Source organism: Orcinus orca, chromosome 7 (genome assembly GCF_937001465.1).
Source record: "Orcinus orca chromosome 7, mOrcOrc1.1, whole genome shotgun sequence".
Lineage (NCBI taxonomy): Eukaryota > Metazoa > Chordata > Mammalia > Artiodactyla > Delphinidae > Orcinus > Orcinus orca.
In genome coordinates, this window is record NC_064565.1 from 112,620,210 (window position 1) to 112,690,012 (window position 69,803).

Sequence of the window (69,803 nt, forward strand, 5' to 3'; positions counted from 1 at the left end):
TAGCATCCCGGCCCGCACTGTCACCCTCACTGGCACACAGCGGGCTCTCAGCGCGGCCTCTCCATGGGACTGTGGACGTTCGCTCCCCTTTCAGAGCTGCGAGACGCTGCCAGCACTCAGAACCCCTTGTCAGGTTCTGATCTCGAGCCCTGGTGAGCCGATCAGCAGACCGGCTCCATAATTTGGGGGCCACAATGCAAAAATAAAATGAGGGGCGGTGGGACAAGGTAGGGAACGGGCCCCAATGCTGCCCACTGAGAGTAAACTGCAAGAGAGTGAAAGTGACAAGCACATGGGTAAACTGAGGCAGGTGGCGTCAGTCACAGAGGAGAGAGGATAAGGTTCAAACCTGGAGCGGCAGAAGGTGAGGGACAAGGCACGACAGGAGCAGAAAGAGTAGCAGGTGTGTAAAGACAAAGCAGTGACCTAAATTTGGGCCTGAGAGCTGGCCCAGGCCCGCCTGGGGGACCCCTCAGAACTCAGCACTGTAACTGGGTCTTGGGACTTAAGTGACACAGTCTATCCAGGCCTCTCAGGCTCCTCCTTCGTTAGGCACCCGTCAAAACAGGGTAACACCCAAGCCTCTCACAATCTGTCTCCAGGGAGACACTACCACCTCCGCCTGTCCAATGGGCCAAGCCGGGCTGCACTCAGGGCCATGGGTTTATGAACCCAGGCCACAGAGAACAGGCCAAGCATCGACATCCAGACCAGCTGTTGACCCAGGAGCCAGGGCACACTCTGCCCGTCCCAGCAAGCGAGGCATCTGCTCCTTCCCTGTGAATCTTCACGGCTCTTGTCAACAGTCTGACAGCTGACTGGGGGCTCAGAGGGCAGGAGGCATCTGGCATCTCTGAAAGAGCAGCCGCAGGGCTGGCTTTCGCGGGCAGTGAACCTCCACAGCCTGATTCTCAGTTGAGAAAGCCTGCAGCCCTCATCCGCTCCTCCCCTCTGGGTGAAGCAGGCTCCATGATCCCAGATTCACACATAGGACCTGTTCAAGGGTTCACCCAGGCCCACCTCCCCACCGCCCAGGTTCCCTGGTCTGTCCCAGATGACCCCTCGGGAATGGGCCCTGGGCCTAGGAACCAAAGCTGTGGAACAGAACCAGCTACATAATTTATGGGGCCCAAGTGCAAAATGAAAATGCAAGGCCCCTTCTTCAAAAAGTATTAAGAATGTCAGGACAGGGACAGCAAAGCATAAAACCAAGCACGGAGCCCTGTGGGACTGCACAGATTGCAGGCTCACAAAACCAGGCCAGCTGGTGTGTCCTAGACACCAAGCAAGCCTCCTTCCCGGGCACAGCCCATCTCTTCCCTCTCTCATGGTCCATCTGTTGGCCTCTCCCCACACTGCCGCTGGCTGCTTCCAGGACCACTGTCCTAACCATCCATTCAACACAATGTGGGCATCTAGAGGGTCCTCAAAGAGGCCCACAAGATATTACATGGGGTGTGGGGGGGAGACGTACCCAGTGCTTTCTTTTTTTTAAAAAATAAATTTATTTATTTACTTATTTATTTTTGGCTGCATTGGGTCTTCACTGCACGTGCGGGTTTTCTCTAGTTGCAGCGAGCGGGGGCTACTCTTCGTTGTGGTGCGGAGGCTTCTCATTGCAGCGGCTTCTCTTGTTGTGGAGCACGGGCTCTAAGCACGTGGGCTTCAGTAGTTGTGGCTCGCGGGCTCTAGAGCGCAGGCTCAGTAGTTGTGGCGCACAGGCTTAGTTGCTTTGCGGCATGTGGGATCTTCCCGGACCAGGGCTCGAACCCATATCCCCTGCATTGGCAGGGGGATTCTTAACCACTGCGCCACCAGGGAAGTCCCCCAGTGCTTTCTTATCAAAGGACCAAAACCACAGAACAGTTCCAGAAATGCTTGTTTCTGCAAATGCTGGATGTCTGATTCTCTATTTTCAGCTGAAGAACACTTGCTCTTGAAAAAATACCTGAGGGTCATCTGCATAAGATGATGAAGTATGAAGTGTAGCAGCTGATTGATGGTAATTTGGCACTGGTAACACTAAAACAGTAGACAAGAACAAAAGTCAAGGATGTGTTTGTGGCCTCCTGAGGTCTACATCACACCCATGATTCATCCCACGCTGTCCTCAGGGAACCAAGGGAGAGAACTTCTGCCTCAGCCCCTCTGCTTCATCTCCACCCTGGGATCAGGGCCTGCAAATGCCCCTGCTGGACTCCCCGCTCCCTCTGCCAGCCTCTCTGAATCCTACCCTCCTGCCAAAGTGAGTCCCCCCATGTGGGCACTGTGCTGCACCATCCAGGTCCCCTGCAGCCCTGAAGGAGTAGGGTGCCCCCGTGCTGGGAGTACAGGCTGCAGACACAAGGACCCTCAGCTGCCAGCCCTCTCTGGAGATCCCCTCTACTGAAGAAAAGAAAATGCCTTGGCCAAAGCCAAGATCTTCACCTGTTTAAAGCATCCCTCTGGCTACAGTGAAGAGAATGAATTCACCACATGCATCGCCTGCTGTTGGGCACATGTTAACCCTTCGGCCTGATAGTTTTAACCTGTAGTTGTGCGAGATAACGTGTCTGCTGCTTGAGGTTGGAACCCAGCCCTTGGACTGTTTGGATCCTTGCATGGCCTTGCACTGAGTAGGTGCTCAATAAATATTTCCAGATAGCAATCAGCTGACACTTCTGTTTCTGCAGTGATCTCTGGGAGTCTTGCTTCTCAGACCAGCATCAGTAGCACTTGGGAGCTAGTAGGAAATATGCAATCCCAGACCCCACGCACACCTCCTCAATCATAATCTGTAATTTAACAAGATATCCCAGAAATTCAGATACATGGTAAAGTTTGAGAAGCACTTCTGGCGAGTGGAATAACTAGAGGGCTAGACGAGGAGGTGTGGGAAGTCAGAAGGGAGGCAGGAGGCGAGCTCGGGTGCATATAGAGGGCTCACCTGGGGAGTCTCCCTTAAGAGCGGCGATCACCCTGAGTCACTGAGTCTGAGACGGGACCAGTAACAAAGCTAACTTTCGCGTGCTTTCTATGTGCCAGACACTGGTTTCTCAACCTTTTACAGCCAATAACTACTTTAGTCTCCACAACAGCCCTATAACGTGGTACTATTAGGATCATCGTGTCCATACTGCAGATAGAGAAACCGAGGCCCCGTGCGGTTGAGATTATTCCAGAATCTTCAGCAGGTACACACATTTGGCTGTACCTGGTGTTTAGGGCAGGGTCTGTTCTGATTGGTCGCTGACTGTCCCACTGGTTATTCAAGGTTTTGAACGTCACCCTGGTTACACAGCTGGACGGAAGAGGCAGGATCCAAATCGGCCGCTATGCTGGAGCCACGCTCCAAACCAACATCCTCTATCCATCTAGTGCCGTCACCACCCAGAAACGGCACACCTCAGGGACGAGTAATGTGTGTCAAAGTGCTGTGTAAGCTGTAAAGCACAGTATAAATGCCAAATGGATTCCTCCGGGGCAGAAGTGAGAGAAGCCTGTTAAAGATGGAGAAGCTGGACTGTGAGAGGGGAGATGATGTGGGGAAGCAGAATTCTTTCTGCTTGCTCAAGGGGGTAACTGAGGCAAGAAGGAAAAGCCTCCCTAAGTGGAGCCCCAGGATCAGCCCACGAAGGCTCTAACTTGCCAGAGACCGTCAGGCACTAAGCAGGTTAGCCCGGATGTGTCCTCACGGAATAACCGAGCGCTCCTGATATCGACCACCAGAGGGCGCTGCTCCCCAACCTTCGTCCCACTGGACCCCACCTGCTCTGTGGAAACTAGGACTTGGAAGGAGTCCTAGTGAACAAGCACCAGGACTTTGAGAACTGGGAAAGGAGGGAAGGCAGATGGAAGGGGTACTTATACCACTTTCAATCCCAATACACCCCTATGGAGAAGCTCTTGTCCCCACTTTACAGATGAGGAATTTGAGGCCCAAAGATGTTAGATAAGATCCCCCAAACCAGGAAGTTAGGTAGAGGTCGAGCTGGGTCATTTGACTCCAACCTCAGTTCCCAAGGGGACCACAGGTAGATGCCAGCTCATTTGACCCTGTCCTGTCGTTGGTGTACCTGCTTCTATTGACCTTGTATTCTGAGAGGTGACTAGAAATCCTACCACAACTGTATTCCCACAATTACAACAGCCAGGCCTCATAAAGGCAGCCTTCTTGAACTTGAACTTTTTGAGGTGGTGGGCTCCTGCTTCATTGCCCTCTGGCCTTCAAGAACCCTCAACTGCCACCCCAGCCGAGCAGCCTCCCCATTCAGGCAGAACCTGAGGTCTCTTCTGCTCCAGAATCTGGCTCTGGGCCCCCAGAAGTATGTCCTATTTTACATCCCCTCTCCACGCCAGGGACCCAATGGGCTCAGCTTTTGCCCCCTGGCACCCCACAGCAGGCAGAAGCACAAATAAACAAGTGGACATTTGAGCCTGTGGCTGGGGCCAAACCAGGCACCAAGGTTTTTTCTCAGCTCCCACCAACTCCTTTTATGGCCTCTGGGTCCAGTTCCTTCTTCATAATAAGTCATAACTGGAAAAGGCCTCAGGAGTCACTGAGTCCAACTTGCGCCAACACTTTCCTTTTCTAAAGAGGAAAAAAAAGTATGCCTCCCGGTCTCCAGGCGGGTTCCTAAGACCAGGACAGGGCGGGAAGCCTCCTGAACGGGAAGGAAACTCCAGCCCTGAGACGGGACCTGGGCACGCACCTGTAATGTATGGGGAAGGGGGGACCCTAACATCGGCTTCTTCTACGGTCCTCTTCCCCAGGTCCTGAGGTTCTGTCACCTGCCCTGGAGACCGCCTAACGAGCATCTAATCCGCCCCCCCTTCGGTAGGACGCTTTCCTTCCCTCTGTCCTGGGAGCTGGGGAAGCTCGCGTGTCTGGCAGCACGGGCGTGTAAGTGATCATATGTGTACAGAGCGTGTGAGCCGCCACACACGCGTCTGCGCCATTGCCGGGTGGGGGGGGTGGTCTGTGAGCGCCCCCTAGGGGCCGGCCATCAGCCGGTGCCGCAGCTGCGAAGTGGCCGTGCGCAGCGCCGCGTGTACCCGGCGCGCACCAGCCTCGCCACCCTCCCGTCCCGGCCGAGAGCACGGGGTGTTTTGGCTGGCAGGCTGGCGCGCAGCACCCGGAGCCAGGGCGCTTCTGGTTCTCGGTCCCCGGGCCTCCCCTTCCCGCCTGGCATTTTCTGTTTTCCCGGGCCTCCCCTCCGCCCGCGAGGAGCGCTCCGGGGCGGGGTCCGAGAGCAGCCCCGCCCGGGCCGGCCGGCGAAGGTGGCAGGGCTGCTGGGCGCGCGCCGCCCCTCCCTGCCGCCCCCGCCCCCGCCTCGGCGCCCCGATGGGTTTTTCCATGACTGCATCCGGCCCCGGGCCGTCTTTGTTCCCGCCATCCCCAGCCGCGCCTGCGAGCTGGTCCGCCTCTCTCGCGCGCGCCGGGGTTTTTCCAAGGCTCAACTGGAGCACTGTGGAGCCGCCTCCCCGCCCCCGGCCTCCTGCGCCCCGGCCGAGCTGCGGCCCCCGCGCGACCCCGAGATCCCCTGCAGGGAGCCGAGCTCTCTCCAGACCCACCGCTCCGTCCGTCCTGTCCCCGCCTCCAAGGCCCGCAGCCCATGAGCCCCGTATGTGGGCTCAAAGTTGACTGTCAGTCCTGGCGCTGCCGCGCTTCTTGAGGCGCTCCTGGCGCCCCGAGTCCCTCCCCGGCTTCACGTTGGGGGGCGAGGGTCATGTGTCTGCAGAGCCGGGCCGCCTCTGCCTCCAGCTTGTGTTAGGGCCTCACATTTCTCCCAAGGGGCAGGCGGCGCAGAGGGGCACCCAGGGGCGCCCACACGGTCCGTCACAGCCTGAGGTCGCCATGTGTGATCGCCGTCCCACCGCGCGCCGGTCGCTCCCGGGCAGAGACGCGCCCGCCTCCGCGGGAAAATGGGCACACTCGCGGGCAGTACGCGCTCCAGAGCGCGGGGGACTCCTCTGTGCTCCTGGAGTCCCCTCCCCGCCCCCCGGAAGGAAGGGGAGATAGGCAGAAAAGGGGAGGTGGGAGATGGGGGGGGTTCGAGGGAGTGAGGACAGGCACACAGTCTCCATGTGCCCTGTGGGGACTGTGTGTCTGCAGCCCGATCCTGCACTGAGCTGCGTTCATTTCGTATGTGTCTGCGAACCAGCGGAGCCTCCCAGCTATTACCCTGACATGTTGGCGGGAAAAGTGTAAGAAACACGGTGTTTGCTTCCGAGTGAGGCTTGCTAAATCCTGCCAGAGAAGCCAGACTCCCAGCGTGGCCTCCAGGCTAGGGTACAGGGGTGAGGGGGCATCTGGGCAGCGGAAGGGGTCCTGGATTAAGAGGGTGTCTGGCTCTGTGGGGTTTTTGGCCTCCCTGGCTGGTCCCCTCCCCACATCCCCGCAGAAGGCAGCCTCACATGGCTAAAGATCAGGGGATGTGGGCGGCAGAAGGGTGCAGGGTAAGGGACCCCCAGATCCATGGAGGCCCAAAGCCAGAGGGAGCGTCCCCAGAGTCCTTTGAGTGCCAACTCCTTTCCCCCCTCCCTGGTGCATATTCTTGTTTCCTAAGCAAGGGGGAGCCCAGCTGTTCTGCAAGGGCGCCTTCTCCAGGTTTGTCTTTGTCAGCGGTGCCCGCTCTTTCCCTCTGTCCAGCCCCTTCCCCTCTTCTCTACTGTCAGAGGCTGAATTTTGCCCACCCCTACCCACTAGTCATCCTGGTACCAGGAAGCCTTGGTCCCTGGGCTCCCTCCTGCTCAGGGGTTAACTCAGACGCCCTTGCCCTTGTGGAGTTGGCAGAAAGTTCCAGAAGCTGAGGCAGAGCCCCTTGCCCTGCACCACAGGGTTTCTGCCTGTCCTTGGCGGGGGTCGGCAGTGGGGACAGCAGGTTAGAAAGAGAATCCTGTAGCACTAGCATTCTGTTTGCTTTTCCCTTGTCCTCAGTTGTCTTGTCCACCACTGACCCTTCAGTCTCCATGTTCTTGCTTAGGTTGAGAATCTTAGGCCCTGGTTTTAACCATTATCCCTCAGTTTTCCCATCTATAATCTGGGGTTAATAATGGTGCCTACCCCCCAGAATGGTTATATGGGTTAAATGAATTTATATTAATTTCATGTATGTAAAGAGCCTGGCATATAGCAGATACTAAACAAACATTTGCTATTGTTATTGGATGTTGAGCGACTTGTCCAAGGTCACACAGTCAGTGGCTAAACTTGATGCCAACCCAGGTCACCTGACCTCAGAGCCTAGGCTCTCATACTGTGCTAGTGAAATTTTGCCCTAACAGAATCGGGAAACAGTATTAATATACGTAGCTCATCTGTAACGTAGGGGAAAACAATAGTTGCTGGGGGTTAGGAGACATTTTTTCAGGGAAGGGCCACATTCATAACAGTAATGTCTGACCTAGTTCCCACTTTATGGCTGTTAAATTTGTTTTATGCGTTTTTTTAGTTATGTGTGTCAATTGAGAAATTTATGACAATCAGACAATCACCTTGCTGGGGGAAAAGTCTAGGTCTTTCCAGCAGTAATGTGAATCCTATAATGTTTCGTCATTTCATATTTATCAACTTGTCTGTGCCCAACATTGTAGGAGATGCCGTGGAGGCAGGGGGAGCATTCTTAGCAGAACGAACGCTCACTTCACTGTCTTCTTGGGAAAACAGTATGTATGTCTGTGTGACATGACACCCTTAATTGCCAAAAGGAGTAGTTCAATTAACGAATGGTTACTATCTGATGAGGACTTGTGGTGGACAGATCGGAGGTAGCTCCGTAATCCTTCCTCCTGGTTCATGCCCTGAATGTGGGAGGGCGGCATGTACGTGTGGGACTTGTTCTAACCAATAAAATAGGGCGAAGGTGATGAGAGGTGTGATTGTGTGCATGTGATTATGTTACACAAGATTGTAACAACCGTCTTGCTAGGATACCTTCTTCCTTGCTGGCTTTGAAGAAGTGAGCTGCCATGTTGTGGACTGCCTATAGAGAGGGTAAGATACTGAGATACCAGCTGACACCAAGCAAGAACTGACACCTGTAAAGAACTGAATTCTGCCAACAACCACGTGAGCTTGCAAGCAGATTCTTCCCATCAAGCCTCAGATGAGACCTCAGCCCTGGCCAACACCTTCCCAGAAGCCCTGCAGAGGAGCTCAGACTCCTGTGAGAAACTGTGAATAGTAAATATGTACTGTCTTAAGATGCTATGTTTGTGTTTATGTTGTTATACAGCAACAGAGAACTAACACATGATCTACTGGGTGAAGAGTCCTCCATGGGACTGTTAAGGGGCACGAAAAAGTATAAGGAACCCAGCACTTCAGGAGCTTCCCAGTAGTCAAGGTGATAAAGGAAACCCAGCATGATTCCACCACTGGACAAAAGGAAAGTAATGTTTCTGAAGAGGCAACGTGGCTCCTGTTCTAAGCAGAATTTGTCTTATGGAACAGTAGAATCTATGACCAGAGCATAGAGTCTGTAGGGTCTGGACCTACCTTTAGTTCAAGATCCTTCTTCATCCTGCCTGACCTCCTGGGACACCACGCCCTCCCATTCACTACCCTCTTCCTGGACTGCCCTTCTCCCTTTTCTGCCTGTTGACTCCTACACTCAAGGACCAGCTTGGTCCTGTGGCCTCTACTGTGAAGCCTTCTTCAGTTCCCTTGCAGAATTAACTGCTTCCTCCTGATTTCCCAAATGTTTGTTGTCAGAGGCATTATGTCATATTATTCATTTCTAATTATGTATTGAGCACCTACTAAGTGTTAGGCCTCCTGTTAGGTGCAAGAGATACAGTCACAAATACAGCACAGGGCTGTCCTTGGGGCCCACAGCCTGGTGGTGGCATGGCTGTCATGGGCCCATCCGCTCGTCCACTTAGGGCCAGGCCCTCTCTGTATCCTTAGAGCTCAGCACAACACACAGCAGCCACAAGTCTCAATGTTGGTTAAGTGAGTGACGAAGGCTAGGCAGGTCTTCCTCTGATTATCTCCTGACGAATTGCCAGCCTCCCCTCTTGACAGGCTTTGGGGGATGAGTTAACTATGAAATATGCCCCCAGAGAGCTGAAGCTGTTGGATATTATGATTTAGTGATGTCCATGGGAACTCAACATTCAGCATGTTGACAGAGAATGTCAGCAGAAACCGACTTAGTTTACCTGTAATTGATGTGGGGCTTTTGGGGCTGATGGTAATTAATCAGTAGGTTCAGCAGCATTTTAAGGTTGCTTAGTTCTCAGCAGTATGGAAGGAGGTGGGGAACATCCTGTGCCAGTGATAAGAGATTTATGCATCTAATTTATCTAAAAAAATGAAGGTCTTGGGAATTCCCTGGCGGTCCAGTGGTTAGGACTCCGTGCTCTCACTGCCGAGGGCCTGGGTCGAGTCCCTAGTCGGAGAACTAAGATCCCATGAGCCTCACGGCGCAGCCAAAAAAATAAATTAATTAAAAATAAATTTAAGGGACTTCCCTGGTGACGCAGTGGTTGAGAATCCTCTCAATGCAGGGGACATGGGTTCGAGCCCTGGTCCGGGAAGATCCCACATGCCGTGGAGCAACTAAGCCCGTGCGCCACAACTACTGGGCCTGCGCTCTAAAGCCCGTGAGCCACAACTCCTGAGCTCGTGTGCCACAACTACTGAAGCCTGAGCGCTCTAGGGCCCGCATGCTGCAACTACTGAGCCCAGGTGCAGCAACTACTGAAGCCCGTGCTCCGCAACAAGAGAAGCCACCGCAGTGAGAAGCCCGCACACTGCAACAAAGAGTAGCCCCTGCTCGCCGCAACTAGAGAAAGCCCTCACACAGCAACGAAGACCCAACACAGCCAAAAATTAAATAAATTAATTTTAAAAATAAAAAATGAAGGTCTTTAGCAGCAAGTTAAAAAGAAAGGGGGCCAGGGACTTCCCTGGTGGCGCAGTGGTTGAGAGTCCGCCTGCTGATGCAGGGGATGCGGGTTCATGCCCCGGTCCGGGAAGATCCCACATGCCGTGGAGCAACTGAGCCCGTGAGCCATGGCTGCTGAGCCTGTGTGTCCGGAGCCTGTGCTCCGCAACGGGAAGAGGCCACAGCAGTGAGAGGCCCGCGTACCGCAAAAAAAAATAAAAATAAAGAATCCGCCTGCCAATGCAGGGGACATAGGTTCAAGCGCTGGTCTGGGAAGATCCCACATGCCACAGAGCACTAAGCCCGTGCGCCACGAATACTGAGCCTGCGCTCTAGAGCCCGCAAGCCACAACTACTGAAGCCTGCATGCCTAGAGCCTTTGCTCCACAGCAAGAGAAGCCACTGCAATGAGAAGCCAGCGCACCGCAACGAAGAGTAGCCCCCTCTCGCCACAACTAGAGAAAGCCCGTGGGCAGCAACGAAGACCCAACGCAGCCAAAAATAAATTAATTAAATAAAATAAAGTAAATAAAATAGAAAAAGAAAGGGGGCCAAGTAGTGGCCCTGTTAGTACTTGTTGCTTGTTACCACCCTTAGGTGTTTATAAGGTGGGATATTCAATTCCCTTGCAACTAGTGGCAGCTCTACTTGACAAGATTTCAAATGGGGCTGCCTGCCCACACTCTCAGGTGGAGTTTGGAAATGTCTCAGGAACATGGAGGGCACAGACGGTGGCATTAGGGTGTCGCCACGGGGAGCAGCCCACTCCATCCACCCACTGCCCCTCCCCTAATTTCCTGGCCATCGCAGTCAATGTATGGCCCCCTTGTGCTCAGTTTCCTGAGAGCCTCCTTTCCCAAGTATCCGGCCCTCAGGGAAGGATGGGATGCTGCCTCAAGTTCCCCCATCAGCAGGGTCCTGCCAGCCTTTTCTAGGGCTGCCCACCAGGTCCTGCCTCTTGCTGCATCTCGGATGGATTTTCCTGCCTGTGGCCCATCCTTGCACCTGGGGCCTCCATTATCTCTGCTCAGAATTTCCAAGCCACTGCAAAATCCTGCAGTGGGAACGTCCACTCCCCCACCCCGCCTCCTGACACTGACCAGGGCCTCTAGGGGCCTTTTCGCAGTGTGACGAGGTTCCTGGAATCCGCCTGGAGCTGTGCTTCGTTCCCTGGAACTTGTTTACCGCAGCTTCCCCCAGGGAGCCGTGGGAGCCTCTTCCCCGGTGTCGAGGAACCTGTCTCTACTTGTTTCCTCACTGCCCCAGTTTGCCTTCCTTCCCTCCTGGGCAGAGCTGATGTCCCCTTTTAACTTAAGCTGCAGGAGAAGTGGTCTTGGGAATGACCTAAAAAGTTGCCCCTCAGCCCCATAATCTAAAAGCTCCTCCTGTGAACCTTGTATCCTTTTTTACCAGGTCTCCGCCTCCCCCATCCTCCCTGGAGCTGCACCATCTGGGGTGTCCTATCTTCACACCCATTTTTCTGATCCTTGGGATTTGATGACCCGAATTTTGGCCTGACATCTTGGCTGTGGGCCTGTCATTACTTTGGGTCCCCTCTCAGACTTGGCATGAAGTTCTAGAAGGACTGCGCGCTCCACACTGTCCATCCTCAGGGCCCTGCCTCTCCTCCATTCCCCAGGATCTTGCTCCACAGAGGCCACTGTGATGACACATCTCCAGGCTCTGATCTCTTCCTCAGCCAGACAGCTCAGCCCAGACAGTTTCCAGCTGATGGTATGGGATTAATAAACACTGTAGGAAGTCTTTATTGTTAAAAAAGAAAGAAAATTCTCTTTTAAAAAAATAGTGATGCACATGATAAAAAATTCGAAAAGCAAAAAAGAAACTCTCTCTGCTACCCTTGCTCTCCAATCCCACCCTGCACAGGTAACTATTTTGGGTTTCTTGTTTCTTCCAAACATTTTTTAAGCACTACTCTCCCCACCGCCCAGGCCACCCCACAGAAGGGCCTGATTTGCCAATTTTCCTGGTATAAATACTCCCACCATCGCTGACGTCAAGCTATGTGATGTCAGTGAATGTGGAGTTGAGAAGAAATGCACACGATTGGTGAGGGATGAGAACCACCTCCAGCTCGCCACTGTAAAGTTATGTGCACATCACCAAACACACAGCCAGACGCACACAGAGATGTCTTACGTTACATTACATTACACCTTGCCTCTTACATTGTATTGTACCTAACCAACTTCTCAGTAAGATGAAGCCACCTATAACAAGCACCACAGTGGAATGGGTGTCTCCGACCCACCTGCTCCCCATATAAGACTAAAGGTTGGGAAGGTCTGTCCCAGAGTCATTGAGAAGTGCGTGTGGCAGAAAACTATGTAGGGTCATGAGGTAAATTAGGGGGTAAGTGATTTTAAGAAGCTAATTAGTGGAATGTCATTTCTGAAGAATAAAAACTTTGTTTTGAAGAAACAATATCTTAATTTCTAATCGAGTAATTAGGAGTTAATTCAAGACAGGATTTAGACTGCTCTGCCAGGAAAAAAAAAAAATCTTCACCTAACTCCTTTTAAAACTTCAAATGATCAAATTTCTCAGCCAGAGAGAATTCAGGAACCTACAAAACCTGGAGAGCAGAGCCTAATGAGGGAGATCACAGGCAGGTATGTGACCGTGAACTTCCCGGGTCCTCTTCAGAAGCCATGGACAGCCCAGGCCGACATCCTCAAATGATCCATCTTGGTGGCTGCCCAGGACCCCCTCCGAGCTCCACTAGGAAACATTTGTTTCCGCTGTGGCCTCTCCCGTTGCGGAGCACAGGCTCCGGACGCACAGGCTCAGCAGCTATGGCTCACGGGCCCAGCCGCTCCACAGCATGTGGGATCTTCCCGGACTGGGGCACGAACCCGTGTCCCCTGCATCGGCGGGCGGACTCTCAACCCCTGCGCCACCAGGGAAGCCCTTGTTTTTTTTTTAAACAAGCTCTCGAGAAGAGGATTTCGACTCTGGGTTTCTGGTGACTTCCTCTGTGGTTGGCCTGTCACTCTGCCTCCTGGCACCTCTGTCAGGCATTTTGAGTTCCCAGCAGTCTTTGTCACAGGAGGGTAATTAGGACTGGTGTCCACCTGGGCTCTTGGTCTGGGTTATTCTCCGAAAGGCTGCTTCTCATAGACAGCTGAAACGGTTTTGTGTACCCTTCAGGTGACAGAAGGTGACTCATGGGACGCCTGCCATGCTGGCCTCTGTGAACCCCTCCTCTCCCGTCTTAATCCCGGGAGTGGTCGGACGAGGGGGCACAGGGTTGAGCATTAGAAGCGCAAACTATTGTTTATAGGAAAGGGATAGTTTCTCGTGCCGTCTCATGCTTAGAACTGAGCAAGGGACTCATTCCGAATGCTAAAATGTGCAGGCATCAGAGTCCCTAGACTCGTCCCACTGGCCGTTGTTCTGTAGCAGGAGGTTATGGGTGACTCTGCTGACAGTACCCTGGGTTCCCTGTGAAGCAGGTGATGAGCCCCCTTGGGAAGCAATCCTCTGGGCCCCACCTCTTCCAGGGATACATCTCGGGCAAAGCCATCGCCAACGGGCATAGGGGAATATACAGAATGGGCATATACAGCTAACAGGTATACACAAAGTTCAAAAGACTTGGTTGGAACCAGATAGCTAAGAAATCTCTTTGGCTTAAGATAGCTCCTTGAGGACAATGGCATTTCAGTCTGTTTAGGGAGCGGCAGGAGGAAAGATGGGTCGTTATGAGGGCCAGGTAATCACAGATGACCTCCCTGTGGCGAGCGAGCCCGCTAGTTTCACTGGATCTTAAAAGCGGGGGCGGGGGGTGGGGCGGGGTTAAAAACCTAGAAGGGAGGGAGATTTGGTATCTAAAAGCCACAGGCTGATAAAGAAATGAGGCTTGTCCTGGGAAGAAATGTCAGCCATTGGATTTATCCCTCCATCCTGCCGCTTTCCAGGATACAGTTTTCATTCATTGGCAGGTATGTGTTTCAGAATACCCTTGGGGACAGGAAACACATGGCCATTTATTTTTTTGGCGTTTGGGCCTGATTTACTTGCATCTTCAGTGGTAGACATGCCTCATTCATTTAGGCTGAAGGGTAGTAATGCAGAAGACTTCACTCCTCCCAGCAGGAGCCTCGCTGCACAGCCACGGCCTTGCCTCGGTGGGGAGAGCAGAGCTTCAGGACTGTACCTGGGAAAGGCTCTTCCAGGGCTGGCGCAGATGAAACTCCGCAGAGCGGGAATCTGGGAGGGGGGGTGGAGCAGAGCACAGAAGGCCCTGGGTGGGTGGTCCTTCAGTCAAGATGGAGGAAAGGCCCAGCTGCGTAACGTGCAACAACAGACTGGGAGCAAAAGAGAGCAACTGGAAATATGGAAGGAAACATCATTTTTTAAAAAAGAGTAAATCTGAAAATAAACAGATGCTGCTGAGGAAGGGAAATGGGTTCTTTTAAACACAGTTGCCAGGAGGTACTGGGGACTGCATAGCAGTCCTAGTAAACTGAGGGTGTGTATAGCACATGCCATCCGCCCCCTCCACGGGTCTCCCACCAAGGTCTTTGGCACAGCTGCTCCAGAAAACAAGTACAAAGATATTACTCTTGGTGGTAGATACAGATGTTTATCCACATAAACATTTGTAGCTGTGGTGGGCTGAATAATGGCCCCCAGAGATGTCCGTCCATGTCCTAGTCCCCAGAACCTATGAATATGTTGCCCTATAGGGTGAAAGGGACTTTGTATATGGGATTAAGTTGAGGATCTTGCAATAAGGAGATTGTCCTGAATTACCCGAGTGGGCCCAGCGTAACCACAGGGGTCCTTATAAGATGGAGGCAGGAGAGTCATCAGAGCCAGCAAGAAGGGACAGGACAGTGGAAGACGAGGGTGGTGGGATGTGCTCTGAAGATGGAAGAAGGGCCCAGGGCTGAGGAATGAAGAAGGTCCCTAGAAGCTGAAAAAAGCAAGGAAACAGATTCTCCCCTGAAGGCTCCAGAAGAACACAGCACTGCCAGCACCTTAATTTTAGGCTCCTGAACCTCTGGAGCTGTAAGAGAACAAATCTGTGTTGTTTTAAGTCACTGAATTCTTGGTAACTTGGTATGGCAGCAATAGGAAACTAGTCCAGCACTTCTGGGGGGATGTTCTGTAATTCAAAATTTTGTTTGTTTTCATTTTATGATGCTAAGTTAGGAGACTGGTGATAAGACCTAAGCCCTGTCTTCCTGGCCCTCCCCCTTCACAGGAGATAGAGCTATTTGGGAACTTTGTCAGGTGAGGCCGAGCTGTACGCCCATCTCAAGTGGGCCCTGGGGTTTCTGGAAGGCCTGGTTGTCAGAACGTGTGCAGGGAGCTGGGGGGAGATGCACCCCAAGAGAATGTCCGGAGCTGCTCTCTCCCTCCCCAAAAGCTGCTGGAAGCTCACAGAAGTGTGAGGGTGACTGCTGAGGTGAACTGAGGCTCTGCACAAGGAGCTCCCCAAGACACTCCCGGCCCCTTCATCCACCTCCTGAAGAGGCCATGGAAGGTTTGGGGTCCAGCCCATGTCGCAGGGCTTTGCCTGGGAGTGGAGAGTCCAGATGTTGGATGGCCAGGCCCTCTTCCAAGGCCAAAGCGCTTCTGCCCCTATGGGGGAGGGGAATGAACAGCACTGTGCTGACAGGAGCCTCCACCCGCTTGACCTGGGTCAGTGCCTCCCCGGGAGGATGCGGCAGGAGGGATGCAGCCTGGGGTCAGCCTGTTGCAGGTGTGATGTACAGTATTCAGGCAGGGAGCCCATCGGGTGAAGCAGTTGGGCTCCAGAGGGAGGAGACTGAAAGGAGAGAGGGTTTAAAGGCATGTAAGGATCCAGAAAGAGTTGATGATTTTCAGGAAGAGGAACACCTGTGTGCATTTGTGTGCGTGTGTGTGCACAGATGCACACACAGAGGCCCAGAGTGAGGGGCTGTGGAGGGGAGAGCAGCTGGGAAGAGACAGGGGTGGTCGAGGCCGCAGGCTGCCGGGGAGGCTACAGGGTCCAGATCTGAGCACAGGCAGAAGAGCGGCCTTGGTGGGAGTAAAGATGGTTCTTCTCTCTCCAGATCTTGGAACTAGGTAGCAAATCCATGGACAAGGGTCTGGAAGGACACCCCACCTGCCCGGAGTTACCCTGGGGTGGGACTGGGGAATGGGGAGGGTGAAGGAGTGTCACTCCCTCTGGGTCACCTGAATTGCTTTACAATAACGATGTGCTCCTACATTACTTGTGAAATTAAAAAATAAGCTTAGGGCTTCCCTGGTGGCGCAGTGGTTGAGAGTCCGCCTGCCGATGCAGGGGACACGGGTTCGTGCCCCGGTCCGGGAAGATCCCACATGCCGCGGAGCGGCTGGGCCCGTAAGCCATGGCCGCTGAGCCTGCGCGTCCGGAGCCTGTGCTCTGCAACGGGAGAGGCCACAACAGTGAGAGGCCCGCGTACCGCAAAAAAAAAAAAAAAAAAAAAAAAAAACTTAAATATATTAGACCCTCCGAGCAGCACGGACAGTAAGCGCCAGTTGTTGGTCAGGCAGGTGTAGGACTCACCCAGGGGGTGAGCTGAGGGGTGGGATTTGACCAGGTGAAGGGGCACCTGGGGGGAGAGCTGACGAGTAAAGGGAAGGTGTGCCGGGTTGTGAAGGCGGCAAGACCCCCATGGCCTGAGAGGGGTCCCTGTTGGAGAGGAACTGGCCACTGAGGTGATGCAGGCCACTGAGCAGCGGCTTCAGAGTCTCTGGGAGGCTTGTTTACAAGCAGAGACACCAGGGAGTTCCCTGGCGGTCCAATGGTTAAGACTCGGTGCTTTCACTGCCAAGGGCCCGGGTTCAATTCCTAGTCGGGAAACTAAGATCCCACAAGCCACGGGACGCAGAGACAACACACACACACACACACACACACACACACACACACAAACAAGAGGCCTGGCAGGGGCTCAGAATTCCTGTTGGTTTAGTTCCTCCAACGATTCTGATGGTAATGGTAATGGGTCCACCTCTGTAAGGATTCTGCTGGGGGTGGGCGCAGGGGTCCAGGTCTCACCCCCCACCCCAGACCAGGGCAGCTCAGCATTTTTGTTTTGCATGGGGGGCAGCCAACACCTGGGTCTACAGCTAAAAATAAAGTGTGGACACCGCTAGGCTAGAATAAGGGGATGGAAGCCGTTGTGTCACTTTGAAGTAAGCTGGACTGTACTGGGCACGAGCACATTTCTGAGCTGCCAGGCAACACTGGAGATAGCGTGGGCCCTAGGGAAGGAGGGCCAGGATGCGGGGGATGAGGGGGAAAGAAGTGGCCAGGCCAAGAGGCGTTTTAGGAGGAGAATCAGAGGAAATGATGGACCGCTGGGGATGCACAAAGGGCGGTGACAAAGATGAGCCCCGGGCCTGCGCCTCAGAGCTGGCCTTTGTCAGGCAGAGCCGTCCGGAGGCAGCCATATTTGGGGGAAGATTCCAAGTTAGGGGAAGACAGGGAACTGGCAGTTCAAACCCTAGGCCAGGGTAAATCTGCTCTCACGGCCACCTTAAGGATGCAGCTGTGCCGATGGAGAGAAGGTCGCTGGAGAGTCCTGGCCGTATTAGGGAGCGCCAGGAGGACAGTGGGAGGAGCGAACGCAGGGAACTCACAGAGGAAAGTTCGGGTGATGGGGCAGTTTTCCATAAAAGGGTTTCTCTGTGTTCCCTTTCCTTTCCAAGAGACCTTCACCGTGCGAAGGCCTGGGACAGCCCAGCACCACGGTGACAGCAGGGTGGGTGATAGGAGAGGCAGAGGGTGTGAGACCCTAATGCAGCCTATTAACCCCTCCCCTCCTGTAAAGGACTTCTCACCCCAGCAGAGGGCTCAGCATGACGGCTTCAGTTACTGGTAATCCAACCGCCAAGCTTCTTCCCAAGAGCCTGCCTCCTGCTCTCTGGCAACTTCCCTCCACACAGCCTCCTTGCCCATCTCATGGGCTTCATTCAACCCAAGGTCCCACACACCTCAGAGCAGGAACTGAAGAGGAAGACCCTTTCCACAGACGACAGGACCAGGGAGGGGCCGCGTTAGCCCTCAGGTTCACCCCGGCTCAGAATATTGATCAACTGAATTTTTCATTAAGATAGTGAAATACAGTATCATGTTCTGGCACACGTGTTCAGAATTTAAATAAATGTAACATAAAACAGGCCCAGGAGCATTGGGTGTACAGTCAAGAAAGTGAGGACAAAATTGTAAATGCATTTTTTTCTTTTTGTTTTAACAACGGTACTGCAACAAGCACTTTTGTACGTGCATTTTGGACACCTTAAAGATTCCTTCCAGGTAACTTCCAGAAGTAGAATTGACAGGTCAAAGGGTACCGGTTAATTTTAAGGCTTAATTTTCCCTCAAAAAAAGCTCTTCCAATTATTGGGCATTCCTAGAAGTAATTAATAAGGAAGCCCCTACCCAACAGTGGGGATCCACTTGTTAGTCTGATACATAACAAGGGGAAATGTTATCTCGAAGGGTTTTATTTAGCCTTGCTTTGAGTATTAAGGAAGGTGAAATTCTTCTTCTCTTATTAACCATTTGTTTCATTCTTTTGATGAATCTGCCTGCTCACATCTCCCATCTTTTCTTTGCTGCCCTATACTTTGTAAAAGCCTTTGGTATATTAAGGATATTTGCCTCTGTTGCCACATTTATCTGGAAAATATATTTTTCAAGTTTGTCTTTTCAATTTGTTTTGTTTTGTTTTGTTTTGTTTTGTTTTTTTGAGGTACGCGGGCCTCTCACTGTTGTGGCCTCTCCGGTTGCGGAGCACAGGCTCCGGACGCACAGGCTCAGCGGCCATGGCTCACGGGCCCAGCCGCTCCGCGGCATGTGGGATCTTCCCGGACCGGGGCACGAACCCACGTCCCCTGCATCGGCAGGCGGACTCTCAACCACTGCGCCACCAGGGAAGCCCTGTTTGTGGTTTTTGACTTATAGAAAATTTTCATTAAAAACGTTGAATCTAATAGGGGTTTTTTTTGCTTTAGTTCAGTCTTGGGTGCGGCACTGAGGTATAAGCAGTAAGGACAGAAAGGAATTTTGAGGGAGGTGTGACACTGTCTGGGAGGAGAGACTGAGTGTGGTTCACTAAAGGTAGCTGTTCCACGCCCACCCAGGACTTCCTCCCCGAGGTGAGGGAAGGGAGGGAGGGAAAAAGGGGGAAAGGACAGAGGGAGGAAGGTTCTCGATGGCAGGGCAGGGCCTGGCCAGACCCAGTGTGTAGATCCGTCTCTAGGTGGGTCCCGCCTAGCGATGGGACTGGAGAGAAGCCTGCCTGCCCAGGCCTCTCTCAAAAAACAACACAAAAACCAACACAGTGTCTGAAACGTCCCGGGAAGGGGACAGAATCTACACAAGGGGGTAGTTTTTGGACCCAACTGAGGGCACTGCTGTCCCCTAGACAGGCAGTCTAAACACCACACTGGAAGTTCTGCCTAATCACAAATGAGGCCAGACTGTGAAAACCAGAAGAAGGTCAAATCCTCATTTCAATTCCTAATTAGTGACCGGTGCTGTCCAGAAGGAATCTTTTCCTGTTGTTCACTCTACACTTTCAAAGACTCCAAAGTTGTTACTGTTTTCCTGTTTACCTGGGTGGAATTTTAAGAATCATTTAAAAGTTGGTAAACTTGCCTTTCTCCTACATCCAAAAGCTGAAAAAAATCTCCAGCACAGTTTGTGAATTTAAATTTAAAACTGTCCTCTAAGTTTTCACACTGTGTGTTTTGTGTTTGCATAGTTGAATTTGAAAACTAAGGTCAGAGGCATTCTTTGCAACTTACTATAGGCACTTCAAAAGAACAATCTCTAGCTAATGTTACAGAAATAGACCTTTTGGTCACTGGCTGATTAAAATGGAAAAGCCAAAGCTTTTCCGAGAGGAAACAAAAGGATGTGACTCTTCTAGACTCTAGAAGAGTGTGTGTGTCACGGAGGTGTGACCAGAAGTTTTGGGGGGCTTGCCTCAGCACTGTCTAAATCTGGGTGAGCGTTTTGGGGGGTGAGTGAGGAGCAGGATCTTCAGTCACACAGCTGTTTCTGACTTGAAGGCTTTCCCTGGGGGCATATTCGTGTGGCAAGAGGGTGTGCATGGGGCAGCCTGCTTCAATGCATTCTTCCTGTGCAGAAACAGTTTGCGTGTGTCATCCTAGGGCTGGTGTGTTTCCCTGGGTCTGTTATTCCGTGTTGCCGGGCAACCCAGTGTGTCTGGGTGTGTCCCCTTAGCACGCCGCGCTCTCTCCTGCTAAAGTCTTTGGGTACAACCTGCGCGTGAGCATCTGGGCTGTGACCATCCCCACGTGAATTGGGTCTGTGACAGCTCCCGTCCTCTGGTCTCAGTGAATAAATGCCCAAAAGCACAAGTGGTGCATGGCTGGGGTTCTCCCAAACTGCCGACCCTGGAGGTTGGGACTAAAACTGGACGTTTCCATTTGGCCGTAAGTGTGCAGACCCCTCTGTTTGAGTTTTGACTGTTTAAGACCCTAGCAGGACTCTGCTTGTGGCTGAGAGTCTGCAGAGTGGACTGGCCACTCCAGACACTTCTCACCATCCTCCCGGGAAATTTTTGAATTGGGTATCTGGAACGAGCCCAAAGTCTCTCTGTACCATGGGCAGTGATCCCTCCAGGCAAAAATGAAATGTCTGAAAATGTAACCAGGCAGACTTGTGAGTGCCTGAAACTGGTTCTAAAGGAATTTTTTAGGAAAAAAAAAAAAAAGACTTTAAAAATATTTTGCACAATGAAAGCAACATATTTGGAATAGAGAACTTTCTGGGGTGATTCCTTTAGAATTCTGTTCTATTTTGATCTTCAAGAGATCTATTTTCATACTGTAGAGGTGGAAAAATGGGTTCAGGAAAGGAGCTGATTTGCTCAGGCCACACAGGGAGTGGAGACAGCTGGAACTAGAATGGGGCTCCTGAGGGTCCCGGAGGGTTTGCCCAGCGTGTTTGTTTCTGTTTACAGCTGTGTGTCTCTGGGCGTGGCCCCCTCGGGGTGGTGCACAAGCAGGCTCTAGGTGTGTCCCATCTAGGAGCAGCTCTGCCAGCCTGGTGATTCTCCACCGCAGGGAAATTCCAGGGGGCAGATCCTGCCTCAGCTGCAGTGAGACATTATTTCCTTGGGAGGAAACCAGCTCTCAGCAGCCAGAAAGGAAACAGTTTCCACTCCGGGAGGGAGGGAGGAGGGAGGAGGGAGGAGGGAGGGGCAGGAGGGAGGAGGCAGGAGGGAGGAAGCAGGAGGGCAGGAGGGAGGAGGGCAGGAGGGAGGAGGGAGGAAGCAGGAGGGAGGAGGGAGGAGGGAGGAGGAGGGAGGAAGCAGGAGGGCAGGAGGGAGAAGGGCAGGAGGGAGGAGGGAGGAGGGAGGAAGCAGGAGGGAGGAGGGAGGAGGGCAGGAGGGAGGAGAGCAGGAGGCCGGCCTGGAAGGGAGCCGCCCCAGGGCCCACAGGCCCCTGGCTCCTGAAGCCTCCAGACACAGTTTAAATTTAGACCTTCTATTCTGGTCCTTGCAGCCCAGGCCTCACCCTCTAGCTGTAGAACCAGCCAGTTTCCCTAAGCACAACTGCCCCTCTCAGGCAGTGTGTAGTAAGCTCCTCTCCTGGAGGAGTGTCCTAAGAATTGTTTCGTGGCGCTGTGGAATTGTGAGGCAGAGAGGAATGGAAGCAAGATCAAAGGCAGATTAATCCACCACCCTCACTCGCATCGTGGAACCTGGGAGCCCTAGGTCCACATCGTGGTCCCCGTTCACCCTCAGACGAGAAGAGGGCTGACCGAGTGCAGCACTATGGGAACGTGCAGGAGGGATGTCAGCATAACGCCACCACGGTTCCTATGGTTGTTACCACTTCATCCGGTCTCTGCTGCGCGGATGTCCCCTCCCTGACCAGCCGAATCGGGCGCCTCTCCCTCTCTGCCCCTCTCCTGCTTCCTTTTCTCCTAGTGTGCGCTGTCCCCTGATAACGGCCTGTGTTCCCCTGTCTAGCAGGTTCCTCTCCAGAGTGGAAGGCCCAGGAGAGCAGGGGCTCGGTTTTGCTCAGCGCTGTACCCCCAGCACCCAGAGAAGTGAGCTGTAGTAACAGAGCCCGTGCTCGGTGCCAGGCACTGTATGAGGTGCTTTCAATGCATTATCCAATCTTATCCTCAGGACAATCCTATGAGGGTTTTTACCCAAGTAGGGGAAGGAAGCCCAGAGAAGTTGAGAATCCTGCCCAAGAACACACAGTTTGACCTTGGCAGTCAGTGTTCCTGCACGTGCCCTTAACCGCTACACCGACTTGGCCACAGGAACGCGGCCTTGCACATCCTCTGCTGAGGAGACCACCGCTCTCACTCAGCTTTTGCTCGCTGAGCTCCCAGAGCCAGCCTCAGCGATGCTGAGTCAAAACCCTAGCTCTCGCCAGCTCACCGCAGACAGCCTGGCCTTTGAGGGAGAGAAGAGGTGCATTCATGCGGAGGGATCCAGAATATCCCACTGTGAAGAGTTTTCTTTTTTGGTTCTTGCTTTTTTTCCCTTATCTAAAAGCAGTGCCTCCTCAAAGCACACAACCGTCATAATTCCCCTCCCCAAAAGTTTTGCAACCAGGGAAGACTGACTCTTATCACTGGAGAGACGTCTACACTGGGTTAAGAAATCACAGAAATAGGGAGGGGGAAGGGGAAGCTGGGATGACGTGAGAGAGTGGCAAGGACTTATATACACTATCAAACGTAAAATAGCTAGCTAGTGGGAAGCAGCGGCATAGCACAGGGAGATCAGCTCGGTGCTTTGTGACCACCTAGAGGGGTGGGATAGGGAGGGTGGGAGGGAGATGCAAGAGGGAAGAGATATGGGGACATATGTATATGTATAACTGATTCACTTTGTTATAAAGCAGAAACTAACACACCATTGTAAAGAACTTATACTCCGATAAAGATGTTAAAAAAAAAAAAAAGAAATCACAGAAATAGTCACAAAACTATCAAATCTCTCATCTATTCTCCCAAGGGCTCTTTCCTAAAAGTCATTTATTTTCTCATAAATGCCTCTTTCCCTCTCCCCTTCCCCTCCTAAGATGATATATAAGCCCCCAATTCTAACCACCTCCTTGAGTCATGTTTTTCTGTGAACTCCCATGCACACATGTGAATTAGACATCTGTCTTTTCTCTTGCTAATCTGTATTTTGCCAGTTTAATTTGCAGGTTCCCAAGTACTGAACCTAAGAAGGTGGAGAAAAAGGTTTATCTCCCAGATAATGCTGAGTTAGATCTGCAGGGAGAAACACTGATGGTGCTGTCCTCCAGATGGGAAGGGGCCTGTTGGCCCCTGGCTGGTTGTGTTTGTTGTTGTTGTTTGTTTGTTTTACTTTTTGGCCGGGCCACAAGGCATGCAGGATCTTAGTTCCCCAAGCAGGGATGGAACCCGTGCCCCTGCAGTGGAAGCGTGGAGTCTTAACCACCTGACCGCCAGGGAAGTCCCAACCCCTGCCTGGTTGTTGATTGTCAGAATGGATTTGTGCTCCTTTTTCTTCTGCCTGGTCCCTGTACATCAGAGGACACTATAATCTCTGCAGCTGAGTTTCTTTCACACAAAGGTAATATATACTCGAACCTGCTCCCTCAGCCTCATTAACATGCTTCTAGCTGAAAGAAAGGCCCCACCAGGAAGGGCCACTGCCCCAAGCAGAGGGCCAGCTGGTCTCAGAGGGTAAATGGGCGTTACTGTGGGGAATTCCCCACAGTCTGCAGTGCAGCCCTTAGCTCTATGGGCCAGAGGGGATCTGTTTCAGCAGGACTGATTCACACTAATCAAACTCACCAAGCACTGATGTAAAAACCAGAATGCTATCTTCCTATTTTTCAGGTAAGTCTGGCCAACAAGATGCTCACATGGGCAGGTCTGGACAGTCTCTCTCTCTCCCAGTGTATGAATCTGAGAGGAAACTACACCCTGGCAAGAAGGTTGCTGGTGGGCCTGGGATCTGGAAGGAAAGAGAAGCTGGTAAAGTTTGAGGCTGAGGGACAGGGAAGGAGAGAAACTTACCACATTCTATTTTCAGCTTTTGACTGTTTTCCCATGTGCTCCTGTATCAACTCAAGAAACAGTTTGGGTTTTTTTACATTTATTTATTTATGGCTGCGTTGGGTCTTCGCTGCTGCACATGGGCTTTCTCTAGTTGCATCAAGCAGGGGCTACTCTTCGTTGGAGTGCGCAGGCTTCTCATTGCTGTGGCTTCTCTTATTGCTGAGCACGGGCTCTAGGCGAGCCAGCTCAGTAGCTGTGGCTCGCGGGCTCTAGAGCACAGGCTCAGTAGTTGTGGCTCATGGGCTTAGTTGCTCCGCGGCATGTGGGACCTTCCCGGACCATGGATCGAACCTGTGTCCCCTGCATTGGAAGGCGGATTCTTAACCACTGAGCCACCAGGGAAGCCCAACAATTTGTTTTTAAATTTTCATTTGGCCTGCTATTAAACTGCAGAGGCTTCTGCCTCTAGCTCTCAGACCCAGTTCTGTGCTCTGCTGCTAACCTGACTCCCAGGTCCTCATCATGGGTCAGGCAGCACTGCACATCTGTGCCAGGGAACCTGGGACCCTGGCAAGGGAGCAGGTGCGGGCAGCAGCACACGGGGTCCTCCGGAGCGAGTTTGGGGCCCGCATCTTCATGGTCTTCCTCACCATGCCCAGAAGGGACAGGAGGACCCCAAGCCCCTCACCAAAGCCACAAGCATGCTGTGCGGGCCAACCCCAGCAGATGGCGGTGCGTGGCCAGGCGGCCAAGGAAGGGTGCCAGCCACACACAGCGCACCGGATGCCGGGAGAGAGGCTGGCAGGGTGACTGTGAGGGTGGGCGGTGCCCTGGGCAGCCTGGGCGCGCTTAGTCATCTCTGTGCCACAGGCCCCTCTGGAGTCTGATGAGGCCTCTGGACCCCTCTCAGAGTGAGATTTTTTTTTTTTAAGCCAGATCCTTTATTTTAACAAAAATTGTACATATATGTGTATATTTCATAAAACATGACAATTTAAATTAAATGTATGTATGATTAAGACCACCAAACATAATTACAGACTCTTGAGAGGTTAATGTTTATTTCAAAAAGATAGCAAAGGGACTTCCCTGGTGGCACAGTGGTAAAGAATCCGCCTGCCAATGCAGGGGACACAGGTTCAATCCCTGGTCCGGGAATATCCCACATGCCGCGGAGCAACAAAGCCCGTGCGCCACAACCAATGAGCCTGCGCTCTAGAGCCCACAAGCTATAGCTGCTGAGCCCACGTGCCACAACTACTGAAATCTGCACACCTAGAGCCCGTGCTCAGCAACAAGAGAAGCCACCACAATGAGAAGCCCACGCACCGCAACGAAGAGTAGCCCCTGCTCGCTGCAACTAGAGAAAGCCCACACACAGCAACGAAGACCCAACACAGCCAAAAATAAATAAATAAATTTATTTTTAAAAGACAGCAAACATTCTGAAGTATTAAAGTCTATCTTATTAGTGAGAACATTTACTAGGAGATTTTTTTTTTTTTACCATCTTTATTGGAGTATAATTGCTTTACAATGGTGTGTTAGTTTCTGCTGTATAACAAAATGAATCAGCCATATATCCGCATATCCCCTCCCTCTTGCGCCTCCCTCCCACCCTCCCTATCCCACCTCAGAGTGAGATTTTTAAATGCATAGAGTAAAATACCTAGGGTTACCAAGGAAGCAAAATATACTGAAATACAATGACCACGTGTGATTGGTAATTCTTTATTAATGTATTAAATCAGGACCAGATCTGGTGGTGGGCCTGATAACGACTGTAATTTTTTAAGTCACGATGAAGGTAGACGATATTCAAATTATCTGCACCAACTGCGCTGTGATATGAAAATAGCTGTGACTTCTACTGTGACAAGGTCCCAGGAACCGCCTATACTATTGTGGTGAGATGCTTACAGGCACAATAGAAGGAAATGCTAGATTTCAATTAAAGATTATTGAACATAGACATGGAAATTTTTCCTGTCCAAGTTCACCAACTCCTAGAACTTTAACCACAGGCTAAGAATCTGAGTGAAGATTTGAAGGGGTACCAAATGGGGAAGAAAGGATGGATTTCTAGACCACCTCCCCAAACCAATGTTCATTTTTGCCATTCAAATCAAGTGTCAGAGACCGGAAGGCACAGGAAGGGCAGGGGAGATGAGGAATCCTGGGGGCTGGTCTAGCTGCTGCCAGGACACTTTGCCCCAGCTGGAAACAGGTGTGGAGTTTGCCCCAGCCTCCAGGCCCTCGGTGACAAAAGGAAATCAGGGCTCCCATCCCTCTCATTCCTCTCTCTCCCCTCCAAGGCCACCCCAGTTCACTTCACTGCAGGGGAGACAAAAAAAGAGCCCAGAGCCTCTCTTCCTCCCCTCAGAAGGTGGTTCACTTCCCCTCAATAATGGGCCAACAACAAGGAAGTGGGGGAAGTCCTTCCCCTCTGCTGTGCCTCCACCTGAGCAGGTGCTGAGAGTCTGAATCTATAAACAGGGAGGCCAGACATTTACATCTGTGGATCTGTGGGCTTGGCATATATATATATATATATATATGCCTATATATATATATTTTTTTTTTAGTTTATTTTTCTTTTCCACTTTGTGTTTCAAAAATTTTAAACATACATATAAGTAGCTAAAATGGACTCCCATATTGTACAACTATCGTTCTTTTGCAATACTGGCTTTATTTGTCCCTTTCCAGCATAATAATTATCACTCCCAAAAGTCCTAGCTTGGACAACTACATGGAATATCTGATCCTAGACTGGATTCTACACTGGAGGGGAAAAAAATGCTATTAAGGACATCTTTGGGTCCATTGATAAAACTGGGATATAAACAGTAGAGCAGATAGAAATATTTTGTCAAAGTTATGTTTACTCAAGTTGATTTTTTAAATTGTGGTTATGTAAGACAGTTTCCTGACTCTTAGGAAATAAATAGGAGTAAGGGGCCATGATGTATGCAACCAACTTTCAAATGTTTCAGGAAAAAAGTGTGTGTACACATATGTACATGTAAACATATGTACGTATATGTGAGTATACACATATTGTATATGTGTATATATATGGAGAGAGAAAGAGAAAGATTGAAAATAGGGAAAATGTTAAAATAGGTGAATGTGAGTAAGAGACGTAGGAGTGTTCTTGCACTATTTGTATTCTTGCAACTTTCTTTAGGTTTGGAATTATTTTCAGAAAAACTTACCAAAAAACATATTAGCAAACCAATGAGAAGCACTACTATGGACAATAAATTTTACAACCATCCTACCTAGAACTCATCTAAAGTCTAAAGTGGCCAATACAGCTTGACTGGGAGGTGGGTCCTGGGATTCAGGGGTTTAAGGAGTTCTGCTTTCACAGTTCCGTGTTTATTCTCTGCCCCACAAACGTTTGCATCTGTATGCGAGCCTACAGAAAATACCCATAAAACCGGCGCTGTTACTGAGCAAGGGCCCTGGGCCCAGGGCAGCAGGGTCCTGAGACTGGATGTGGCCCTTGGGCAGATGGACAGCTTTGGGGGCCATCCTGATAGGATAGAGCTCTTTGGTCCCAGGTTCGTCCCCACCAGTACCAGTCCTGGAGGCCCTCAAGTGCTGGGGTTCCACAGCCCGATTCCCCCAGTCCCTGTTACGGGGCTGGGGGGACACCAGGGCCCTGGCGCCTGTGCTATGGCCTGCAGCACTTCCTGCTGGGCAGCATCCCAGCACCTCACTGACAGAACGCTGATGCCCACCAGAACAAGAGCCGACTGTCCACGCCCTCACCATCGCCTCGGCTTTCCATAAAGGGGTCTAGGGTCCTTGAGAATTCCAAGGTCCACGAAAAGATCTCCTGGGCAGAAGCATTCTGCTTCATCACGCATTTTTCCGTATCCATCGCTGGGCTGGAATTTAACATATTAACTCTAATCTCCCAGATGTCTTTATGTCAATTCATGTGCCCCCTCCCCCTGCACTCTTCTCCCACCCTTAAAACACATATGCATAATAAAATCAATAGCTACCAACAAAAAAACAATAGCTACCATTTACTGACACTTTATGTGCATTTGATCATTTAATCGTCCCAAGGAGGTAAGTACTATTATTCCATTCTACACAGTTTAGTAATCATTAACTAAATTCATCCAGCTAGAGAGTTATGGAGCAGATCTTCCAGCACAGGCAGGCCTGGAAGGGGCGGGGCAGGTAGGCTGCACGTGGAAGGGGTCCCCCACCCCAGGACCTGGGAACCCAGAGGTTGAAAAGTCCTCTCTGGAAAGGACACACTGGTGAAGCACGGTCCAGGACTTATGAATCTCCATGACTACAGCTGGGTATCCTGAGTACACACTTGGGAACTGGCTGCTTGGCTTCAAACCTCAGCTTAGCTGATTACTAGCTGGGTGACTTTGGGCAAGTGTCTTAACCTTTCTGGACCTCAGTTTCCTCCTCTGTAAAATGGGGATAATAATTGTACCTCATGGGGTGGCTGTGAGGATTAATGAGTTACACACACACAGATTTTAGTACAGAATTAGTTCTTTTTACAAAATGCTGCCTTCTGTGCATCCCTCCCTTAAAGCTGTTAGATCCAAAGGACTCACCCACTTTTTGAAAATCAGTTAATGAGTTTAGCTGATTTTGTTAAAATTTGTTACAATGCCGATTCTGTAGGTCTGGGGTGGGGCCCGAGACTCTGCATTCCTAACCAGCTCCCAGGCCCACGGCCTCACTTGAGTAGGGAGGGTCTGGAGTACTTGACCTAGAGGGCCCCTACCCTCCGGATCTTGCTCCTTTGCATTTCCACAGCCTGTCAATATCTATTAAAATGTGGCTGCTAGACAGTCCCTGGCGCAATCAGTATGAGCTGGACCACCACATCCCTTACTCCTGATGGACTGGCAGAGTTTGGGGACAACTTCATCCTGCTACTAGTGCCAGCTCCCCAGAGGGAGCCTCCTCATGCCACGCCTGGTTCCACGGAGTGGTCTGGGCTGTATGGAGACTGCAGCCCTCCTCTCCATCCCTACCATCCATGAAGTGCCTCAGCGCCTAGGCAAGCATACATTTCTCAACCTGCCCTTCAAACCAGTTTCCCCAGGTCCTTGCAAGATGGCTCCTACCCATTGGGTGTGTCTCCCCCATTCAGTTGTGGAACAAAAGTCATTAGTCAAGTATTGAAAAATGGGAATAAATGTTGTTGAAGGTACATGGGGAATCATACTCTTCTACTTTTTCATTTGTTGAAAATTTATATAAATATTTTACAATTTAAAGCAGTTTGTTCTCAAGGCAGATGACCTTAAAAGTACATATAAAGAAAAAGTCTCTTGGTTCATCATCACTCATAACAAATTTGAAAGTCTGAAGAACTACAAAATCCTAGATGCCTAAGGAAGGCATAGAAACTGCTATCTTCAATTCATTCCCTCTTATATCAGACCTAGCTGTAATTTCCAGTTTTATAAAGTAGCCCTGTAGCCATTTGGAAGATTCTGGAATAAAGGGCAACGTGCTAAGTAGTCATTAGGGAGCTCTGCACCTGCCAGCCTTTTTTTCCGCATAGGAACCACTGGACTTTCACAGCAGGTACTTTTCGAAGCCCTTTAAATGCATTAACTCATTTATTCATCAACCCTACAAGAGTTACTACTATTATTCACATTTACGAGAGGGAAATGAAGCTCAAAGAAAGTGACTTGCCGAGGTCACAGAGCCAGTTGGAGGAGAGCCTGGGCAGTCCACTGCTGTTTTAAGAACAGTGTTTTTCATACTGGACCCCAGGGCACTTGTCCCAACGCGGATATGAAAGCCTAACCCTCTAAAGTCTTCTAAGGCATATCCACACGCCGGAGTATTATTCAGCCATAAAAGGGAATGGAGTACTGATACCTGCTACAGCCCTGATGAACTTAAAAACATTACGCTAAGAGAAAGAAGCCAGACACAAAGAGCACACATTGTGGATTCCATTTATATGAAATATCTAGAATAGGCAACTCCACGGAGGCAGGAAGCAGATTCCTGGTGGGGTTGAGGGGAGGGCAGATGATGGATGACCGCTAAGCAGCGCTGGGTTTCTTTTTGGGGTGATGGCTGCTCAACTTTGTGAATATATTAGAAACAACTGAGTTACATATACTTTTAAAGGGGTAAATTTAATGGTATGTAAGTTATATCTCAAAAAAAAAAAAAGTCTTTTGGGGATTCTCAAGAATCGGATCCAATGAGGAGAATATTTAACAATTCAGCAAACCAAAGCTGGTGAAGGGTGGCGAAATATGCCACCCCCAAATATGCCACTTGGGCATAAGGATTATTTTGAGCTAAAGGCAACTGAGAAGAAGCAGATACAAGAAAAGCTCTCTGCCCTCCTCCTGTTTGGACATAAATTTGCAGAGATGGAAGGACAGAAGTTAATTGATGGAGACAGCTCTGGACACTTACCAGTCTGGAGATGGCAACAGAGGAAGCTACATGACAAACCTTGTTAAAACCAGCCCTTATCTACTATTAGTTCCCCCGTATCTTTACTTTCCTACAATTTGATCCCCTAGAAACTCAAAAGTCCTTTTCCTTTTTCTTGCCACTTCTCTAAAATTTTATTGGTCTTGTGTTAGGTGCTATATAATAAGCCCAAGTTCTAAGCGCCCCCGTTCGAGTTACTCCTCACTGGGTGCTCCCATGTGTGTGTGTCATGCACATTTTAATAGACTTCTGTTTATTTTTCCCTTGGTAATCTGTCTTTTGTTAGTTTAGTGTACAGGGCTCCCGTCAGAGAACCTAGGATGGGTAGAAGAAAAAGACATTTTTTCTTCTCCTACTCCTGCAGAAACCTATACTGTCTGGCTCCTATCTGTCTGTCTCAATTCCTGTTACTGCCCCCCCGCCGCCCCACCACAATCCGCCCCCATGCCACCTCCCATGCCCAGCCTTTCTGCACTCCTTCAGTTCCTCAACTTTGATCTGCCCTTTCCCTCTTCAGAGTCTAAGGGATTCACTGCTTCCAGGGAGCCTCCCTGGCCTACTGCCTAAGTCAGGGCCGCCGCCACCTTGTGGACAGCCTCATCATCCTACACTTACCACCCTGGTCATTTGCTCAGGGTCTGGCTTCCTTGTTCAACTCTAGGCTCCATGAGGGCAGGGATGGGCTGTCTTGTTCACGATTCTACCCCCTGCCACCAGCACCCAACCAGAGGAGGCACTTACAAATCTGCTGAACAGAGACCGCAGGGCCCCGTCACAGAGAGAGCTCTGTGGCTTTCAGAGGGCCCTGCTGCTTTGAGAGGGCAGGGGGCCTTCCCTCTCAGGGCTGCAATTCACCTTGAGCCCCATCCTTACATGGCTCCATTTCACACAGCCCTTTTGTTATTTACTCCAGATAACACACATGCCTGATTCATCAAGCAAGCAACTGACTTGTTTCTCAAGTGAATTTTAAAACTTCTCTTTCCTTGTCTTGATGTTGTTTGGGGTAGAGCTGGGTACACAGCCGTCATCTGCAGGGAGCTATGGTAATGTTTTCTCAACGGCAACCAGCTAGTTGATCCTGCTTTTTTTTTTTTTTAATATTTATTTATTTGGCCGCTCCAGGTCTTTTTATTTATTTATTTATTTATTTGACTGTGCGGGATCTTAGTTGTGCCCATGGGATCTAGTTCCCTGACCAGGGATCAAACCCGGGTCCCCTGCATTGGGGGCACAGAGTCTTAACCACTGGACCACCAGGGAAGTCCTGCTACTTTCTTAAGAGAGAAGAGCCATCTGCCTTCCCCTCAACTGTTAAGAATAGACAATCTTGGGCTTCCCTGGTGGCGCAGTGGTTGAGAATCTGCCTGCTAATGCAGGGGACACAGGTTCGTAGCCCTGGTCTGGGAGGATCCCACATGCCGCGGAGCAACTAGGCCCGTGAGCCACAACTACTGAGCCTGCGCGTCTGGAGCCTGTGCTCTGCAACAAGAGAGGCCGCGACAGTGAGAGGCCCGCGCACCGCGATGAAGCGTGGCCCCCGCTTGCCACAACTAGAGAAAGCCCTCACACAGAAACGAAGACCCAACACAGCAAAAATGAATAAATTAATTAATAAACTCCTACCGCCAACATCTTCTTAAAAAAAAAGAATAGACAATCTTTCACTAAGCAAGAGAAGCACCTACCATTGATTAGTAATGCTGGGTGTTGGGATCCCCGCCTTGTGAAAGTTTAGACAAATAAGCATGGACTTAATTACAGATCCTATGGACGTGGTGGACCTGGAGGCTGAGGCTGCAAAGCAGATGCCTCAAGTTGGATGAAGCATCTCTGCTCCACTGTCCATCAGCTGATGAACTTGGGCGAGACTCATAAGCCTCAATCTCAGCTGCTTCATCTGTAAGTGAGGAATCATTCCTGCCCTGCCCTCTCTACCCTGAAAGGACTCTATTCTGATCTGCAAAACATTCCTCACAGGAGCAAACGAGCTTGGGAAACTCAAGTAAGGCAGTTATGACCTGAGAACGTGCTATAGCAGAGAAAGAAAGGACAGAGGAATAAGGAGGTTTTTCCTCCCAAGCCCCAGAAATGATCACGAGTCACGAGAATTCTCTGGGATCACCGGATGCCAACATTCTAGAGCTGGGGGTCTCCTCAAACATCACTTAGTGCAGACACTTCCCTGGCGGTCCCATGGCTGGAGTTAAGACTCTGCGCTCCCGATGCAGGGGGCATGGCCCGGATCCCTGGCCGGGGAACTAAGATGCCGCATGCCACAAGTTGTGGCCAAAAAAAAAAACCCACCTACTGCTGTCTCCGAATTTCACAGGACCAAGAAGCCCCAGACACCGAGCAACAGGGGCAACAGGAACTTCCGCGGCCCCTCCGGGCCTCGGAGCCTTTTCCATTTGCCCACCTACAGCTCTCCCAGTTAATCAAAAACTGGGCATGTATAACATGAACCAAACTTAAGGCAAAAAAAAAACACTGGCGGGAGCCATGCCAGCTTATTAAAGAGTGGTTGTCTTGTAAGGTGGGTTCACTACTTTTCCTGCTTTCCTGTACTTTAAGTACTTTTGTGTACTTAACCTCTCTGTGCTGCACTTTTTCCATCTGTACCTGGTTATGAAAATCAAAGCACTTAAAAACAGGACCTGGCATATAAGTAGTCGGTGAATGCCGGCTATTATTTCTTTCGAAATATTCTACGAAGAACATGTATTCCTTGTATGACGAAAAATGGTTTTTAAAATGTTTTATTGCTCTTAACAAACCTCTCTTTAATGGAAAAAAATTTACTTTTTGTTTATCAGTGTCCTCACCCTTCCCCCAAATCCACAGTCCCAATCTGAAATAACAAGTTAAAAACTATAGTAATTTGCGGAAGGTGCTTTTCTTTTACGAAAAACTATGCGAGTCACATCTCAAAAACTTTCCGAAGAGCTACATCGCCCCGCTTTAGCGCGGACAGAAGAAACAATTTTTGGAGAAGGCCTCGGGCGTTCCCGGAGGCGAGCCCTTGTTCCGCTCTTGGGGAAAAGTGGCTAGCTCCCGCCATTAGGACGCGCGAGGGAAAATGGACGCTCCCGGCCCGCCCCGCGGCGGCGGCAGCCACGAGCACGGCGCCTGCGCCCTGCGCGCCCACCCCGGCCCGCGAGGCCCTTACGGCTGTTGAGGGCGGGCGAGGGGAGGGGCAGGAGCGCCGCACCACGCCCCACCCCGCGCCCGAGCGCGCGGTTCCGGCGAGTCCGGCCCCGGCCTTGCGGTCCGCTCCAGGCCGCTCCGGCCCGCCAGCCGCTCCGTAGGCGCTATCCCGCTCCGTGCTTTCCCTCCGGCCCTTTGTGTCCTGGCGCGCGTCGGAGGAAACGCGGGAACGCGCGCCGCGCTGTGCGCCTGCGCCGGAGGGCGGATGGCGCGCCCTGCCGAGAGTCGGGAATGGGTACCGCTCCCGGACGCCCCGCCCTCTCCCCGCCCCCTAGCCGCCATTTCGTGCTCCGGCGCGCGCGGACACCGCGTGATGGATGCCCGGAAACCAGGACAACAAAGGCCCGAGCGCCAGGGCTACGCGGGCTGCAGGTCCTTCCGCTGCCCGCCGGGCGAAGATGGCGCTCGGAGACTGCAGCTGTGCCCGATCAGGGGGGAAATGGATGCTTCTACCTCTTTCGGTTGGCGTCAGGGCCACGCACGGCCTCGTGTGTGCACCATCGGTAGTGTGCACCTTTCCGTGTTTGCTCAACCTCTGGAGCTTGCACAGCCGTAGTATGCCCGAACTCGTGTTTGCACCCTCTGGCATGCACGAACCCGTGGGTTTCCACGCATTATTGTGTGTACGACCTCGAGAATGTGCTCGCACCTGAGTAGGCGCTCGCACCTGAGTATGCGCACTCTTGCATTTGAACTGCCTGCCTGCTTACACAGGTCCGGGTGTGCACGGACTCGTGTTTGCACCAACCCGGTATGTGTATAGATGCGTGGACTCTTGAATCTGTGTATTCACCAACCCGTTTGCATGGCCCAGGATGTTTTCAGACCCAGGAGTGCAATCCCAGCCTCCCGCGATCTGGGGCACCCGGGAAAACTATCCCGTTTATGGCCTGTTTTAGATTCTTTTCTCTTTTGCTGAGTTTATACGCAACACATAACCACCTGTCCGCTACCCTATGCTGTTCTTAACCTTTTCTCTGTTGTTTCCGCCCCGTTTATCGGGCTCCTGCTGTGGACCTGACTTTGCACTGGGGGCATGTGGTGACAATGATGCAGGGCTAGTGAGGGAAACAGAAATGGGCAGTTAAGGGCATCATGCTGCAGCTTTGAAGGAGGCGCCTGGTCCAAAAAGGTCAAGAAAAGCTTCCTGGAGGAAGCCATGAACCAAGGCCAGCCTAGCCGGTCAGGCCTTAGCTGAAGAGGGTATCAGGGGTCAAGCCCCAAGTTCGGGCTCAGGACTGAAAACTTTATTCTAGGAGGCATTTCGACCGGAGATACCATCAAATTCGCACTTGAGAGAGCACAGGGGGTTGAAGTAAAGTGGGTAGGTGATGGAGAGGAGAGTGTGTGGGAAAAGGAGGCCTCTTTGTGGAGCCCAGGAGGCGAAAGACCTGGGGACCCAGCTCAGCAGGGAAGTGGCCTCCCCAGGGAGGAGATGGGAAGGGAAAGCAGGATGGGGACTGTGGTCTCTGGTTTACACCTCCTGCTGCTTCTGTGTTGCACACACTCTTCTCCCCAGGGGAGGGGCACAGACTCAAGCCCCAGCACTGCCCTTTACCAGCTGGGCCCCTGCTCAAGCATCTTTGTCAGTGGGGATGGAGGGAGATACTGCTTGCAAGAGGACAGTGCAGGCACAGAGGAAGTGTTCAGTGAACATGGGATGCTAGCACTTGAACTGGACCGACTTTGCAAGTCCCCTTGTCTGGTTCTCCTTTCCCTTCCATCAGAGAACCACCTCATTTGTGTATCTTTCCTATGGTTAGGGATATTCTCCTGTTGTGCTCAGTATTCCTAGGTACATTTTTAATATATTTATTTATTTATTTGTTTTTATTTTTGGCAGTGTTGGGTCTTCGTTGCTGTGCGCGGGCTTTCTCTAGTTGCAGCAAGCAGTGCGTGGGCTTCTCGTTGTCGTGGCTTCTCTTGTTGCAGAGCACGGGCTCTAGAGCACGGGCTCAGTGGTTGTGGTGCAGGGGCTCAGTAGTTGCTCCGCGGCACGTGGGATCTTCCCGGGCCAGGGATCGAACGGGTGTCCCCTGCACTGGCAGGCGGATTCCCAACCACTGCGCCACCAGGGAAGCCCCCTAGGTACATTTTAAGGGTATAAAAGCCCATCTCTTCTAACATTCCCATTGAGAATCCCGCTAAAACATGGAGCGCCCACACACAAACCCACCGCCCACTCCCCCATTGAATGTCTCATGACGGAGAAAGGGCCACTTCACAGGATAGTCTTTTTAGTGAGACCCAGATCTTTGCAATCTGAAATGGCTTTTATTCCCCATCACCCAAAAGGTACTTTCTGAGCACATGCTGTGTGTTAGGGCTAGGAATATAGCAACCAAACAGTTCCTCCCTCCAGGCGCTTATAGACCCAAATTGCAGGATACCGGGCTCCGAGAGCAGACAGATAGCTCCTTTTTTTTATATATATATAAATTTATTTATTTTTGGCTGCATTGGGTCTTGGTTGCTGTGTGCGGGCTTTTTCTAGTTGCAGAGAGCAGGGGCTACCCTTCGCTGCACAGCACGGGCTTCTCATTGCAGTGGCTTCTCTTGTTGTGAAGCACGGGCTCCAAGCATGTGGGCCTCAGCAGTTGTGGCATGCAGGCTCAGTAGTTGTGGCTCACGGGCTCAGTAGTTGTGGCCCACGGGCTCTAGAGTGCAGACTCAGTAGTTGTGGCACACGGGCTTAGTTGCTCCATGGCATGTGGGATCTTCCCAGACCAGGGCTCGAACCCATGTCCCCTGCATCATACTTGATATGTTCATGCTGGAAGTCCATGCAGTGTGTACTACAGCACACTGGGCTGCCCGATGCACCTTGAATTAAAACTGTAGGGGGCTGTGCGGGTGGGGATTGGATGGGCACACGCACCCCGCCCACCCCCCCCCCCCACACACACACATACACACACACAAGGGGAGTGACCTTGTCAAGCACAGCCTCCCTCTCCCCCACCCTGTTCAGGGCATGGTCCATAGTCCATGCTACTGGGGGGTCAGGGGAGCTGACGCATGCTCGGAAGCACCAAACACTTTATGCAGAAAAAACCGGCAGGGGCCCTCCTCAGACGGGGACTGTGGGCACGGAAAACACCCCCGGCTGTCCTGACGGGTGGGATGGGCTGCCTCTGCCGAGCGCTCTCAGCAGCCACTTCTGGGCAGCCCCGCTTGCCTGGGAGCTGGGGCCTGTGGATCAGCAGCCATTTGTTGTTCTTGTGTCACTCAGGCTTGGGGCAAGTTCTGCCACCATTTTAATCTACCAGCAGGGCCAGAGGCTGGAGCTTCCAAGCCCGAGATCTGATCTCAGTAAACTCTGTGTAACCTGGAAGTAGGTAAGGTAGCCCCACCTCTTCTGCTGAACGGGCAAGCTGTACTGGATCACTGCTCTACATTTCACTCTTCCCAAAGGCCCAAGGATCTGGGTGATGTCACCCTCCCTCAATGGCCCTTTCCTGGAGCATGGGCTCCAGAAGTGGTCTCCCAGCCCCCCTGCCCCTAACCAGGGGCCAGAGCTGCCCCCTCAGAATTCTGTGATGGGCATTGAGTCTGTGCCCAAGAAACACCTGGTGAGGAATTTCTCTAGTTTTCCAAGAATAAACCACAAGGACCTAGAAGGTTCCACCCTTGGGCAGCTTCTTTCCTCCAAAGGGTCACATCTGAGAGAGGAGGGATCCCTCGGAAAAATGAGACTGTTTGCAGAATGAATGCCACCTTGTGTCTGCCAACTTCCTGCAGAGGCTTGTGGGCTTGTTCTGTGTAAATAACTTAATGGAAAACTCCAGAAGGGGACGCAGCCCATATGAGCCTGACCTTGCCAGCCAGCAGACAGGTTATAAAATGTTTCCTCTCTAAGCTGTGGCTGGGAGTCAGGATGCCTCAGTCACAACCCACAGAAATAAAACAGAACTCTGGGCTCTTGGGGAGGGACAGCTTGCGGGGGGGTTGTGTGGATTTCTTCAGGGAGACCATCGGTCCTCGCTGCCCGCGGCGGGTCTGGGTGGAGACTCCAGGGTGTGGCGCCTCTCAGATTGCAAAGCCAGGTCCTGGTGGTCCCAGTGGTGTCCGGCCCTCTCCCCGCCCCCAACCAAGGCAGCCTCGGGCTCTAGGCAGTTGGCTGGGGGTAGGGGGCGGAGGATAAGGCTTCCGGCGGCTCTCTTCCCAGCCGGGCGTGGTGTCCCCTTCGGGCAGCCAGGAACGGAGACCACCGATCACGGCCCCTGCCCGCCCACTTCCCCGCCCTCCGCCGAGGCCAGTCGGGGGCTGGGCGGGTCCCCCTGGGCGGGTCCCCCCGCCCCCCTCAGGGCGGTTCTTCCGGGAGTTAGACCGCCCCAGCCCGGCTTGTCCGGGAGGCAGGCGGGCGGCCGGCCGGGGCGGGGCGGAAGGAGAGGGCGAGCCGAGCCACTGCCCAGAGGCCGCGCCGCCCAGGCACAAACATTGCCTTATGTGGTGGCTCCGAGGGCCAGGGCGGCGCCCGGGGGGCTGCCGAGGACGGCCGGACACGCCCCGGGTGATCGCAGCTCTCGGGATCTCGGCCTCGTCCGGTGGACTAGACAGAGAGGAAAGGCCCCCTGCCCTGTTCTTTTTTCCGCTGGAGCACGTCCCACGTTCCCCTAGGAGGAAGTGGTCACTGCTACTCGGCCGGACCCTCTCTCTCCCCAACTTCCCCTGCGTTCGTGGGAAAGTGTCCCTGAGGGCTGAGGTTCAGGCAGAGACCTCGGGCCTGGGCGCTGGTGGTGTGGACTGCCTGCCCCCCTGGTGCAGGGACCACCTTGGCGCCTCCCAGGTCCGTCCGCACCCTCCGTTGCCTTGGGAGCTGTATTTGGCCAAGGGGGGATAACAGGGTGACTCATGGGAGGGACAGCCCGGGGGTGGGAAGTAGATGAGCTGCGTCCCTGGAAACGCCGTTGGTTTCTGTTCCTCGTTGCTGTTCCAGGTGGGCTTCAGGCTCTCGCCCTCCAGGAGGGCTTGGCACCAAAACATGGAGAAGGAGCTGCCTTCCCACTGCAAGGGCAGGACTCCAGGGTCCCCGCACTGGGGGCACAGGGACAGTGACCTGCGCAAGCACCCCAGCTTCCCAGAGCCTGATGAGTGCACCCTTGTCTCTGACACCTCCCAGGCCAGGTTCTGGGATGTCTGCTCTGACTCCCTGAATGATCCTGGATTCTTGGGCCAGTATCTCACTTCTCCGGTACTGCAGCCTTTGATATCTGACAAGGCGAGTTCCCTATGGGATATTTTTCAAATGGGGCTTTTAGTGGGACGTTCACTTCAGTGAATCTCTAATAGGCCTAATTTCAGGGAGTGTAATTTTTTTTTTTTCAGGGAGTGTAATTTGAGGCTGCATTTGAGAGAGAATCCTCATCCAGCCAGGGAGGCATTTGCCTGCTCTGCACCCTTCCCACCAGGCTGCGCGGGCACCGGCTTCCTGTGACTCCCATCCCTCCTCCGACAGCCCCTTGACCCCTGGCTCCCTGGGCTCTGTTCAGGAGTCTCGGGGCACTCATGCCCAAGCTGCCTTCCCCAGCTATTGTCCTAACTACCCAACACTGGGAAAATCATCTCCAGCCCTGTGCTGGCTCAGCAGGACCGGGCAGGATCCAAGCGCCCCAGTTAGAGGAACATTCTTCTGTGGGACATTAGGTTCCAGGAGCTAAAGAATCCTGTCAGTAGGATGGCAATGGCTGTCCTTTCCCAAGGCACTGAAACAGTACATCAGTGGATAGACTGTCCAGTTTTAAGACTCTCCTTTCACACCGGGGAGAGATCCCTATGGAATCTGAAGAAGGGAGATGGGGAAATAGATACTCAAAAGCACGAGACACTCTGTAATCCGTATGCGGATGAAAAGGCCAAGTCTTAGATTAGAAGGGATTTTAGTAGTCTCCTCATTCACCCCAAATACCTGAAGCGGAAATCTCTTCTACTGAATTCCTGGATTGCTTCCAGTGGCAGGAAACTCACTACTTCAGTGTGTTTTGGTTTTTAAAAATTAATTAATTAATTAATTTTGGCTGTGCTGGGTCTTTGTTGCTGCATGCGGGCTTTCTCTAGTTGCAGCGAGCGGGGGCTACTTTTTGTTGTGGTGCGTGGGCTTCTCATTGCGGTGGCTTTTCTTCTTGCGGAGCACGGGCTCTAAGCGTGCAGGCTCAGTAGTTGTGGCTTGCGGGCTCTAGAGCACAGGCTCGGTAGTTGTGGCGCACAGGCTTAGTTGCTCCATGGCATGTGGGATCCTCCCGGACCAGGGTTTGAACCCATGTCCCCTGCATTGGCAGGCGGATTCTTAACCACTGCGCCACCAGGGAGGTCCCTAGCGTGTTCTATCTTATACAGAGTTGAAATATGCCTTCTTTAACATCCATCTTCAGAACTGTGTGTTCTGTGAAGGCAGGGTCCCTGTGAGCCTTGCTGCCACCCACAGTGCTGGAGCACAGTGGTGTTCAGTGAACGTGTTGTCAGAATGAATGATGAAGCAATATTGAATGTTTGCCCAAGTGCCACCTTGAAACCCTCCACTCTGGGCTAAACCACACCAGCTTTTCCCCCATCCCATATGTCATGTGGGTTCCAGAACATTCTTCATCCTTCCCACCAAGCTGCTGCACCCAGGTGGCAATGTTTCTTCTCGGCTGTGCGCCCCCCGAAGCGAGCAGCGCAGCAGTGGAGTGGGGCGTGTCTCTCTCCCTGTGCGCTCCGTGCTGTCATCCACGCAGCCTGCCCCTGGAAGGCCTTATTTTCAGCATCCTGCCGTGGTCGCTTCTCTCTGAGCCCGAGACTTGCCCTTTGTGCGGCGCGGCTGTGACTTTAACTTTCACAGTTTTAACGAAGAGGAGGGCTGCTTGCTGCACGTGGCAATGGTGCCGTGCCCCGGGAAGGGCCCGTTGTCCCAGCTGGCATCTCAGGGGGCAGGGCTGGGGACCGGCAGCCCCAGTGCCCCTGTGCGGGACCTGTTCGTGAGGCCGACACTCTGGTCGTGGGCAGAGAAGATGCCAGAACGTGACTTTGGCTCAGCAAGCTTTAGGGCTCTCCCCAAGACCCCAAGCTAAGACCCATAATCAGGTGATGAGCAGATCCCTGAGCATGATTGGTGGAGCTCCCCAGGGCCCCAGGGCTTCTGGACGCCGTGGCTCAGCTTTGCCCTCCCACAAAGCCGAACAGGTGCAGGGGAGCTGTCAACACACAGCTAGGGGTTAATATGTGTTTGTTGACTGACTCCTGGATAGCTAGGAAGTGGGGAGCAGTCCTGGGTCAATGTCCACACCTCGGACACCTGCTCCTTCCCGCCCCCCGTCACCCCTGCAGTTTGGGGCCAGGCCAAAAGCACACCTCCTGCCCTCAGTTTGTGGATCTGATGAAGGGTGGAGAGGGGAGGCTCTGACCCTGAGGCTGCCTCGGGTGGACTGGGAGTCCTCCTGGGACCAGGCCTGGCCTGAACTTGCGACGGAAGGCAGGTGAAGGTCTACAAAGCCCCCGCAGGAAGGACTCGGGGGGGGGGGGCGTGGGCGTGGGCAGGCTCTGCGCAGAGAGGTTTTCCTCCCCTGAAGCGGCTTTATGGCACCCAGAGTGCCCACCCTCTAGAATGACTGTCAGCCGGGGGGGGGGGGGGATTCCAGATCACCAGGAGCCTGATGGTGGCCTGGCCAGCGGGAGAGGGCACAAGGGCAGGGGGCAGATCACTTCTCCTGCGGACACCCACTGCAGGACCATTGTGACAGAGAGGAAACCCCGGAAACCAACAAGGTCAGTGCAGGGCAACGGAAAGGAAGATAAAATTCACCGGAGTCTGAGAAAGGAAGGCTTGGGGGAGGCCCCTCACAGGTCAGCAGAATCCAGCTCTGTCCTGGCAGAGGGCAGGGAGGGCACTGGGGCCACGGGCCCAGCTTAGCTCCAGGAAGACAACGGCTCAGCCCATCCCCCCCCCCAGGGCTCGGTTGGGGGCCAGATGTGCCAGGGCGGGCAGGAGCTCACCCAGAAGCCTCCTCTCATCCCCTGCCCACCACCCAGCTCCCTCTCGATGACACTCTGTTAACCTTTCTCCACTGGGCTGACTCTGAGCGCACGTAGGTGCCTCCCTCCCTGCCTGCTGACAGTGGTATGGATTTGCAGACAGGCTCAGGCCCAGACCTCTGGTCCTGCCCCAGGCCTTAGAGAGCCTGAGAGAGCACCCTGGGACCTTTGGTGGTCCATCAAAGGCAGGCTGTGGGGCAGCGGTGGGGAAGAACCCTGGATGGGCTTTCAGGGCCAGGGTTGAGGTCCAGCTCTGACCCTAACTGGCTGGATGACCTCGGGCAGGTCACTCTGCTCATTGGCCCTCAGTCCCTGGATCCCAGCTCTGCTGGCCAATGTGTAATTGCTCTGATTCTCAGAGGGTGGGCCGTATGAGCCTTGCCCAGTTGGGAAGGAGCAGGGTGGAGAAGGTCAAGGTCAGAGCCTGCGTGAAAAGCAAATGGGAGCCCAATATGTAAATCAGTCAGTGTTTGTTCCTTCTCTTCTGACAAGACCCAGGGAGACCCAGATGCCTCAAAGAGTGCCTGTGACCTCGCACCTGGGTGTCCTCGCAGAGAGAAGTGGGCTGGGCACCTGGGGTCATGGTGGCATTGACCATCCCTCCGCTGCCTGAGCCCACGGCCCTTGGTCCCCAGCCCAAGCATTCTGCCCCTTCTGCAGTCACTTGTGTCCTGTGTCATCCCACAGACCGTGGGTGGCATCTGTCCTCACCCCAGGCTCAGAGTGGAATGTCTTTCAGTCTGGGGCTGAGTTGGCCCTGTGGGTCTGGGGGCTCATACGGCAAAGACCTTTGAGGAGCTGGCTGGTCACCCACTAAAGCAGGGACGGCTGTGGCTTTGGGCAGCAGTCTCCCTGGGGCCAAGCTTGAGACCCTGCCTCAAAGGATGCCAGACAGTCACATGAGACTAGGCAGGGTGACACCGGCACTGGGAGAGGGGGTGGTAATGCTGAGGCTGCTGGCCGGTCAGACAGCTGGGCCCCTGGGGCCGCGGGGAGACCCAGATGTTGTCTGTTTTCAGCTTGTTGCTACCCGAAGTGGGAGGAGGAGACTGGATAGGCCACAAGGAGGAACCAAAGGACCCCCCAGGGTTTACTAAGAGTCGGGGAGGGAGAGCAGGGGCCATCTGTTCCCCAGGCTGCAGGCTTCAGGGAGCAGAATGGGCTACAGGGAGGGTCTTCCAAGCAACAGCATGCAGGGCTGCCCCTCAGGCCTCATTCCTCTGGGAATGGGCTCCAGGGGGTCATGGTTGGGGGCTCAGTGGATTGAGGGGCTGAGAGATATGTTCCAAGATCTACACAGAGCAAGCCCCTGGCAATTTGGGGGAGGGAGGGAATGAGGCCAGGAAAGGAGGGTCAGTCCCCATGGGAAGATGGGGGGGTCCACCCCAGCTCCTTCCCTCCCCCTGCCTAATAGAGGGCACCAAAAACACCTTGGACCTAGACCACCTGGCATTTTCAAAGCCCCTTCAGGCCCTGGACAAGGACAGGGGTCCCCATTTTACTGAAACTCTTATTTTCCACCCAAATCAATGAGCCTTAGTTCTTGAGGGTCTCTGGAGAGCCTCAGAGGAAGGAGGCACAGGGGGTGGGAGGCTGTCTCTGGGCACTGCCCTTCAGGGCTCTCACCTCTGACCGCCCCACAGCCCTGCCCCAGCTAGAAAGCCCCACCCCGCCCCATCCCCTGTCCCCACCATCCAGGACCCAGAGAAGAGAACCCCTCCCCACAGGGCATCCCACTTCCTGCCTCTGTCACCTGCACACAGCTCAGATCCCTGTCCCCAAGGAGGAAGCTGAGCTGGCCCTGCTACTGCGCTGGCTCCCCTCCCCCACCCCTTTCCGGCACCGACTCCACATTCGATCTCAATGGCGGCTCCTTCCCGTCGACACTGAAGCCACCAAGTCCCTGCATGTTAACGGGAGTGCCCCGAGCCTGCCCCTTGGCTCCCCTTCCTCTCAGCCACCCTCCTGAAAGAGCTGTCCATGCCTGCCTCTACTTCCTTCCGGCCTCCTCATTCCTCAGCCCAAGGCCGCCCTGGGACCACTCAGAGGTTTGTCTCTGCAGGGCCATGTCCCGCTCGCCGTGCTCCCCTTCCCTCCTCTTCCCTGCTTCCCCGGCCCTTCCTGTCCTCCTTGCAGGTCCCTCTGTCTGCTGGGTCTCGGTGCTAGAGTGGCAGAAGGTGTGTGTGTTGGGGGGCGGACGAGGGCACTGGCGTCAGACACCCTGGGTTCCACGAGGCCTCGCTGCCTACCAGCTGGGTGGCCGTGGGCAAGTTCCTTCACCCTCTGCGCCTCGGTCTCCTCAGCTGTAAAGTGGGAGGACAACATGGAGGTGACCTGCCAGGTCCCATGAGGGTCTAGAAGCACTTGCCCTCCCTCATTTTGGGCGGGCCACGGACAGCTGCCTCTCCGAGGAGCTGGAGGGAGTACCAGCTCTGAGCTCTGCCTGCGGGACTCCGGCGAAGTTTCACTGAGGCTGTCCCAGGGCGGCAGACAGTTTGGCTGACCTGGGAATCACACACACACACACACACACACACACACACACACACACACACACACACACACACACACCCATGCTTTACTCTCCCTGGGCTGACCTGGGAATCACACACACACACACACCCATGCTTTACTCTCCCTGGGCTGACCTGGGAATCACACACACACACACACACACACACACACACACACACACACACACCATGCTTTACTCTCCCTGGGCTGACCTGGGAATCACACACACACACACACACACACACACACACACACACACGCCATGCTTTACTCTCCCTGGGCTGACCTGGGAATCACACACACACACACACACACACACACACACACCATGCTTTACTCTCCCTGAGCCACCACGGGAGTGGGTGCAACTGCGGGGCTCAGTCGTTGGCACAGTATACCAGGTTCTCCCCTCTGCTGCCACTGCTCCCAAGGAGGTCAACCCCCCCCCCCAGCCCACCCCACCACGAAGCCGGAGGCCCCTGGAGCATAAGGGGTGGAGGCTGGCAGCAGATGGGTTAACTCCTGGCTGGGGTCCTGGAAGGGATGCTTCTTAGGGCACACAGCTCCGCCCCTCCACTCCTGGCCTTTCCTTGGTCCCCAAAGCAGCTGGCACCCCTCCCCTCTTCACACATCCCCCCTCCACTCCCTCTGACCGAAGGGGGCACAGGGCTCCCCCAGGTGGCCAAATGTGCCAGGGCCTGAATCTGGGGAGTGTGCAAGGACTCGCTTCAGACATCTTGCCCCTTCAGCCGTATAAATACATCTGCATGGTCAGACCTGGTGTTCCAGTTTGGGGTTCAGAAAATCAGGTCACCTGGATGTGTATTCACGGCTGTATGAAAAAGGCAATGAGTGCAGTCCAGGTGTAAAGTACTTTTAGCCGGGCTGTAGGCAACTGCTGGCAGCCATTCTGAACACCAGTAGAGGATTGTCTGCAAGACCTGTCCTAACACTCTTCTTTGTGTCATGGGTGACAGGACGCAGACATGGGGACAGGAAGCAGAGCATAGAGGCCCAGCTAAGAAGCCAAAAGCACACCAGCACCAGTAATCACTACCATTTATCACGAGCCTTTGGTGTGCCTGTCACCATGCCCCAGGCTTTCCATCCTTCAACTCTTTACTTCTCACAACAACCTAGGAAGTGGCATTATTAATATCCCCATTTAGCAGACGAGGAAACTGAGGCTCGGTGAAGTTGTTTAAATCCCTTGTTTAAAATCACACAGCTAGGTGAAGTCTGAATTTGAACTCAAACATGTCTGACTCCAAATTCCTTGCTCTTATGCAAGCCTGCCTATTCACAGGAAGATAATCTGGCAAAATAACTGGGAGAGACATGAGTATACTCATGAGATGCTCATGAATGAGGGCAGACAACTCCTTCCCACCCCAGGAGCACACACAGCAGGTGCTCGGCAGAAGCAAGTGGAACTACAACAGGCCAGTTATACAAGCACAGTGAATACACATATATGAGAGAAAGGGAGCGTTAAATCATCTTCCCTCCTAGGTGCACAGACAGGCCCAGGGTGACCCGATATTGGGTACTGTGTCACCTGGACACCATGCCGTACACTAAGATCCAGAAAGTTCCAGGGATGGGCTGCAGCCTTCCCTCGGCTCAGTGGCGGCTGAGGCCCAGCATTCTCAACCCAGACAGGTTTTGGTGATAGACACACACAAGCAGGGGACACACACATGAACACAGGCTCGGTCACACATGCCCCACCAACACATACATATTCTGAAGACAGAACCTGCTGCCGCCATCTGTTCTGTGCAGACACAGCTGAACTCTTGGCCTCTTGGGCACACAGTCCAGCTCACACTGACGAGCACACACACACACACACACACACACACAGCTCTCAGAGAAGGGGAAGAAAGGTCAAGCTGGCTAGGGGCTGGGAATCTTTGCAGCCACAGACATTTGTGCCTAAGCCCTGGGATCAACCCCCCAGGTTGCAGTCTGTTCTCAGGCATGGCCTCCCACCTTCCCGGGTTTGAGACTGTTTTCTGCCTTCCCATTTATTTTAAAGGATCGGCCAGGGCTTCCCTGGTGGCGCAGTGGTTGAGAGTCCGCCTGCCGATGCAGGGGACACGGGTTCGTGCCCCGGTCCGGGAAGATCCCACACGCCGCGGAGCGGCTGGGCCCGTGAGCCATGGCCGCTGAGCCTGCGCGTCCGGAGTCTGTGCTCCGCAACGGGAGAGGCCACAACAGTGAGTGGCCCGCGTACCGCAAAAAAAAAAAAAAAAAGAATGGGCCAAGGCCCGGAATGCCCAGGATGGCCACCAGGGGGCGCACGAGCACTGACTAATCCTTTTCAGCATAGCCTCTTTCCAAAACCTCTTTCATTCATTCCTAAATATGTATTAAGCACGTATTCTGTGCCAGGTGAAAGGACCCAGAGAAGAAAGGGCGGGGTGGGGGGGAGTGGTTAGGGCAAGGGACCAGGCATGTACCTGTGCTTCAGTAGGACTGGAGGTTAGATGGGGAAGGTGTTGGCAGAAGAGGCTGGGTCAAGAATAACAGCTAGATTGTACTGAGCACCAGCTGTGTCCCGAGGTCTTGGAAATTCTGATATGCATTAACTCATTTAATCCATAACTGTATGAAATAGGTACCTCGTTATTCTACTTTTATTGTGGGTGCTGTAAAGCAGGCATAATGATAGTTACTTCATAAAGTTGCTATAAGGAGTAAATGGATCGATATGATTATGTGCAAAGCACTTGGAACGCTGCCCAGTTCTTCATATCATCATATCCATTTTACAGATGGGGAAAATAAGGCCCAGTTAACAAGGAGGCAATCGTAAGCAGGCTGGTTCCAGAGTGTGGACTTACCCAGTTACCAGAACTCCCTGGTAGGTCCAATCAGGGGTTCCTGGGGAGAGAGAATTTTAGCAGGGAAGGGACAAGACCTAATTTGCATTTGATGCTGGCCATAGGGTGGGCAGCCTGGTGGGAGGGGGACTGGTCGGGTGGAGGTTGTTAGCAAGGTCCCAGATATGACTAGGATGGCAGTGGAGGGGAGAAAGGAGAAGACAGATTTTGAGAGACGTTAAGGAAGCAGCCTGGAGGGTCTTGGTGCCCAATTTCATGCCCGAGTTGGGGGAAGGAGGAGGCAGAAAGCAGTGGATGGGGAAGCAGAGTGGGGAGAGGATAGGGGCGTGTGGGTCCCCCACCTGCCTGCTGGCCTTGACCTAGGAGAGGGCGCCATACCCTTGGGGCTGAAGATAAAGGAAAAGCAGACCCCAGATCCTTCTGCCCCATCTTTCCCAGAGAGCCTGGGAATGGTGTGAGGGCCAGGAACCCTCAACTCCGGCTCCCTTTCTGGTTAGGGCCCATGGGGCTCTGGGCTCCACGGGGATGGCACTGCACTGGTCTCTCCCATGCTACCTGGCACCCTTGCCCTTGCCCACAGGGCAGGACCCAGGAGTCCCACCCACCCTGTCTGGCTACTTGTTCCCCAGCACCGGGACAGAGTGCTAACATCCCTTTCCCCTCCTAAACGCTGAGGCTTCCGGCTCACAAAACCCCCTCCTTCACAGGCTCTCATTTAATCCTCACAACAACCTGGAATCAGGCCCTTATTATCTTGGTGGCTGAAGGAGCCACCTTGGAGGTAAGGGGCCTGCCCTGGGTCCCACAGCTTGTGCCTGAACCAGCCGTCTACCAGAACTCTTGCTGCAAATCATGGGGTTTGACCCTCTCCACTCCCAGCACCATTGGCCCCTTGGTGGCCATCTTGGGGAGATGGAGGCAGCTGTAGCTTAAGACTCTGTGCAGAGCTGAGAATGGGGCTGGGAGAGGGGCATGGTTTGGAGTCACTCAGGTCCTTGGACAGAAGCAGGGTCCAGCTTCAGTCCCAGATAGGGGAACCAGATGGGTGGGGCACAGGGCCTCCCAAAGGGTGGGTGGTGGAGTGGGACATGCCTGGGCAGGCAAGCGGGGACACAGAGGGCGGCAGCACACCTGGCGCCCGGCAGCCCGAGCCCGCCAGGCCAGATTCAAAGAGGAGCCGAGGCTGTGATTGGTGGCCTGGTTCCCTCGCTCCACCCCTTCTCTCTCACCTCCCAGGCAGCTGGGAAAGAGGGCTGGAGTAGAGAAGTCCCCTCATCCTAAATCCTTAAGCACCAAGCGGTGGACTGGCAGTGAGCTCAGTTAACTCCCTCCCGTGCTCCGAGCCCTGCCGGGACTCTACCTGGCGTTGGGGCGGCGCTATCAGCCCCAGCGACTCCCCAAGCTGCCAGGCTTCGGTGCCCGGGCCTCAGGTCATCCAAACACCCTCCTCTGAGCCTCCTTCAGCTCACGGCCGCCTCTACTCGTTTTAACCCCAGCTTGTCCTCTCTGAGTGTTCTCTCTTCTCTGACCCCTCTCCCAGTCCAGCCTCTCGTAACGGGCAGCTTCCTGGGCCCTAGCACCTTTCCACTTGGGCACCCCGGCCCTCCGGTGCTGGGGACCCTGCCCTTCGGGCGTCCCCGCGGGGCGGTGGCCCAGGGCCTCCCGGCCTGGGTCCCGAGAGACCCCGCGCGCAGCTGGGCGCGAGGTGGGGTGAGGGTGGGGTTGCGTGCACAGGTTGCGAGGCTCTGAGAAGGGCCAGCCGAGGGGGGGGGTTGGGCAGGAACCCGACCCCCGCCTGCGCCCCACCCCCGGCGCAGATGGAGGGGTACAAGCTGTCCCGGGCCACAGTTCGGTGCTCGGGGTTTTGGCCACGAGGGGCCCGCTGAGGCCGCGGCCAATCACCGCCCGACCCGGCCCCCCCACGACCCCAGCAGCCAATCACGGCCTGGCCCGGCCGCCCCCCCACCCCCCACCCCACGGCGTCCTTTGTTCCCGCTAGCCCCGGCGCACCCGGCGCGGCCCCTGCGGCCGGGCTCCCGGCCTCCGGCCCTGCGACTTCCGCCCAGCTCGGACCAGGCTGCATGCAAGTGTCCGTGTATGCGGTGTGTGCACGCGCGTGTGTGCCGGGTCCGCCCTGCCTGCCCCAGGAGCACTCGGGGCCCGGCCGCCAAGCGCAGGCCTTGCACACTCGTGTGCCCACAGCTGCCCCTACTTGGCCTGGCCAAAGCCCCAGAAAAGGTCCTTGGAGAGGCTGGAGTTTGATCACGGGCTGGGGGCTACGAGTGAGCACCAGGACTGGGCAGTGGTCCAGCTCAGGCCCCACCTTTCCTTCCTGGGCCGCGGTTTTCCTCGCTCTCTCCCGCTTCCTTGCCTTTGCTCAGGCTGCTTCCTTGACTGCTGCCTTTCAGATCCCTGCACCTAATGAACTCAGAGCCTTCCTTCCAGACCTACCTTGGCGGTTGCATCCTCTGTGACGCCTGTGGGGTGGCACATGCCTCCCTCCCGTGTCCCCCCCACTCACCCGTCACGTGTCCCCTCTAGTCTGGGTCTGCGGCATCTGCATCAACCACTGAGGGACTGAGACTCGGCAGCAGCAAGCCCTCATCCCAGGTACTTGGGGGTCACACAGCACCTTCACCTGAGGTTCCACCTGAGGCTGAGGCGTGTTACCCCAGGTCTGCTGTAAGGATTAAAAGAGCTAAAATCTGTGCAGAACAGAGTGAGTGCCTGGTCGCCACACAGGCTGCAGCCCCAGCCATGCCATGGACTTGTCCTCCCAGAGTCCCTGCCACTTCCAAATTCCCAAACAGTGGACATTCCTCTTGCTCTTCCTCCCCCTCCTTTCAGTCCCCTCCCGTGAACTCCACCCTCAGTCCCCTTCGCCCCTCATTTCCTCCACCTTCCGTGAACTCATCCACTCCCAGAACTCCACCTGCCCTGCCCGCACCTGTCTCCTGGGTCCCCTGGAGACCTCCACCTGGACATCACTCAAGCAGCTCAAACCCAGTTTGTCGCGAACCCAAGGTCCTCATCCTGCCACACCTGCCCCTATATCTGTAAAGGACTCACACCCTTGCCATTGCCCAGCCCAGAGACCCAGGTGCCATCCCCACTCCACCCCCTTGCTCACCGTCCACTGTGACCGCGTCTGTGGCCCCAGGTCTGGCTGCCCCACTCTCTCAGGGCCAGTGCCTCGGCCCACGCTCTTCTCCTTTCGCCGTTTCTCCTAACTGGCCTCTTGCTCTCTGCCTCCACAGTCTGCAGGGCCCACTGCTTGCAAGATTCCTCCTCCCATTGCCCTCAGCATCCAGTCTCAAATCCTGGGTGTAACTGACGGGGCCCTGCCTTCCTGGGACAGCCCCAGGCACACAGAAGTACTTCAGTTGAAGCCCTTGACACAGCCAGGAGGTTGGGAGTGGGTCCACCTTGCCAGGGCCTCTAAAAGGAGTGATGCCAGGCACTGGGGCGACCAGAGGAACAGCTAAGGCTGGGGAGTAGACTGGCTCAGCAAACAGGCTCTGCAAACAGGCACACCTGGGTCTGGGTTCTGGCTCTGCACTTGCCCACTCTGTGACTTTGGCTTTGTTACCTACTCTGGCTCTCATGTCCCAGATGGGTTTAATATCGTGTCTTTGAAGGGCTAGAGGAGAACTTAGGGCCCAGGGCCAAGGATGGGCAGAGGCTGCCTCGCCTCCCAGGTACTCCTCAGAGCCTAAGCTTCTAAATCACCTGGGGGCTGGGCAGGGCCTGGGAGGGCAGAGCCAGTCGGGAGGCCTGGGGGAGGAGCAAAGGGGCAGGGGAGAGGAGGGGGGAGGGGAGGCTGACAAAAGAGACCAGCTGCTGTTTGCACACAAACCCCAAGTTGATAATGAGTGGAGGGGCGGGGGAGGGGCGGGGAAATGTCTTGGCAGGAGCCCCTGCCAGCTGAGGAGTCTGCCCAGCACCATCGTGCCCCTCCCTCCACCGCCCCCCACTCTGGGCCCTCGCTCCTCGCACCCAGCTGTACATCTGCTCCTAGGACTGCAGCAGGGGAGGGAGGAAGGGCCCAATGTCGGTGATCTGGGCCCCTCAGCCCAAGGCTCAAATCCTCCCCGTCAGGCCACACACATCCTGAGAGCAACCCTGGGGAAGCCCACAGGAAGGGCTGGAGCTCAGGGGAGCCCAAGGGTGCCCAAGGACTCAGAGCGGGCCCAGACCCCCAGTCTCTGAGCTCCTGGTCAGAATGAAGGCCCTTAGAGGAGCTCTGAGAGCCTGGAGCTTGGAGAGGAGAGGAGGCTCCCAGCCGTGAGACCTGGAAGAGTTCTCTGGCCCTGGGGCCTCCCCACAGGGGCAAATGGTAGACCAGGGCTGGGGGGAAGGCTGGGAGGCTCCTGGCAGCTCCTTGGCCCCCAGTAATGCCAGGAGGGCCCCTGGGTGGCCCATCAGACAGGGTGCAGATAAACAAGGCCCGAGGAAGACCAGCTGGGACCCTGGGTGTCAGGAGTGGGAACGCCTACCGGTGACGCACGCCTGAAGGGTCACGGAAGGTCCCTGCTCCATCGGCACCCAGGGTCTGGCTGGCCTGTTGGCCTCTCCCCAGGGGGAAGAGCTGCCCCCTCCCCACAGCCAGCTCGTGCTATGCGGGCTGTGGGTGCAGCTGACGTGCTGTGCCTGTGCAGGAGTGTGTGCCAGCGTAGCAACAGCTCCCAGGGGCTGGGAAAGGCAGCGCCAGGAGGGGATGGCAGCTCCTGTGCACTCGCCTCCACTCACCACTCCTCTGTCCCCTGATGCTTGAGCTCCCTGTCGACACCTGCTCCAAAAGAGGGTCAGCCTGGCGCCAGGCTCCAAAGACAGAGGCGGGATCTGGCAAACTGCACGCCTTGGGGCCTTGGGCTTCTGCGGGCCGGTCCCTAAGGAGCCGGGGGCCAAGCTTCCCGGGCAGCAGCCTCGAGGAAACGTCCACCCTGTGGCCGGAACACAACTGGGGAGAGGACTGTTCCCCTCAGTTTCCTTCTCAGCGGTTCACTCTCCTCTCAAGGCTGGAATGGGAATGGATGCGGTGGAAGGGAAGAGAGGGAGGTCCAGGGAGGCGGGAGAGCAGTGCAAAGGCTTGGCAATGGGACTGGAAGGGGCCCAGGAGGCTTGGGCCCAGGCGACAGAGGGGCCTTGAATGCCAAGGTGAATGAGGCGTTTGTTTATCCTGGAGTCCGTGAGAACCACAGAGGATGCTGAGCAAGGAGCAATGAGATGGACAGGGCAGTGGGGAGACTGTGACCACAGCCCAGTGAGAGGAGGGAAGGTGGCTCTGGATGTGCGGGAGCGGTGGGCCTGGTGTAGGGGTAACAGCAGGGGTCCTGGGTCCTGGGTGTCACACAGGCCTGTGTTCCAATCCACACCTTGAGCCTCTCTGGGCCTCAGCTCCCTCAGCTGTAATTCGGGGGCACGATGAGGCCTCCCTGGCAGGTTAGTTGGGAGGGTTGGATGATGTAACGCACGCGGGAGCTCTCCCGAAAGCGAACTCTTGTCACTAGTGGGAGGGAAGGGTGGCTGGGATGGGGGCTCGGGCTCCTGAGTCACACGGCGTCCTCCGTGTGGTCAGAGGAGCACGCCATTGCTTCCTGCCCTTCCTGGGGGTGGGGAGAGGTGGCGCACACAGTGAGAGTGCTGATGGGCTGCGGGCAGGCAGGGGCCGGTCCGGAAGTTCAGGATGTGTCCCTGAGCCCAAGCTCAGCCTGAGCAGGGGCGGGCAGAGTAAGAACAAGGGGTGTTGGGGTGGCGGCCTGCAGAGCAAACCGCTTCCAGCTGCTCCAGGGCCCCCGTGCAAGGCCTGGGTGCCACAGGGAAAAGGTGGGGTGGGATCACGAAGGCAGCACCCCACCATGTTCTAGATGGTGAGCGGGGCTTGACGTCAAAGGCTGTTGGAGGGCAGAGAAATAAAGCTGTTCTTCTCCCATCCCAAGTGTGTGCACAGGTGCCCGTTTTGTTGAGCCTGAATGAGTGTGTGTTCAGGGATTTCACAAGTGAGCACAGGACCAGCCTTGGCAGGAGGCTTCAGGGGCACCGAGCCCTGAGGATGGAGAATGCCCACAAGACCCCAAGGCCAGTGCTGAGAAGGCCGGCCCAGTGCCACCCCGAGAGGGGACCAGGCTGGCTGCGGCCCAAGCGCTTACCCGGCCCACCCTCCCAGGCCCAGGCCACAGAGGAGGCATTGATGGCAAAAGAGGCGCCCGGAGGCCTCTGCAGCTGGTGCAACGTGGGCACCGCTGGGCCTTGGAGGGGGAGAACGATGATCCCTGCAGCACTCAACCTCCATCAGACTTCGGGGCCCAAGTCTGAGCATTTGTGGTCAGTGTGTGTGCCCCAAGCAGACTCATCCTGAGATGCTTCCGTGTGGCAGGCAGGGGTGCCTGACTCAGGGCCCACACACCCCAGAAGGAGAAACCTTGGGCCTTCCCTCCAGGTGTTGCCAGGAGGCAGAGGGCCCCCATCTACACTCATAATGGACAGTCTCAACCTTGCCTAGACTCCTTCAGTGACCCTCCGCCACCAGGCAGAATCAGGGCACCTGTGCCCGGCCCACCTCTCAGGTCTTGCTTTTCCCACTGGACTCCCAGAAGAGCTTCCGCCTCCCTGGGACGCCCCCCGCCTCCCTCTCTGACTCTCTGCTCTCTGTGTCCTGAGCCCATTGGGCCCTCACAGGCTCATCCACCTTGCCCGCCTGTTCAATTCTCAGGCTTTACCTCCCCCTCAAGCCTCAGCTCAGGCTTGCCCTCCCCACGGAGCCTTCTGGGATTGCTCCAGGCCAGTTTAGGCCCTTCTGGGCTCTCCCTGCATTTTGCAGGCACCTCCAGTGTCCTTATCATCTTAATTATTATGCTAGATTATAATAGCTCACATGCAAAGCTCCTTAGGGACAGAGGGCTCAAGTATCTTCCTCTCTTTCTCCTTGTAAGCACCGAATAAACATTAGAGTGGCCAGCGGTCAACTCTGCCCCTCCCAGCCTGCCACTGATGCCCACATGAGCTGTCCACTCCAGGGACCACCTAGCCAGAGTGCTTTCAGAACAGGCAACTGCTTCAAGGCAAGCCAGGCTCCTTTCACCCATACCCGAGCCCAGGGGGACAGATGTGTGCTCTGACACACACCCTCACACAGACAGGCACCCACCAGACATAGAGACACAGGCCCGCTCAGGCATGGACTCAGGCACTCAAACACACCTGCACACACAAACAAATACAAGCACAGGTGTGCACACACTGACACATTCTTATGCAGACACAGATATACACACACCTACACACACATATGCACACAGACACATCTGCAGACACGTGCACAAGACCCTCACAGACATGTACATACACTTGCACACACAGAACACACGTGCACACACTGGGACTCACCAGTGCACACACAGCCAGGCCTTAGGGCAGGAGGAGGGACTGCTGATCTAGGGCCGCAGCTGCCACCTCCTTCCTCCCAGAGCCCCCAGGCCGGCAGAGGGCGCCCGAGGGCTCTTCCCTCCAGACCCAGCCCTGGCAGGAGGGAGAGTGCGCGGTTGCCACCCACCCTCCTAAGTTAGGTCCCCTTTGTTCCCCCACCCGGAAGGAGGCCAATGTGCCTGGGGAGCACCCAGCCATAGAGTCCTCCGGGCCCTGATCGTTCGCACTCATCTCGGCCCCGAAGATGAGCCTGGGGGGCCACCGGACAGTGGGAGGACCGAGGCTCAAGGCCAGTGCCGGGCACGGGAACAGCAGTGACCACAAGGAGGGAGAGCCGGCCCATCGCCCACTGCCTGTGCAGGCAGGACCATGCAGCCCCCAGGGCCTGGCAAGCCCACACCCCTCACAGGCCTGCAGCCCTTCCTCCTGCCCCACTGTCTCCCTGCGTATTTAAGTGTTCTCCCCTGGAGGGGGACTGCCCAGGAACACTGAAATGGGAGCAAGAATCCCAAAGGCAAGCCGTACACCCTCCCCCTTTGCCAGTGCTCAGCTCTTCCGGCCCCATCGAGCCACCGGTAAGGCCTTTGATCTCCTAAGGACAGACGCCTGAGGTCTCCCTCACCTCCCACCCAGAAACCCAGAATCCTGGGGTTGTGCTAAGTAGATTACACACGGGAGTCGTTCAAGACCTGCCTCTGCTGCTTACAAGTTAAGGGCCTTGGGTGAGTACTCTACCCTTCTGAGCCTCGGTTCTCTCATCTGTAAAATGGGCATCCTTAACAGTTCGTACCTCCTTGCAGGTGGATGTGAGGACAAACAAGGCAGCAGAGCCCTGGTTTGGGGCCCAGCACACAGTGTGTAGAAGTTGGCTCCCTGCTGTGATTCCTGTGTGCTGACCCATCTTCTGGCTGAGCCTTTGGGGCAGCGTTAGGACGCCCAGCAGAGGGCCACGCAGTATGTGCTCACTAAACCCTGGGACATGGACAGGATGGGGGCAGCCTGAGGATGCTGCACCTGTGCCATCAGCAGACAGCACATGTCAGGGAGAGGCTGGCAAGACGCCAGGCCACGTTCTGCAAGCGGTTGGTTTCTCGGGGATGTGAGCGTCTATTCCTGGTGGGGCTGAGCTCTCAACCTGGTTCTTCCTCCTTCTTCTCCAGGAGGGGAGGGCGACGCTGGGCCTCCCCATCCGCTCCTCCCCACTCCCTTCCTAGTTGTCCACCATAATTAGGCTCTTTGCAGCTCAGGAGAGGATGTCCGTGCCTCCCCTCCACTCCCAGACTCAGGCTCGCCCGGAGAAGGGGTCTCCTCTCCCTCAAGCGCAGTGCTGCCCCTTCTGCAGGCAGGTGGGGAGCCCTGGCCAAGCCTGCGGCAGGGGTGGGCCCTCCTGTCCCCTGCTGCCTGGCCCCTTGCTCAGCGGTCAGCCGTGCGTGGGGCTCGGCAGGGCCCAGGCAGGCTGCTCTGAGCATTAGCGGCCGGCCTCGCTCCAAGTGAATTAGCTGGTCCTCGGGGAGTGCGCGCTGAGGCCTGCAGACTCCTGGCACTGGCCAGTGATTCATTCACCACAGCCTCACCCCTGCCAGAGGCCAGCAGAGTCCCTGCCCCCCAGCCCACCGGCCAGACTGGAGACTGGGGGGCAGGAGGCTGGTGCCCAGAGCAGCCCAGGCTGCCCGTCCATCTGCCCCACCATCCTATTAATCAGGCTGCTCCCCACTCCCTTGGGTGGTGCTTGCATCCATCCGCGGGCCCCTCCCGCACGCAGGCCTGGTGGCCCTGGACCTGCGCCCGGCCCTGCTTCCGCCAACCTGGCCCACCCCACCAGGCTCTGTATCCCACTCCCTTTGTCCCCCGGGCACCTTGAGTGACCCAAGGGAGGCCCCCTCATCCTTTTTCCTCCTCCCTCTGTGCCTTCCTGCCCCCCTCAACCGAAGCCCTGGGATCCACTTAACTGGTCTTGATGAAAACCAGAGGCTCTGCCCATGTATAGGAGGCTCCTGGTAACTGCCTGGGGCCAGTCCCTGCCAGCCTCGGGCCGGGGCCCTGCTTAAAACTCAGGCGGGCGGGGAAGGCACAAGCTTGGTCTCTGCCACAGAAACCCTTAGGAGCCCACACGCATCCTCTGATGGCCCCCCTCCTCGCTGTCATTTACTCAACAGGAGATAGATGTTCAGAAGCAGGTGTTGCTGAATGAATGACTGCCCTCCCTCACCGCAAATGCGACTTCTCTTCATCAACGCATGTGACTCATATCTTGTCAAATCTCTCTGGCTTGAAAACTGTCCTACTGCAGCTACAGAGTGGAAAGCACCCACATTTCGTGGCCAGAAACCTGAATTCCGGGGCCAGCCTGCTGTCCATGCGCTAGCTGATCACTCCTCTGAGCCAACAGGTCCCCGTCATCATGTGGGGCTGGTCCGTCTCCAGGTTGGCTGTGAGGATTAGAGGCGTTTTATCTTGTGCAGGGAATGCAGGCCAAGAGATACCACCCAAAGGCAGCCACAGAGGACTCGCTCAAAGTGCTCTTCCTGGGGGGCCTCTCTAGCACATATGTGTGCAATTTCCCCTCTATTGTTCTATAATCGTTGATGGTCGCTCTGTAATTGCTCTCAAATGGTTTAATCATAATAAATAGCATCTGCAGAGCAGTTTACAGTTGGCAACTGTAACTCTTCCCTCATCCCCTTCCCACCTTTACAAAAAGAGACTGAGGCTCAGAGAAGTTAATTGACTTCTCTAAGACCACACAGTGAGGAGGCGGCCTAGCTCACCCCTCCCCAGGCTATAGGGCCTACTGGGCCCCAGGACACTGTGTCCTCAGTTCCAGGCAGGGGAGGGAGGCACCGGGAGGGAGCTTGGCAGGAGGCGAGGAGGCTACCTGGGAGCTGATGGCCGGTGGGGAGGTGGGCATTTCACTAGGCGCAAGGGCATCAGTGCAGGGTTGTGTGCTCACCTGTGTGTGCAGGTAGGCGTTCAGGCTGAGACCAGGTGACCCCCAAAGGGGGCTTATTTAGGGATCATGCTTCCCAGGGTGAGAAGTGGAACTAGGTTAGCTCCACAGTCCCTTTCTGTTCTTGGGTTTAGGTGAGTCGGCACCTTCTAGAAAAAGACTGGGCCAAATGAAACGCTTCCACTGGAGCTGAGGATCCATTCTCACCCAGATACGCTGCATTATTAGCTGTTTGTTTGATTTGCTTGTTTGCTGTTGTTGTTTTGGTCAGAAAACCAAGGCACAAGGGAGGTACGTGGACTTGTCCCAGAGGCACAGTGAATGAGAATGGGAGATGGAGACAGCAAAGCAAGGGGCCACAGGAGGGAGGGTTCTGCTGGAGGAAAGGGGGTGGGGCAGGGAGGAGCGATCAGCGGGGAAGGCCCCCAACCCACCCGGAGCAGCCTCCTCATCTCTGCGTCCCAGCTCAGAAGATGCCTCCTCTGGGAAGCCCTCCCTAACTGCTCAGGCAGAGCTTGTCTGCTCTCTCCCCTAGGTTCTCGCTGCTGTGGCCTTCATCACACACAGTGTGTACCTTCCCTTCTGTGCCTGCCTCCCTCACTGGGTGGTGACCAGGGCAGGGAGTGTGTGTGTGTGTGAATGCTAACAATCGGGAAGGTTTAAAAATACAGAAAAGTACAAAGGAAAATAAAGCAAACACCTGTGTACCTGCAGAGACTGGCTTTGTGCTCCAGCCCCCAGATGGGAGGGATGCTTGCATGACTACAAACATTGTAAGCACACACTTACGTCTACACATGCGTGAACACACACGTCTGGCTCACACTCACGAAACATGTCACCAGACATGGCTATGTGTTCACGGTTGCACTTAAAGGCACGTGCACACCCGTAATCGGGAGGTAGAAGGACTGGAACGGGGCCTGGACCAGAGAAGAGAGAAGCTGGGCCAAGGCCAGGGGTGTGCCTGTCTGCCGAGGGTTTCCAGGCCAGCAGCAGGCCTGCCCCCGGCTGCCATTCTCACCCCGTGCCTCTGTCTTGTTAGGCGAGGCGGGCTCCCCCATCACTGGGAGCCCATGAGTAAGGCACCAGGGTTGGGGCTCCCTGACCCTATTTCTGGGGTTTCAGGCTGTGACACTTCCTGGCCTCTCCTGTCAGCCCCTTTGCCTCCTATCCCCTCCAGCAGCCTGGAGGCAGCAGGCAGCCCTGGCTCCTGGTGACTTACTCACGGTTGCAGCCACTGTGGACAGGTAAGAACTGCGGTCCCCTGGGAGCGGGACCCCAGGGCAGGGATCAGAGCCTTCAGGGCAGAGCTGGGTGACCTTGGGGCTAACACCATCAACCTCATGGCCACAGTTTCTTGAAAGGCAACAATCATGAGCTTTGTAAGCTGAGAACAAAAATTACCACCAAGTAATAATAATAAAAGTTACCAACAAGCTCTAAGTTGTGGGTTGCTTTCTTTCTTTTTTTTTTTAAATTAATTTATTTTTGGCTGTATTGGGTCTTTGCTGCTGTGCGCGGGCTTTCTCTAGTTGCGGCGAGCGGGGGCTACTCTTCTTTGTGGTGCAAGGGCTTCTCATTGTGGTGGCTTCTCTTGTTGTGGAGCACAGGCTCTAGGCGCGTGGGCTTCAGTAGTTGTGGCACACGGGCTCAGTAGTTGTGGCTCGTGGGCTCTAGAGCACAGGCTCAGCAGTTGTGGCGCACGGGCTTCGTTGCTCTGCGGCATGTGGGATCTACCTGAACCAGGGCTCGAACCCGTGTCCCCTGCATTGACAGGTGGATTCTTAACCACTGCGCCACCAGGGAAGTGCATGGGTTGCTTTCTTACTGAGATGTGAACAAAATGACCACTGCCCAGTGTCCTGGAAGAGCTCAAATCCCCCTCCCCATATCCTGCGAGCAATTCCACTCTCTCCATCTGACCCCAACTCAGCTCCAGGCCCACGTGGGCACATCCAGGGCTTCACATGTTCAGCTGGACTCAAGGTTCTGAGCCTCAGACGGCAGCTGGGAATTGAATTTGAAGAGTGTCCCCTCTGCATTTCACTGAGAATTTGTGAGGCCCTTGGGGTCCTGGGCCTTCCCCAGGAAGCCAGTTCAGGGAGTGAGGGGGAGCCAGGTGGGGCGGTGGGTCTTCCCAGCCTGCCTTTGGGTTCTCTGAGGGACCAGCCCAGGCTCAGCCAGGGAGCATCCACGTTGAAAGTCCCAGGAAAGGGGCAGGAGGCTGTGGGCGGCTCCTGTTCTGGGCTCCTGCGGCTTGTTCCTGGCAGGGTTGGACCACACTTCCTTGGGCTGAATAGCATGCCAGCATTCGGAACATTCCCGTCACGAGAGAGCCAACTCTGAATTATGTGGTGTAGGTGCCATAGAGGGGGCCATGGAGAGGGGAGGCTGATTTTTCCCTCATCCTTAAATAATGCAATGAATTTTGCCATTTCTTGGAAAGTCCCCCAAAAGACAAAAGAATGATAACAGGGAAATGGAGTGGGATGGAAGGGAAGTGTGAGGGAGGGGCAGAATCACCCAGCCACGTCGGGGCAGGTAGGGGATGCTGGGAAGGGCTGGAAGAGTTGGGGGCAGCCTCTTCAGGGGCCAGGGCAGGGGCCAAGGGAGGCCGGCGCTGGGCGGCCGGGGTGACGTGGAATGACCTGTCTCTACCCCACCAGCTCCCTCCAGGGGCCTCCATTTCCTTTTCTGTATAATGGGGCACCTACCTGGATTGGTGTGAGGATTGGTGTGAGGCTTAAAGGGCATAACCTGAGAGAAAGTGCTTTGGTATAAAGGGCTCCAGCTTGTTTAATTATCATGTTAATTAATTTAGGCCTTGGTTCTAAAGTTCATAAAAATACCTAAAGGCCAACAGGAAAAAAAAAAAATCACTGAAGAAGTTGGGCTAAGGGAAAATAGGGTAAGAGTAAGAGCGGGTAGGGCTAGTTAGTCTCATCTGCCTCGGGGTGGGACCCAGAAGGGCCCTCAGGGTGGGTGCTGGGCTTCTGGCAGCCCAGACAGAGAAGGACATTGCTTAGTTGTAAGACACGGAAGATCTATAAAGAAAAACTGAAGCAAGTTATTCGGGAGAAGTCTTTTTTTTTTGGCCGTGCCCTCGGCGATGAATGCGAGGAGTCCTAACCATTGGACCACCAGGGAATTCCCCAGGAGAAGCCTTAGGAGGGTGTAATTGATCCCCATTTTACTGGTGAGAAAACTGAAGCTCATGGAGGTTAAATCGTGTCCAAGAACTCATGCTAAGACACAGAGGCAGGAGAGGAGGAACCCTGGTCTGATGGGCTCCTGCCCCCCACAAGAGGACAGCGGGGGGGACCTGGCGTTTGTGCTTCTAACCATCGGGCTACACTGCCCTGCTGAGGCCTGAGAGGAATTTGTCCCGTGGGTTGCTGTAAAAGGAACATTGTGCAATGTTGTGCTTCCACAGCCCAGAGCAAGGCCGTGGTCAATGGTAGCCTGGAGAAATGTTTAAGGCATTGTTGCCAATTGTCTACTGATGTCACGAAAAAGCTCAATGAAGCAGCCTGGGAGTACTTAGTTTTCAGCAGGCTAACTTTCCGGTGAGCCCTCAGCAGCAAACAGTTGCAAAACGCGGTCCGCCCCCCCCCCCCAGGATATCATATCCCACCAGAAAGAATCTTGCCTCAACCAGAAAGCACTCATCTGGGGAGGCTCCTCTGCTCCTTCTGCAACCTGAGGGGCATCTGCTGGGGGATAAGCGAGCGCCTCAGCTGGTGAAAATAACCTCCTTACCCATCGACAGAGGAAAGCCCAGGATCCTGTCCATGGTTCGAGGATGGCGGGGTGGGCACAGGCTGATAAGGATAGGATCGCCTGTGACCAGTGACTTTTCCCTTTGAAAGCTGGGGCTGCACCTGTTTACATATATATATATATATATATATATATGTAATAGAGAGAGACAGACAGACAGACAGACAAAGACAGAGAGAGACAGAGAGAGACGGACAGAGAGAGAGACAAAGAGACAGAGACAGAGAGAGACAGAGAGAGACAGAGACAGAGAGAGACAGACAGAGACAGAGACAGAGACAGAGACAGAGAGAGAGAGAGACAGAGAGACAGAGACAGAGAGAGACAGAGAGAAAGGGGGCACTTGTATTCTTTATTTTTAAAAGTTTTATTGGAGTCTAGTTGATTTACGATGTTGTGCTGTACAGCAAGGTGAATCAATTATACATATACATGTATCCACTCTTTTAAAAATTCTTTTCCCATATATGCACCTGGTTTTAAAGCCCAGCTCTGCCATGTACTTTGGGCAACACCCACCCACTTTGTGCCTCAGCTTCCTCTTTTGTGAGGTGGGGATAACAAGCCAGATAGGATTGAATGAGCTACTGTGGGTCTAGAATTCAGAACAATGTCTGACCCAGACTTTGTTCAGTAAACAGGAGCTGCCTTTCTCACGTGGCCTCTCTACCGCTTACACCTCAGTGTGCCGGGGTTGCAGCTGTGTCACTTGCTCAGTCCCGGTGTGGCAGGTCTTCAGGGTTCTAGCCCAGTAGCCATGCCTTAAGGTGGAAGGGCGCATCTGGAATGTCTCTGCTTGGTTGAAGCAAGGCAGATTTCAGAAGTACCCTCTTCCCTCTGACCCTCCTGCCCCACGTTCTTGTTCGTGTGCCTGTGTGGCTTGTTTCCATGTTGGAGCTGCCCAGACTGTCTCGCCCCTGCTCTCTCCCTCACCTTTTACCCCGACTTCAGGCTCTTGCCAAGACCTACTTGCTCGAGGAAGCACCCCTGACCCCTCTGGTCTGCCCCGGCCTTTGGGTTTTTAGAGCTGGTGTCAGCCAGGGCCTGTCATTCATCGAGAAGGAGGGTGGGTGGCATGGAGCCCTGACAGCCAGGGCCGAGGGGGCTCTAGTCCTGGCCAGGGGCCACACTGGTGGCAAATCGGGCTCCTATTCTGGGTCCCAGGGTCTCCATCTATAAAACGAGGCTCTTTCCCATCCTCTCCATCTGCAGGGGCGTTTGCCATAACTGTTTGAAGCGGGTTCAATTCTTCTCTTCTCCTCTGGCACAGGGCAGGCGTTAACGTCCAGGATCGGGGCTGGCGCAGTGGGTCGTCGGGCATGGTTCCATTTGATTCAGAGCAACTGAAGGGTCATTTCTTGAAGTATAGACAGATGTATAATGCACAGGGCCATGCCGAGCGAGGACACAACCAGACCTGCCCCTGTCACCCCAGCCTGCAGGGAGGGGAATGCTTACACAATACGCCCAGAAATCCCCTCTCATTTCAGCCCAGATGATGCGAACAAGGTGGGGAGGGTAAAGGGACTTGCTTAGAACGAGTGTCCATCAAGCCTAGGAATGGATCCTGCAGCCCCTGGTGCGCCCCAATCCTCCTGGTAGCCCCGTGAGGAAGAAAGGTAGGACTGAGGAGAGGAATCCTGGAGAGTCCCCACCACTGCCAGGCGACGGCCTTCCACGAGGCTGAAAGCTTTACGTAATCAGAAGCTGGGGCTCTCAGCTAAGCTTTTCTTAAGGCTTGTCCTGCTCTGCTCTAGAGCTGTTTCATCTCATGCAGGCTCACTTGTTAACATTAATCATTAATTTCTAATTTCCCTTTTATCTGTTTCTACAGGTATTCAGAGCACATTTTACTTCCATCATGGAATGCTCCTTGTTTAATAGTACTGGTGGCTTCTGAAGAACATTCTGGAATACACTTTATCATCCCGAAAATCTTAATTGAGGAAGCCTCCAACCTATCACATATGGCCCAAGAGGAGACTGATTACTACCAAGGTGATAAATACTTCAGGGGGTCTCAAAACCATGTGTTGGCCAAGGACTTTGCACCTCAGAGCACTGTGGCCCTGTGAACAAGCCAGGACGGGGTGGGGACCAACAGCCATGCTGTTGTCTCCCTGGGACCTGCGTCATATTCTACCCTCCACTTAGCGAGTGGGAAAACGGAGGCCTTACCAGCAGCCAGGTGGATGCAGAGATGTCTGGCCTATGCTTCTGAGGCAACACTCTTCAAGCACCTAAATGGTGAGAGAGAGTGGCCTGCCCTGGAGAAAGCTGCTAAGAGCCAGTAAACAGTAGAGTTCCAGGCCTGGCCACGATGCAGCGTGTTGAGAACACACTGCAGCTGAGGAGGCCTGGGGAGCTCTCAGTTCAGGTGCGTGAGCTCTGGCTTTCCTCCCAGGCTTTAAATGCACGTGGGGCTTGCACTTCCCTAGAAAAGGTGCTGCCAACTTTCTTTCCCTTCCGTGGGGAGGTCTGAGTTCTGGGGTAATGGTTTGTCCTGTTTTGAGATTTTCCTATAGAATTGTCCAAGTGAGAGCCTCACTTTTTTTTTTTTTTTTTTGTGGTACGCGGGCCTCTCACTGTTGTGGCCTCTCCCGTTGCGGAGCACAGGCTCCGGACGCACAGGCTCAGCGGCCATGGCTCACGGGCCCAGCCGCTCCGTGGCATGTGGGATCTTCCTGGACCGGGGCACGAACCCGTGTCCCCTGTATCAGCAGGCGGACTCTCAACCACTGCGCCACCAGGGAAGCCCGAGCCTCACTTTTTGTCCCCTGTGAAATTCTCAGAAAACCTCTTGGAGGAGAGAACATTTTTTTAAAGGAGACTGAAATCTCCTCCCCCAGTTCTAGAGACCCTTGCTCCCACCTGGACCTGGAAACCAACAGATTCCTATGCTCGCGACCATCACTGCACGTGGCATCTGCAAGCCCTCCTGGGAGGGTGCGGGAAGTCCTGGTCCCAGCGTCACCAGCTTGCTCTGTGGTCTTCCCTAAGCCCCTCAGTCCTTCTGCTCTACCATGTGCAAACCAAACGCTCCCAGCGCCACCCTGGCTTCTCCACGGTAGAGAAGCAGAATCCAAGCGGGAAGCTGTTTTGGGATTGAGGGCTACAGGACCCTTCTTCCTGACGGTGCGTCATAGGTTTCTTGAGAAATGCCATACTTACCAGTGTGTGAATAAGGACCCGACCAGGGTAATCAGTGTGTCCGGTGGTGCATCCAGGAGTTTCCTAGTTGTAGCACTGAGAGTTCTGCCTCTCGGAGAGCTGGTCACCCTGTCTGTACCTCCCTTTGGTGTAAGACAGTGAGCAACTCCTGGCTGGCGGTGGGTCCTCCATCCCACATACCTTCTCCTCCCAAACAAGACTCGGGGGGCTCCTCCGCCAGGGGTGAAGGAAAGGTGGAAAAGACCCATTTGAGTTTTTTTTTTTAATTTTAATTTTTTTTTTTCGGCTGCGTTGGGTCTTCGCTGCTGCACGCAGGCTTTCTCTAGTTGTGGTGAGCGGGGGCTACTTTTCGTTGTCGTGCGCGGGCTTCTCATTGCGGTGGTTTCTCGTTGCGGAGCATGGGCTCGAGGCACGCAGGCTTCAGTAGTTGTGGCACATGGGCTCGGTAGTTGTGACTCATGGGCTCTAGAGCGCAGGCGCAGTAGTTGTGGCGCACGGCCTTAGTTGCTCTGCGGCAGGTGGGATCTTCCCGGACCAGGGCTCGAACCCGTGTCGCCTGCACAGGCAGGTGGATTCTTAACCACTGCGCCACCAGGGAAGCCCCCCATTTGAGTTTAACAGAGAAGAGGAAAGAGGAAGGTTCAAGATGTCAAAGAGCCTGCCTCTCCCAACTTCAAGCTTAACTGGACTGGGATTTCTGGCCTGGCCTAGAGCACCTAGACCCTCAGCTAGGGCCCGCTCTTGGCTCCTGTCTTGCTGGGTTTCTATGCAGGGCTGGGTGGCAGGAAGGGACAGGTGTGGAGACGCCTCGTAAAATGCCTCCTCGTGGTCACACTGAGTGTTGCCGCACAGGGTTGCCTCCTCGTACGTGTTTAACCTCTCTTCAGGCGCACTGCTCTCGCAGGCATTCCCAGGCAGGGCTACAGGGCATGCGCCCACACACGTGCTCCCCCAGCTGGCACCTTCACCTGCCACCGTGATGCTGGGCCCACGCACTCACAAAGGGTACCCAGAGCTTAAGCAAAACACCCACTCGAGCTATGCAGATAGGCCCACACACGCTCGATAGATGCAGGGAAGAGGGACTGGGAAATGGCACAGGCCAGCAGAAGATTCCTGGAGACACCATGGCATGAGTGTGCTCAGGGGGCGGCAGTGGCACTGTACAGGGCACACACACCTCCCCCTGCGTCCTTAGCACGCCTCCAACAAGGACTCCAGTTTGCCATCAGTTTGGGAGCAGGCCCTGAACTTCAAGAGATGTTCCACCCTCTCCCTGCCAGGAAGGAGCCTTTGGGTGGCCAGACCTGTGTGGGTACCAGGGCCTTCTGGCCGAGCTCCCCAGGAGAACGGGCAGGCCCAGGCGTGCTGCACAAGAGAGCAGGCATGTGGGGGGTGCTCTTACACAATCCCAGCTGGGCTCAGCAGGGCGGGAGAGTTGAAAGGCCCCTGGAAGCTCCCCAGGCCCTGATGCCTGGGCAAGGAAACCACAGCCTGAAAGTCCTGGGTTTCTAAAGGCGGGATATTTTCGAGGCCTGTTCCATTCAGGGTGCCTCTCAGACTCTGTCATTCCTCTGAGGCCAGAGGGGCTGCCAACATGTTGGGCACCGAATCATAGGCTTCCAGAAACTCAGCTAGGCTGGTGCCCTCATTTCCCACTGAGTATGGGAAGAATTTTCTGAAGACATTGTTCCTTTGTCCAGAGTCCTGCCAAAACTGTGAAACCAGCCCACTTAGGTACAGATGGCAGCTGGAAGATGGAATCCTGAGAACACTGACAGTTTTCCTGGATGTGCCAAACCCTATTTTAAGCACTTTCTGAATATTAACTTGTTCAGTTCCCACCATGACTGTGGAAGGTAGGTACTATTTTTGTCACCTTCATTTTTTAGAGGTGAGGAGGTAACTCTCCCAAATTCACACAGCTAGCATGTGGCAGGGCTGGGATTTGAACCCAGGCAGCTTTAACAGCATTTATATTCTTTCTGATCTCTTGGAAATCAAAATTGTGAGATGAACAATTAGGAATATGTTGGAAATGGCTTAGGAGCAAGAATTGCAAACATATGTGCCTACAGGGTCAGGCAAGTGAAATAAATGTGTGCCTCAGGCCTGCAGAGAGAGGCCTGTTGTCCAACTGAGAGTGTGTAGGCAACCAATCCAGAGGTGTCCCTAATGCAAATTCCCTAAAAACAAAACTTGCCTGGAGGCCATTTGGGTCCCCTGGCTTAGAGCAGCTCTAACCTAAGCCCAGTGCACTTCAGGCTGTAAACAGACCAGGGACAGGAAATGTGGGCTACCAGGGCATACCAGTTTGTCTTTGGGTGGGGGGGAGTTTGAAAGGCTACAGAAGCAGCAAAGGGCAGAGATGCATCCAGTAAGTGAAAGTGATAGGGGATAGGAAGAACACCCCGTTCAGAAACAGCAAAGGAGGGGAGGGGTTGCGTGTCACTGGAGGAATGAGGCTCTTGATTAGCCTAAATAACTCCTTCACTTATGAGCTGTCAAATACCACACTTCTATGGCAAGATGGAGGTCCAAGTACACTTTTTTTTTTTTGGCTGCGTTGGGTCTTCATTGCTGTGCGTGGGCTTTCTCTAGTTGCGAGCGGTGGGGGGGGGGCTACTCTTCGTTGCGGTGTGCAGGATTCTCATAGCAGTGGCTTCTCTTGTTGCGGAGTACGCTCGAGGCGCGCGGGCTTCAGTAGTTGTGGCACACGGACTCAGTAGTTACGGTTTGTGGGCTCTAGAGCGCAGGCTCAGTAGTTGTGGTGCATGGGCTTAGTTGCTCCGCGGCATGTGGGATCTTCCAGGACCAGGGATCGAACCTGTGTCCCCTGCATTGGCAGGTGGATTCTTAACCACTGCGCCACCAGGGAAGTCCTCCAAGGCCATTTCTGATCCATCGCTCATCTAACAACGCAGATTCCTCCATTCTAGGCTTTTAGCCTCAACTTAGTCACTGATTCACTTGGTTACTCCAGGTCCCTTGGTCTGCTTTCCTTTTTTCTTTTTTCTTTTTTTTTGGCCAGTCGCCTGGCATGAGGCATCTTAGTTCTCTGACCAGGGATCGAACCCGTGCCCCCTGCAGTGGAAGTGCAGAGTCTTAACCACTAGACTGCCAGGGAAGTACCCTCTTGGTCGGCTTTCTTGACTTGTTAAAAGGAGAGTGATATAATATTAGAGGCTGAACCTATAAATTTGCCGATTTTCAACTGGTTTTGACCTATAAAAAACATCAATTTCATATAATTCAACCCTATAATTGTCCTACCTACTTTGGAAGGTGTGGAGAATAAATGAAAATGCTTGAAGCATGAGCCAAAGGCTTACTGCCATGTACACACCAGGCAGTCAGTGCTCAGTGAAGGTAAATGCTGGTTCCAGAACCAGGTGGACATGAGCCTTCCTTACCCACTTCTAGCAAAGTCAGCTGCATAGGCACAGGGCCAGGCAAAGCAGTTTTTCGAGGGAAATTCACATTCATCCAGTTGGATCCACCCCCACCCCTGGCCCCCCATAATGGCCAGAACCCAGAAGAGTCACGTCCAGTCTTCAGCCGTGGACACAGAGAAGACTGCCCGATGCCACTATCCAGACAGGGAAGAAGGCTCAATCGCTTAAATGCGGCACAGAACAAGCTCTCAATGCATCTGGGTTTTGTGGACCAAACAATCCCCTCCAGGGTAACCAGAGTTTAATGGTTGCGCCGCAGGTAAAAGGCGCTCTTCTACCCCATTTATGATACCGCACAATCCCTCCACGTCTCGGATAATGTGACACAAAGGAAGGGTCGCGGCCGCAGCAGCCAAGGAGAACCTTCCTCCTCTGGGGCGAAGGGCGGCCTCAGGTCCGCGTCGCAATGAAGGCAACTGATGGCGGGCGGGAGTGGACCGAACAAAAGGTTTGGACTCGTGGTCCTCACCATTGCGAGTCCCTTGGATTGGCGCGCGCCCGCCCTGGGGAAAATCCCACCTCCAGCCATTGGGGCGCCCTGGGGCAGGGCGGGGACCCGGAGGGCGCCCCCTCCGCCGCTGCGTAAAAGGGACGGGATGGCGACCGCCAGGCAGCGGGAGGTGGCGCCGTGCCCCTGCCCTGACCAGCACCTGCCCCACGTTTCTCCCCGCCAAAGGACAGGGAGCCCGGGCTTCTCCCTCCCTAAAGGACAATTCGCTTGGGAAAGCCCCCACAGGCCAGCGGCCAGACTGGCAGATGTAAAGGGGATGCGGGCCTGAGGCGCGAGGGACAGGGGGAGTGGGAGGGGACCCAGATCCGGGTGGCCCTACGCGCCTGCTCGCGGCTGGGCAGCCGAGTCCGGGGCCTGGGGAGGCAGCCGGGAGAGTGCGGGGTGAGCTCAGTTAACGGGGTCTCGCGGTGGGAATGGGGCCACTTGGCCCCTGAGCTAAGAAAGCCAAGAAGGGCGACCCACTCAGCCTCTCCTCTCGCCCCCGACTTCAAGCACTGCAGGACTTGGCATCCGTCCCTCTTCCATAATCCCAGACTCCGGGTTTTCTCCATTCCCAAATCGGCGGCCCCAAGAGACAGACAGCGGAACCTGCCAATGGCAAGACGCAAAGCGTCAACTTTGTGTTCGCCCGCCACTCTCAGCCAGTGTGCACTCGCTTCTCCCGAGTCCCGCCTTCCGTGTCGGGCGCCCCCTTCTGGCAACACGGGGATGAACCCTATCTGTCGCCATCTTGTGTGTGGCACAGGTATTTTCCTGGACCGTCTTTCCACTTATTCTAATCTTTCCTCCCACACAGCTGGTTTCTTAGTTCGACAGCCAAATGCGACGGTGATAAGGAGAGTGTCGCCGACGGTTTTCAGATAGTCCGAGTGGGTTGGGTCGCCACGTCACGCCAGGCTTGCCGAGTCCAACGCCATCTTGAGTGTGGCGTCTTAATGGTTCCCTTCTTCGGGCTCCGCGTGTTCCCTAAATGGCGCCCCAAACTTCATGGAGCCCCCAAGGACTAGATCAACTGGTCTAAGGGACGATTATTTTCCCTCGAATAACCCCGCAAAGAATAAGTTCATGTGCCCTTGGCAGAGTCTTAAGCGGTGTGGGAGAGCGATAGACTCGAAGGCCGGGCCCTGGAAGGATCCCAGTAGCTGTCGCGACGGCAGTGACCGCTCGGGGCAGGCGCAAACCAGAAACCTAAAGTGCGGGGACCGTTGTGTGGTGCGACGCCCGCGGGCTGTCCTGTTCGAGGGCAGAGCCTACACAGGCTCTCGAGTCCCCTCGATGCACGAATCCCCGAGTGTGCGTGCTTGGCACGGAACCCACTCGTAGGCTGGCTTAGGCGGCAGACGCCGGGGCTGGGAGTGGACGACGGGGTCACCTCCCCAGACTCCGGGCGCCGGGAGCTGGGCAGAGGAGGTGGACTTGGTAGAAGACGGGGCGCCCCAAGTACGCGGGTCTTAGCCTCACGCCCTCATTGCTCGTCGTGGGGCTTCCGCCGACTTGCGCTGCGACAGCTCGTGGTGGGATGTGCCAAGGCGCGGGGGGTGGGCATACGGGCAATGTGCAGGGCACCGCCCGGG

At 54.5% G+C, this 69,803-nt stretch overlaps 1 protein-coding gene and 1 long non-coding RNA gene across 2 annotated transcripts; both read left to right on the forward strand.

The window, feature by feature from the left end:
- Positions 1 to 37,711: 37,711 nt before the first annotated feature.
- On the forward strand, positions 37,712 to 39,734 carry LOC117200824 (uncharacterized). The gene is made up of 3 exons (XM_049712301.1): positions 37,712 to 38,353; positions 38,504 to 38,789; positions 38,897 to 39,734. Exons 1-3 carry the CDS (start codon positions 38,012 to 38,014, stop codon positions 38,899 to 38,901), a joined length of 633 nt encoding a protein of 210 aa, XP_049568258.1. The 5' UTR covers positions 37,712 to 38,011; the 3' UTR covers positions 38,902 to 39,734.
- A 6,811-nt stretch (positions 39,735 to 46,545) lies between these two features.
- On the forward strand, positions 46,546 to 51,394 carry LOC125965008 (uncharacterized). The gene is made up of 2 exons (XR_007478428.1): positions 46,546 to 46,957; positions 49,346 to 51,394. It is a non-coding gene; the product is annotated as an uncharacterized LOC125965008 (long non-coding RNA).
- Positions 51,395 to 69,803: the final 18,409 nt, after the last annotated feature.

What these genes read in the sequence shown, in the direction of transcription:
- LOC117200824 (XM_049712301.1), top strand. Translation starts at nt 38,012, where the DNA reads ATGTGGTGGCTCCGAGGGCCAGGGCGGCGCCCGGGGGGCTGCCGAGGA. An exon ending in ACCACCTTGGCGCCTCCCAG is followed by an intron (nt 38,354 to 38,503) that starts GTCCGTCCGCAC and finishes TTGCTGTTCCAG; the next exon opens with GTGGGCTTCAGGCTCTCGCC.